At 38.7% G+C, this 72089-nt stretch overlaps 1 protein-coding gene, 2 long non-coding RNA genes, 1 other non-coding gene and 1 pseudogene across 5 annotated transcripts; 2 read left to right on the top strand and 3 right to left on the bottom strand.

The window, feature by feature from the left end:
• Positions 1–7603: 7603 nt before the first annotated feature.
• LOC147567589 (uncharacterized) lies at positions 7604–8295 on the top strand. Its single transcript, XR_015237799.1, has 2 exons — positions 7604–7875; positions 8132–8295. It is a non-coding gene; the product is annotated as an uncharacterized LOC147567589 (long non-coding RNA).
• Positions 8296–26985: 18690 nt separating this feature from the next.
• Positions 26986–28063, top strand: LOC147567588 (uncharacterized; annotated as a pseudogene).
• A 153-nt stretch (positions 28064–28216) lies between these two features.
• Positions 28217–35110, bottom strand: LOC147567587 (uncharacterized). 2 transcript variants are annotated; one of them, XR_015230798.1, is made up of 2 exons: positions 29561–29733; positions 28217–28459 (listed from the first exon to the last, which is right to left on the bottom strand). XR_015230798.1 is itself a non-coding variant. In XM_086654190.1 (2 exons), exons 1-2 carry the CDS (start codon positions 34738–34740, stop codon positions 28428–28430), a joined length of 1350 nt encoding a protein of 449 aa, XP_086510316.1. In that variant the 5' UTR covers positions 34741–35110; the 3' UTR covers positions 28217–28427. The 2 variants fall into 2 exon arrangements, 1 of the variants encoding a protein (XP_086510316.1); XM_086654190.1 differs by lacking the exon at positions 29561–29733 and adding an exon at positions 33423–35110.
• Positions 35111–39269: 4159 nt separating this feature from the next.
• On the bottom strand, positions 39270–46526 carry LOC147567586 (uncharacterized). Its single transcript, XR_015230799.1, has 3 exons — positions 46148–46526; positions 39654–39713; positions 39270–39562 (listed from the first exon to the last, which is right to left on the bottom strand). It is a non-coding gene; the product is annotated as an uncharacterized LOC147567586 (long non-coding RNA).
• A 13930-nt stretch (positions 46527–60456) lies between these two features.
• Positions 60457–60528, bottom strand: TRNAD-GUC (transfer RNA aspartic acid (anticodon GUC)). The gene has a single exon. It is a non-coding gene; the product is annotated as a tRNA-Asp (tRNA).
• Positions 60529–72089: the final 11561 nt, after the last annotated feature.

The following is a 72089-nucleotide window of genomic DNA, read 5'->3' as shown; positions in this document are numbered from 1 at the left end:
CTCTGACTGGTACTACCTGTACTTCTGAACCTGCTCTTTTTTCTGCTGTGAGTTTCTGGTTCGTCGCCGTGGAGGTGGTCGCCTTTTGGTCGTCATGATCAGGGCTTCGGTGGATATTGGCGGTCCTCCGTCCTCTTCTTCTGGCAAATAAGAGCTTGCCACCAAACTGTATTTTCCTGTTTTCTTAAATATGTAATTAAAAAGTTAATGTAATTAGCCCTATACTCACTAATGCAATTTTTCTTAGGCTTACTACGCATGCTCCGAATGATCGCTCCTGCAAAAGAAATAATTTCAGACCTAGTTTAACATGCCCTAAGCTTACTATTTCCTTCTGCAAAATAGAACCCGAATTAGCCCTGCGTAAAAAGTTTTGAATAGTGTTAGAGTTTTTTGCTCTGCCCCTGTTTGTTTATACCAGAGCTGTCTTCGCATAACTAGTTTCGCCAGGACTCGTCCTTAGACCTCTGGTCGTGGCTTTCGCTACCAAAGCAGGTTTCATCAGCTTGAGCTTGGCAAGTTTCACTAGGACTTCTCCTTAAACCTCTGGTCGTTGCTTTCGCTACCAGAGCTAGTTTCGTTGGCTTGAGCAGGACTAGTTTTGCCAAGATTTCTCCTTAGGCCTCTGGTCGTGGCTCTCGCTACGGGAGCTGGTTTCACTAGCTTGAGCTTGGCTAGTTTAACTAGGACTTCTCCTTAAACCTCTGGTTGTTGCTTTCGCTACCAGAGTTGGTTTCGCCAGCTTGAGCTTGGCTAGTTTAACTAGGACTTCTCCTTAAACCTCTGGTCGTGGCTTTCGCTACCAGAGCTGGTTTCGCCAGCTTTAGCTTGGCTAGTTTAACTAGGACTTCTCCTTAGGGCCCTCGGTCGTTGCCATAGCTATCGAGGCTGTCCTGTCCCTGTTCGTAACTTTCGCTAGCAAGGCTGTTTTCGTCGGCTTGAGCTCGACTTGTTTTCACCGGGACTCCTCCCGTGCCCCCAGTCGTGGCCTTAGCTACCAGAGTTGTCTTCCTCATTTTAAGCATGAATAGTTTCGCAAGGACTTCTCCTTATACCCCCGGTCACCTTCATCGGGGCGGTAGTTTTATCTAGGACTTCTCCTTCGGGATCCACAGGGACCACGTTTTACTCGAGTAAAGGGTTGAGTTTGGCTAGGCTCCTCCTTGTGAGGCCTCGGGTCGCAGCCGTAGCTAACGGAGTTACCTCCTTTGCCGGCTTGAGCTGATAAGTGTAACTAGGACTTCTCCTTGGGACCTTGGTGAGGGGTCGGTTTTTACTCGAGCAAAGTTCAGTTTAACTAGGACTGCTCCTTAGGGCCCTCGGTTGTCGCTGTAGCTACGGAAGCTATCATGTCCCTGATCGTGGCTTTCGCTTAGCAGGGTTTTTTAAATTAGGGCCCTTGGTCGCTGCTCTCACCTACCAAGGCTGCCTTTAGGCCCCTGGTCGTGGCTTTCGCTGTCAGGGCTACCTGCTCGATTCAGAGCGAGATGAGTTTTAATTAGGACTCCTCCTATTATAGTGTCTTGTGCTAAAAAATATTTTTATTTTATAAGGTAAAATATGTAGCTAGTAATGCTACTTCTTTTGTCTAATGGATTTATTCAAAAAAAAAGGGAAAGATAGTAGGGGTAGTGATGACTTTAGTTTTTCAGCTCTGCATATCTGCCGTCGGGTCATCGTAGAACACTTTGTCTCCTCCAACTGTGACTGGATTCACTTCTTCTTGTTCGCCGCCCTGGGCAGAGACGAGATAGCATTCCCGGGCTATTTTCTGATCTCCCTTGACCGTTTCGATGAGATTCGTTCCCGGAATTGGGAACTTCATCATAAGGTGGTTCATGGAAACTATTGCTCCTGAATCCCTCAGGAAGTTTCTTCCTAATATGACGATTGCGAAGTTTAGCATTATCGCCTTTGCTGATTCTCCTCCGCCAATTAGTACTGGCATGGTCGTTATTCCGTCTGTTTCAACCTGATTGTCTCCGAATCCTGTCAAGCAAGATTTAAAATATTTGAGATGGCATTCGCTTACCCCGAGTGTTTGGAAGCACGCTCGGCTCATGACCTCCGTGGAGCTCCCTATATCGACTAGAATGCGTTTTATCCTATAATTCGCAACTACAACTGTTATTACCAGCGGATATGCATGTGGAGTTATTACCCCGATCAGATCGTCGTCTGTAAAGACAATGGGTGGAGTTTCCACGGCAGGCTTGATTAGAAAGACCGACTGGTTTTTTGCTTCGTTGGCGTATCTGCGCTGCTCGCCTTAGGTTGCTCCTCCGAGGGTAGGTCCTCCTGCTATGGTATTGATATTCCCCAATACTCCGGTGGACCCCTCTGAACCTTTGTTTGCTTTCTAGAAATGGGGCCATGCCCGTTGATTTCAGATCCCGATCCGATTGCTGCCCTGTTTACTAGCTTTTTGTTTTGGTATTCGTAGGGTCGTTGTTCTTTATGGATGTATTTATCCAGTTCTCCTTTTCTTACCACCTCCTCAATCAGATTCTTGAGGTGCCGATAGTCGTCGGTCTTGTGGCCGTAGCCTCTGGGAAAGGCACACCACACAGTCATATCTTAGGAACCGAACTCTCCTCGGTCGTCATTGGGTTTGGGCAATTCAATCTTTCCTTTCGCTACTAGTACTTGCAAGATTTCCTCCCTCCCTTTCATTTGGGGGGTGTATGTTGTGAAGTCAGCCCTGGGCCTCCTGCCTCGCTCTCGTTCCCTCGGTAACCTGACTTCCTCCCCTTCTCTTTTTCGGTGGCGTTCACTTTCATAAGGAATATTGGCCACCTCCTTCATTCGTAAATAATTCTCCACTGTCCTGATAAACTGTTGCAACCTTTCTATCAGATCTGCGAGGCTGCCTGGCTTTCTCCCCGAGATATCTTTGATTACGTCGTCCTGTCTGAGACCTCTCTGTAAGGCGACAAAAGCGACGTTTGATTCCAGGTAGGGAACCTGTACCATAAGGTTGCGAAATCTCTGCCAGTAGCCTTCGAGAGTTTCGCTCTTTCCTTGTACCACATTGAACAACTCGTCGGTCTCTCTCTTGATGCTGGTGCTTCCTCGGAAAGCTTCGCAGAAAGCTTGGGCGAGTTGGTCAAAGGACTTTATTGATCCTGGGGCTAGCGCTTGGTACCATGCCTGAGCTGGCCCTTTTAGGATTCGAGTTGCCGAATGTGAGGATTTGCTGGAGAGATCCCCTCCTTTTAGCGCCAAATGCTGATGTCGAAAACTGGCTCCCCGTTAAATCATCATGAAAAACATAGTTGATGCATGACAGCCTCCATAATGATAGAATATTCTGTTTAGAGAGGGGAGATTCCTCTGTACAGCTCTGCTTCTCTACTCTGCTCCGCTCCTCTGCTCCGCTTCTTTGCTCATTGCTTCCTGCTTCAGCTCCTGATTTCTTGTCCAGCTCCTGATTCCTTGCTCCAGCTCCAGATGGCTTGCTCCCGTTCGTCTGTTCCCAAGGGGGGAAAACCTACAAAGGGTTCGAAAACCGCTCCAACGCTCAAGACAGTCAGGGTGCTCTTTGCAGTAAAAAGATGAATATTGATTGATCCTTTTGGGGGGCGAGTTATGAGAACTCTGTTTTGGGGGGTGATCCTTCTGGTGTGAAGGGATCTTATTTTTAGGAGAGATGGTGTGTTTATTCTCCAGAGATCGTGTCCTTTGAAGGACGATGTGGGGGGCCTTTTATAGGCGAAGGTAAGCCGACTGTCCTTAGTGGCGGTGGTGAGGCGGTGGCCGTCAAACCGTAATAGAAGTTACCTCTTTTGCGTATCTAGGGTTTCTCTTCGATTCTTCCCGGATCTTTGATAAGTGAAAGTTCCTATGTTCAAGGATACTTCGTAGATATCTTGCCGGAAGGATAGACTCTTAATGAGAAGTTTCCTCCTTTAGATACTGCTGAGTCCAACCGGGCTTAAACACTTCAAGACGCGTAACCAACTAAGATCTTTCTGGAGAGTCCGGGATTAAGTCATTAGGTTGCGCAACACTGATATCTTCCCAGTTCTGGGCGTAAGATATGGGCCGAACCTGTGGAGACCCCTTTTATTCCTTTAGAGATCCTAGGGCTGATCTATCCATGTCAATGGCGTTTTGTGCAGAGCTAGTTTCTTCTGGCCAACCTCCCTGTTGTGGGAATGTGTAGTGGACCATCAGGGGTTTTAGTTGTCCTGCTACCTTAAGCCGAGCTGTTCCGAGAGACTTCTAGTCTGATCTTTGACTCTTCAGACGTTAGTCAACGTCCGGACATTTTATGCATCATCAAGTGTCTCACTATCCCTTCGTCTACACAGAACCTATTACACTCGTTTCCACAAAATTTCATGCCATTGTCAGTCCTCAAGCGTTTGATCGACTTTCCAGTCTGCTTCTCAATCAAGGCCTTCCACTGCTTGAACTTGACGAATGTCTTATCTTTGCGTTTCAGTATGTAGACCCATACTTTCCTAGAAAAATCATCTATGGAGGTTAACATGTATCTACCCCCACTATGTGAACTGACCCGAGAGGGACCCAAAGATTTGAATGGATGTAATCCAGAGTTCCTTTGGTATTATGAACTGCTATACTGAACTTTACCCGACATTGCTTCCCGAAGACGCAATGTTAACAGAATTCCAGTTTTCCAACCTTCTGCTCACAGAGTAAACCCTGCTTGCTCAATATAGCCATCCCCCTTTCACTCATATGTCCTAACCGCATATGTTATAGCTTGGTAGTCTCAATTTCCTTGTCTGATGATGATACCGCTACAGATCCGGTAACAGTGTTACCTTGTCACACATATAGACCATTCTTTTTCAACCCCTTCATAATTGTAAGACTCCTCTTAGAAAACCGAAGAACACCACCTTCACCAGCATATTTGCAACCATTATCATCCAGAGTTCCCAAAGAGATTAGATTCCTCTTCAATTCTGGAACATGTCTGATGTATGTTATAGTCCTCACAACACCATCATGCATCTTGATTTGAATACTACCAATTCCAAACACCTTACAAGGAGCGTCGTTTCCCATTAACACCTTACCGCCATTAATGGTTGTGTAAGTGGAAAACAATTCCTTATGAGGACATACATGGACGTACAACCAGTATCCAAAATCCACCTCTCTTCAGCGATGCAGACATTGATCGCCAGAACCATAGCTTCATAACGTTCTTCAATGATTGCCAAGACATTACCATCATCTTCTTCGAGGACTGCTGCCTCACCTGACTTCTTCCTAAGCTCAGGACAATTCTTATTGAAGTGTCCCTCTTTCTTACAATTAAAGCATCTGTACTTCTTAGGTTTCGATTTAGACCATGAACGGCCCTTTCCATCGACCACATGCTGCGACCTTCCCTCACAACCAAACCATCTTCTGACTTATTTTCTTCCATTGACTTGCGTCTCAATTCCTTCAAGTTCAATGCTGCTTTAACATCCTCAAAGGTTGTAGTTGTTTTACCAGACATAAAAAAATCAAGAAAGCTTTCATATGATGGGGGCAGGGATGCAAGCAATAGTACTTCCTTATCTTCCTCTTCGAATTTGACATCTATATTTGCCAAATCTAAGAATACTCGATTGAGTTCATCCATATGGTCTTTCAACGATTCCCCTTCTAACATCTGTAAGCTAAATAATTTCTTCTTTAGTACAAATGATTAGTTAGAGATTTCGTCATATACCTTGTCTCCAGCTTACTCCATAGCCCATCGGCTGTAGTTTCCGTCGCTACTTCCCGCAAGACCTCATTGCTCAAACAGAGTAGAATCTGACCATGAGATCTTCTTTCTCTGCTTCTGAAAGTGATTCAACAAGTGCAGCCTTCCCATTCAACGTCTTCGGCAGAACCTGTTGAACTAATAATGCTCGCATCTTAATCTTCCAAAGATTAAAATCGTTACTTCCATTGAACTTCTCTATCTCGTATTTCGCCATCACAGAAACCTCAAAACCAAAGCTCTGATACTAGTTTGTTATGCCAGTCAGGGTTAATGTGATCAATACGAACAATCCAAGACAAAGAATAGGAATAGTAAAGAACAATCACGAACAGAACACAGAGATTTACGTGGTTCGGTTGGTGAGACCTACTCCACGGCGACAACGGCGCGATGATTTCCAGTATGATAAGCAAATTACTTTACACAAGAGATTCGTGAGATTGTGCTACTGATATCTCCTTAAGGTTTAGTTTATTTAGCCACTAAACCCTAATCCCACCGCCTCACCGACTCTCTACAACTCACTCTCTACAACCGACATTATACATGGATAACACTAATCACCGACATGAGCCTAGCTTCCGCATTCCAGCTCTGTCTCGGAGTCCAGCTTTGCCTCCCAGCCCTGCTTCGCATATCAGCTCTATCTCAGCAATCAGCTCCGCTAACGGATCCAAAATTCATATTCGAATCATTTCTAACAAGTTGAATAGATGAGAAGGTGTAATGGTTTAAGCTTTTTAGGGTTCAATGGAGTTGGTTTCTCTCAGATTTGATGAGAACGAGAAAGAGAGAAAGAGAGGAGGCGGCAAGATAAAGTGGTAGTTGGAATGGGATTAGGGCTTTTATAGGGTTCAAGGGGCGTCTTAGGGTTTATACCAGACGCCCCTTCTGATCCAACGGCTGAGGTATGCCCCGAAGAGACGCGATACCTCGGTCGTTGGATCTAAAGATCTCAAGGTTTTGAATCATCGGGCATCGGGTATCGGACGGGCTTATTTGACCGGGACTCAGATTTGAGCCCCTGTCCGAGTCCCGCCTATAAGCCCGAACCATCGGGCCGGGTATGCCCGGCTCGGGTAGCTTTCGGTTTTCGGGTGTAAACCGTCTGGGCGGATCGGGCTGGGTCTCGGGTTCGTGGACCGTTTTCCCACCCCTAGTTCTAATATATTTAAAAGTTTTAGCTGAAAAAAATCTCTTACAAAATATAGGATTCTGTTATAGGATGGTGAGGACCAGCCTTCTGGGCCGCTAGTGACACTGTCCGCTTTGGCACATCTGGGCCTCAAGATTTTAAAAGGCCTCAGTAGAGAAAGGTGCTTATTAAAAGGAGCACCACACCCCTGTCTCCCACCAATCTGGGATTGCTTTACAACACACCCTCCAAAGACCACATCACATTAGAGTGAATCGTGCTGATAGCGTGTTATAGGATGGTGCGGACCAGCCTTCTGGGCTGCTAGTGCTACTGTCCGCTTTGGCACACCTAGACCTCACGGTTTTAAAAGGCCTCACTAGGGAAGGGTGCTTAACCTCTTAAGAGGAACACCACATTCTTGTCTCCCACCAATGTGGGATTGCTTTACAACAGATTGTGCATTTAACACACAAAATCTTTTGGATTCTTTTGTCAATTGGCTCTCATGGTTTATTAAGGAATCATTTACCCATCCCACCACCCCATATGATTCTGCATTTAACATACAAAATCTTTTGGATTCTTTTGTCAATTGGCTCTCGGTTTAGTAAGGAATCATTAACCAATCCCCGCCTCCCTTCTGACATATGTCCATACATGTTATATCACAAATCTTTTAGATTTTATTTAAAGTAGATAAAATATGGGGGATTTCGTTACCTACAAATGTCACTTGTCACACTTAATGACTTCAAAATCATTTGTTCCTACAAATAAGTCCACATCAAAGTTTAGAGAAGGAAATATATTTAGTACAGAAGATTTGGTGTTTTGTTGGTGTAAGAAGATATGGAAGCTAAAATTGTTAAACAGACGAGGAATGTGATTATGTTGGTCATGGTAGTGCTTGTTATGCTAGGCATGTTCAGCCAACAAGCTTCGGCACAAGACGCATTTTGTATCCTAAATTGCGCTAGGAGATGTGCTTCCCACCGTAGAGGTATACCCATCTTGTCAATTCACTCACTTCCTATATATATATATATCACTTTTTAAATTTTGTGCCTTTTCGGCATGACTGGTTCAATGTATTTTAAGTTTCCAAAAGATAATATGTGTATATATGAAATATTTTAAGTTGTATAATAAAGATTACATAACCTTAAAGGTTATAGAAATTTTCGTACAAAATTTGGTTGTTAAAGTAGACTTTTATATTTGATGATAACACTAACTTCAAATTTCATGACTTGCAGCACTGGGGTCGTGTCTTGCTGCATGCCTTGCAAAATGCCTCTAACAATATGAGAGTTGTTTTTAACTTATGGGATGAAAATGGTAGCTTGTAAATGGGTTTCTTGATCGCTTAATTTGTCATTGTATGAATTATGTGATCTAAAATAAAATATCTCCTTAAAAAGCGTCACATTGTTTTTCTCAATTTTCCTTTACTAATTTATTATTATTATTGTTATTGTATGCTCAACCCAAGTCAAAGTGTCACAAGACTTAATTACATAGGCTAATTGAGGGTAAAAGAAAAATAATTGAGATGAAAAGTCTCATTGCTTATTTCCAATTAATTTGAAGTTTGATGATAACAATTTTACTATGGTGTCAGATTTGTACTACAAGAAATAAACAACAACCTCACATACTTTACCTTTGGAGAGGAAAAACGTCCAACTCAAAAATTGGAAAAGAAGTAAAATACAACAACTGTCTCTAGCGTAAAAAAAAATAATAAAAAAAAAAAAGTTTACTTGACGACTCACATATAGGCGCAAATGACGTCGATCCAATAGCATTAGTACATAGTTTGGTGACAACTTTACTTGGCGACTCACGTAAAATACAACAATGAGTTATATATGAGGGAGACAACCAAGTGTTGATCAACTCGTTGATGGGCAGCCGAGATGACCCCCCGTGGAAGATAAGGAGACATGTGCTGGCAGCTAGGGTTTTACTACAGGCCCAACCCAATAGCCACTTCGTCCAATGAAACAAAGAGGCTAACGAAGTTGGCCACCAAACGGCCCAACGGTATATGGTCCATTGAAGACTATTTACATTTCCGTCCTGATATTGGAACCATGTAATCTTTAGTCCTTTTAACTTCTTGTATCTATCCACCAGTTGCCATTTTTCAGCCTTTCAATGAAGTTAATTTCCAGAAAATGAAAAAGTTCATTCCGTCCATGTTATCCAAAGAGGGTACATATGGGTACATATTGTCGCGAATAATATTACCATTTACTTTATATTTGTAACATAGACATATGTAGTGGCTACAAGATTTGGTGCCACTATATGGTTCGCAATAGCCATCTTCAATGCAAAAAGGTTGTGCCCTAAAGTACTGTCGACGACGGTGTTCAACCGTCCACTAAGATCTAATATAAATTTATTTTCATTTTTTAGAAAGCAAATATCCTATCAAGGAGAATTGTTCGTTGTGATATTTTTTGAGGGGCCTATAGAATCAGTGTGATTTTAGCCAAATAGGATTATAAAACTCAATGTCGCAAATCAGCGACTAATGCGAATTTATTCTGCTTTGATGTGAACACTTCATTGGTGGTACTTCCCAAATAATTTGTCCCACAATGATGAAATTACTCAGAATCTCAAGATAACTGACATTTTCTTGATAATACCACTGTTTGCTTCATTTTTGTTTCTTTGATCTCAATCAACCATTATGTCGTTCCAAGTTGATAACAAATCGGATAGATAGAATCTAAATAATAATTTTGCATCAGATCTTTAACTAAAAATTGATTCGAAGTTTGAGATTTATAGAAAAAAATAATGAATAAATAACGATTGATTTGGTACAAACTGCAAATTATTATGTCGAACTAGTGATAGGTATGGGTAGATAATCACAGAGATCATCTGAAAATACACAATAACAATCGATAATGGTGAACCTAATGATGATTTGTCAAGAATAAAAGATTGATCTTACTCCCCTTATCATTTTCTCTCTTTCTCTCTCTCTTGATGTCTCCTATCCAACCCTAACCATTTGTAGTCTTATTTGTCATAGTTATTTTACTTTTCTTCCATTACTAACCTTCCTCCATATATATATACTAGGGTATAGCCCGTACCCATAGGGTAAGAATTTTCTATAATGATAAAGAATTTTAAAATGGAAAGATGAAACAGGAAAGTAAATTCTTTCAAAGAGAGAAGATGATTATTTTGAAAACTAATCGTAGAGATCATTTATGGGTGAAGAGAGATAGTTTTGATTGTGGGTAGTTAAAATCGAATTGGTAGGGAGATTTTAGAAAGATGAAGATGTGGGCAATTTTCTTGTTATTATTTAAGACATAAATAACCTTTGATATTATATCTAATTACAAAATTTGGTATGATAATCCGACGGACCTGAATATCTCATACATAAATCTACGGTCCACCCAAAAAAAAACCATTGTGCTTTATATAATCTATTATATAAAACACAATGTTCTGTGTTGACTGGAACAAACTGAGAGACAAATCCAGTCATTTGCTCACCCACTCAATGCAAGAAAGTAAACAAAGTGATGAATCTGAACTGTCTATCCTGCGTTTTCTCTCAGATCATGGCCTTTAGATTTATTACCTGCCCCAAAAGAATAAAATTTGTTCACCCACTCAATGCAAGAAAGTAAACAAAGTGATGAATCTGAACTGTCTATGCGGTCATGTATCTTTACGTTGAAATGAATGAGACCCACTAATGAGGAGAAATTAATTTATTATAATGATAAATCCGACCGTCCTTTTTGGGTTTGATTAGTCAGATTGAATCTTTACCACTAAATCATAAATGTTTTTCGGAAATTAAATCATACTTTATTATAATTCTTTATCTCTCATAAATCTCGACCGTTACATGCCATCAAGTAGGTGAAATTATTTTGTCTCTATTCTGTTGTCTTTTCCATTCCCCTCTAAACGGTTGATTTCAAGGAATTACATTACCTCCCATTAAAACTTTATAGGAGAGATAAGAGAATGGGAACGGACAAGACAATAATTTAATGTAATAGATAAATTCTATGTAATAGATAACGGTTTTACATAATTAACCCTTCAGGTTTCTCCATTTCCGACTTCCTCCAAGTTTCCCCATATAAACATATCTCACTGAGAAAACCATCAGCAGTCCTTTCTTCTGTGGTCCTACATCCGATTCAAGAACATCTCATCATTCGGTGGTTTGATCAGAACACATACTCGGGTTATGCTTGCTATGGGTGTTAATGTAGCAATCGATGTTCATACTTGTTATAGTTATTAATGGGGCAACCAATGTTGTATCATCTCTCACTATGTTGCATTGGTATAAACCCATCTCGAAGTTCCTCAAATTAGTTCATGGAAATTCTAAGTGTTCATCTATTCCAATAACTTTTAGAGTTTTTGTTTGGTGTAGGTTATTTATGCCGTTTGCTTAAATGGCCAGTTGGCTACAACCAACCTTTGCCTTAATTCTGTCGAATCTGGATTTTGTGCACCCCTATCACCCTATGAAACGATGAAGCAATAATTTCAAGACTGTGAGGTTGAGTATATTAACTACCCTAGCATCTCCAAGGAGGGGTCAAATTAATGGGATGAAACCATGTTCGATTTTTCCCACTAAAAAATTGATGAACTAATTCATCTCTAACTATTATCATCTCTTCCCCAAAAAATCAACGACCCATTCACTTCTGCCGTTTTCATTTTCTTGACGGTGCTTCAGTTATTGTGGTAGAAATTTGGCTTCCTTGGCCTTGATAGCCGATCTATATGATTGAAAACTTGATATAGTGTTGGACATTATATTAGTGTTAGTATCAATTTAGATATTAGTAATTTTGTATCAATTTCCTTGTGAAATTTTGAATGCAAAATCTGTTATGACAAAAATTCTCATAATAATTCATGTCTATTCCATTCCATGTTAATGTCTCAATTCTTACCATAAATTGATCTATGATCTTCAAATTTGTATTTTATTTCAGTCATTCATACACAGGTTGTTATTTCATTATTTATATATATATATATATATATATATATATATATATATATATATGTTTGTCAGTTATTTTGTTCTAACTTCGTTTGATATAGTGCAGACTTCAGTTGTGGGAAGCAGTAGTCAATTCAAATGGAATACCTTTTCCAGGGTTGCCATTAGAGAAATACATGTGTGTATAAAGCAATTGTTTTTTAATTAGTTACAACCTTCAACATTTCTTAATTAACTACCATAATTTAAATATTTTCCAACGAGATTATTTTCTTAAGACAGTTGTTGTTAATTTTGTGTGGTAATGTCTTTTTGTGATTAGCTCATATTGTTTTATAGTGATTTCAGGGTAACGCCAAATTCCTATGTAATTTAGCCTTTTGCTATCAATGTTACAGTATCTATTGTTTGGTGATTAATATTTGACATAATTAGTTCAAGAGAGATTGTTAGTTTCTTGATAACGAATTTGTGCTTATCTTAACTGATAATTTTTTATTACTCCATCGCTTTATTCATGTAAACTGTTGTTGTTTCTCTCTTGCTCTACTGTTAATTTTATACTGTCGTTAAATTTTTATATTTTTCTCACTTTCTTGCTCATCTTGTAATTATTGTTATTCAGTTTAATTATTTTTCTAAATAAATAAGATTGCCTACATCCCTCGCACCGCAAGATTACAAAGTTTTTCGTGCCCTACAGGCACAGGTTATAGCTAGTAGATATATAAAGCACAATGGTGTTTTTTGAGGTGAGCCGTTGATTTATCTCTTGTTCTTTATTAAACATGTTTGAACTATGATCACCAACTATTCTTTATGAAAAAAATCTTCTTTTATTCGTGATTCAGTTTTACATTGTATAAACCCTACGTGTCCACCGCGTCCTACGGACGCGGTAGATCCCTTTTGGCTAACGCCTTCATGTATGAGCCAACCTAAATTATGTGGTCTTTCTCTTCATGAATTGTGTTGATTATGTCTTAGTGGTGCGTGTATATTGAGATCATGCATAACCAAGACGTGTATGTATCGCAACACAAACACGTCTAGGTTATGTGTGTTCCCAATATAAACGCACCACCAAGACACACTCAACACAATCGATGAGGAGAAAGACAACAAATTTTAGGTTGGCTCATACATGAAGGCATTAGCCAAAAGGGATCTACCCCATCGATAAGACGCGGTAGACACCTAGTATATATATATATATATATATAAATGATATCCATATGCATATATCTATGATTTACGTTCGAAGTGAAGTCTGTAAAGTAGAGATAAAAAATTGGCTTTCAGCTCCCCGGAATATCCTTGAGAGTCTTTATGTGACTTTTAACACCCAAAATTCTTTTTAAATTGTTAGTCATATGACTTATTCAATTTGTGATTTGTTTCAGCTTATTTATTCGTGATATATTCATACCATATTGAATGTAATGACTCTTTTAGTCAATGTCAAAAATGAAATGAAAATAAAATCATACAATTATATAAAACAGTTGAAAGAGTGTTGACTGGGACAAACCCTTGATAAACCAGGTTTGTGTTTGTGTTTGTGTTTGAGCCAAATCCTAGCTTTTAGATCCATATACCTCACATTAAGTCAATGGTGGTTGAATATTGATAACTCTTTGGAATTTAAAATGGGATGTTTTTAGTTAAAATTCCAGCCTCTAATTTGTTTCTTAACCCTCTGGTTCACATGACTTCTTTCTCATCTTTCTTTCCCTCATAACGCCTATCTCTCTCGATTCACCCAACTTCTTTATCCTCTTCTTCTGACTAATTCAATCTTCTTGAACTGATATTTTGACGGGGATTTTGGTGAAATGCCCCGATTGGAGGGTGTTTTCTTTTTTTTGCCCCACCTCAAGAAATGTTTGGTAAAATGCCCTCTTTCAAGTTTGTCGTCTTTTTGTTTCCCACCTTACCCTCCTATAAATAACATATCTAGAATTTCTAGATATGTTCAGATCATCCCCAAATCAGAGAAAGAAAATGGGGAAAACGATTTCTTCATCTCTCTCCTCTTGAATCTCACTAGTAGCTCGATTTCACTGAACCATCCGTTCAAATTTCTTGCTCCAATTAATTTGTCACTCGAAGTAACTCGATTTTAATCTCTCTTTCATCTCTTCAAGATACCTAAGGTTGAATCATAAGCTTGAGAAGCTCCCACTCTCTCTCTCTCTAGGTCGAAATCTATAAAGACTATTCTCTATCTATCTCAAACAAGTGTTTCATCTCTAAATTTACACAATGTTATATGTTTAAGTTTGATTTTCTGTTGTATCAATGAAATGAAATCTAGGATTTGATTATTTACCAAAACCTAGGGTTTGTACTACAAAAAATTTAGGGTTTTTATTCTGTGTTTTATTTTGTGGTTTGATTGATTGTGTGTTTGATATTGAATGATTATCAATGGCCCTTTTGTTATAGTAGTTGTCTTGCATTTTGTGGTCGCATCTTCTCGTTACTTGTGGATGAATTTTTTTCATTATGGATGTAAATTATCCATAGAAGTTACCAAAATTAGCTGGTATTGATAAATGTTATTGTGCTAATATGGTTATTATGCGATATCAGAATATGTTAGATTTTGAGGAGGTTGAATAGTTGCCTCTTCGAGAACTAAATAGTTTTTGTAGAGAAGAAATATTTTAACATGTCTTGTTGTTTCCTTTGCTACATTAAGTTAACCAGTTTCAACAACATGACCTTGTTATGAACAACAGAAGCTGTTACAATGTGCTAAGAGATGATTCACCTTCTGGTAGACTCTCGGCAATCTGGTATTCCACTTCTTATGTGTGTTACTTGATCCGTTGCACGTATTGTTTGCTCTCGGAGAATGTCAATGTCAAGCTCTTCTTCCTTAAGTGAGATTATGGAGGTGAGTTATTACAGATTTCCTTTGAGTTTCTTCTTACAAAGTATTTGTGAAGTGGATTTTGCTAGGAATTTGAGTAGATTAAGTATCCCCCCTTTCCTTTATTTTACTTTGTCTATATCTTGCTGGGATAGACTCTCTAGAAAACAATATGGGAAGTGAAATTGACACACATAAACTTAGGAGGTTGAAACAGAAGTAGGAAAGATAACTATGCAATTGCAACGGGTGGTTTATTCTTAATATCTTAGCATGCGACAAAAAAATATCAACGACTGCAGAACTTAGATTTGATATAAGTTGCAGGTTCTAGAATTGCATAGTGAAACCCAGGATGATAGAAAGAGAAGATATGAATAGAAGTGTTCGATGAGATCAAATCCATTTTACTAACATGGAAGCTCGGTACTGAAAATAAGTTGTAATGGGTAGCATTCTATGCTAGTTGAAGAGTGGGTAATTAAGCTAACGAGACACTCTTTTGATTGAAAGGGGAAGTATAGTAAGAGAACGAGAACTTATTAGATAGTCCATGTCTGTTAATTTTGTAAAACAAGATAACCACGACTTTGTGATTGAATCTCATAGGATTTTGGTTTCTTTGTATGAAAAAAAGTTAGAGCTTAGAAAAGCATTTGGGTGTTTATTTGCCATGGTTTGCAGGTTACCCCTTTGTGCCTCATACATGAACTCGTTACTCCATGAACACTATTAAAATCATAGTTCAATATGAAATTGTATTCGAAAGAGTTCATGGAGTTGTTTGGTTTTAATGATTTTAGTGGAGTTTTTGTAATAGATTAATCTTAATGGGTACTTTGTAAAATAATTATAAATTGTAAGCTTTTGTTTGTGGGTAAAGAGTTCATGGAGTAACGAGTTCATGAACTCCGAGAATTGAAGAGCTCCAAAAACTTGAAGCAAAGGAAGGAACAAAGGCTTGAACCAAGACTGCTCGAGAAGTATAAGCATTCACGTATTATTGTTGTTTCAATTTTAGGTTATTGTGTTGAGGAAAACAAAGATTTTTAGTTTATGAATTTATGTCTAATAAGAGCTTGATATTTGTGAATCTCTTTCATTTTTTTTATCGTGAATGTGATCCACCAATTATTTAATCAAGTAAAGATCGGTGGCTTCATATCGATCCCCTTTAAGTGAGTTTGACATGAAGTCACCGATATGCACTCCAGTAGCTTGCGTGGGTTACTATAGTTGGGCTGGAGTTCAAATCGGTTGGCTGATGTCGAATCTGCTTAAAGGGAATCCACACAAAGCCACCGAGTTGAACTCCAAAAGCTTAGCAAAACTACTAGAGTTGAGTTCGACACGAAATAACCGATTGTCTTTGGGTGAGTTCGACATGGAGCTATCGATTTTAATCGAAACCATGATTTAGGTAGTTGTTTTAAATCGGTGACTTCCTGTCGATTCCCTTTAAGCATATTCGACATGAGCCAACCGATTTGAATTCTAGTAGCCTAGGCAAGCTACTGGAGTGGATATCAGTGACTTCATGTCGAACTCATTTCAATAGGATCGACATGAAGCCACCGATTAGGACTGAAATAGCTCTAGATTAAGCCACTGTTCAAATCGGTGGCTTAGTGTCGATTCCCTTCAAGGGATTTCAATATGAAACTACCGATTTGTATTGAAACTATGATATAGATAGTTGTTACATAGAAACACCAAGAACGTGTTCTTCTCTTTGAATTTTACAAAATTAATGTTCAAATTTAACGGAAAGCAATAAGAGTACAAAACATTCAACTATACATGATTGAAAAATTGATATTAGCCAATGGAATGGACAACAACATAAATCAACTCGTATGAGATAATGGCCTCTCCTTGGAATTTCATCAAACACTTGATTGACTAAGGAAGAAACCCACACTTTGCATATTTGTGTTTCCATTACATGATGACATAATAACTTCTCTTAGTCATTTCATCAAACACTTAATTGGCAAGGTAAGAAACCCACATTTTACATATTTGTGTTCCTACTACATTATAACATAATAACTTCTCTTAGTCATTTCATCAAACACTTGATTGGCAAAGTAAGAGACTCACATTTGCATACTTGTGTTTCTATTACATTGTAACATAATAACCTCTCGTAGTCATTTCATCAAACACTTTATGGTCATACATTTCATCTTGATTTTTGCTAATTATTTTATTGATGAAGATTATGATTTTGGAGGGACTTCAACCTTCGATTGATGAAGAAGAGAGACAAATTTACTTCATAAGGTCGATCGATTTGATGATTTTGAAAATTTTGACTTAAAGAGAGTGAGAGCTTTCATAGGTTTCTTAGGATCCACTCTAGCGTAATGAGGAGTTGAAAGAGAAATCAACCGAGATATTTGAGAACTAAGACTAGATTGAGATAGAAATTTGGAGTAATAGTTGATTCAAATAGTGATTTCGAGCTTTGGTTGAGAGGGAATCAAGAGAGAGATGAAGAACATCCGATTTACTCTCTGATTTGGAGATAATCTGAATATATCTAGAAATTCTAAATATGTTAGTTATAGGAGGGTAAGGTGGGAAACAAAAAAATAAAAAAGTGAAAAATGGCATTTATATTAATTTTTAAAAGTTTAGTTAAAGGGTTATTATAGTGATTTACATTTCCCAGCTTAAATATGGGAGATAATCGAATCACAAGGAGATAATAGAGGAAATGGGTTAATTAGTTTCAATCCTACCATTTAATATTCATCATCTCCTCTGTTAGTACTAAAAGTCGCGGAAACTATCGAACCTATCCTAGAAATTGATCCGGTTATGATAATTAGTCGAAAAGCTATGTCAAAACTAAATATGCAAACAAAATTAACGAGGTTCGGCTTAAAGCCTACGTCCTCGGGTGAACAAGAAAACTTTATTGAAGGATAGATGAAGACGACTCACACAACCCGCAAGTTCGTCCCAAGATGGTACCGTATAGAAATTAACCGTCTATATTAGATCTTTGACGACCGAGAAATTAAACACCGCTCAAAACTATGAACAAAATTTCTCTCTGACTTGCTCTCTCTCTAGCTCTCTCTAAAGAATAGTTGTTGTATTTGTTGTTGTGTATTACCAATACGCAAAACCCCTATATATAGCTTTTATCCACTGACTATTATGTCCAAACAACCTCTTTAATTTTAGAAACCAATTCACAATTAGAAACCACCTCTTCCAATTGGAAACCGCAAACCGCCTCTTCCAATTGGAAACCGTAAACCGCCTCTTCCAATTAGAAACCATTAGAAACCATTAGAAACCGCCTTTCCCAATTAGAAAACCGCCTCTCACAATTCTCCACTCGTACACAATTTGATGCACTTCAAATTTTGAACGAAACACCAGGATACTCCTTGTAAGATATATCTGCTTCTTGTAACTTCATCTGACTGCACCATATGACCATAGCTGTACGTACTCTTTTATAGGATCAAGCCTACCGTAGTTCTACCAAACCTTCACATAAAATTTATCTTGCCGCCATTACGCCCTTTCGGGGAACTTAACACGAGCTGATTTGTAGCAATTCCAAGCAATGCTGAAACTTGCTACACGTCACCACTTTAGTCAACATGTCCGCGGGATTCTCATCTGTGTGAACCTCCATGAGAGAAACATCACCTTCCTCTACGACATCTCGTACGAAGTGATACCTGACATCGATATGCCTAATACGAGCATGATGAACCTAATACTTCGCCAAGTGGATCGCACTTTTAGAAACCAAAAACCGCCTCTTTCACAAACCAAAACCGCCTATGGAGTTTGTGAAACCGCCTATTAGAAAAGCCAAGAAACCGCCTCTTACATTTCTCCACCTCGTTCACAATTTGATACACTTCAAATTTTGGACGAACACCAGGATACTCCTTCTGAGATATATCTATTTCTTGTAACTTCATCCGATTGGACCATATGACCATGGCTGCCTACGTACCCTTTTATAGGATCAAGCCTGCCGTAGTTTTACCAACCCTTCAAATAAAATTTACCTTGTCGCCATTACGCCCTTTCGCGCAACTTAACATGAGCCGATTTGTAACAATTCCAAGCAATGCTGAAACTTGCTACACGTCACCACTTTAGTAAACATGTCCGCGGGATTCTCATCTGTGTGAACCTTCATGAGAGAAACATCACCTTCCTCTACGACATCTCGTACGAAGTTGATGTAGACGCAGCGGAATTAAAATAAGAACAATAAAATAAACGAAGAACTTTAAAGAAAACGATAAATAAACTAAAACTTGATTAACTTCAATGGTTTTTCTCTTCAATATATCCAGAATAAACAAGACTGGACTCCCTTTTATAGATTACTAGACTTTCCCAGACAGACACAAGCTGGTCTTTCCTAAATAATAGAAACACTAAATTAATGTAACTTCCTAAACTAAGATTCATTATGAATCTTCCATAAAATAAAAACTTCTTAAACCTAGCTAATCTGGCCGACTCGGCCGTGGGCACGCGTGGACGTGGGCCCACGCGATATGCGCCTGCATCAGCTCCCCGCGCCCCAGATGGTTCGCCCCGAACTGTTTCGAAAAAAAAAAAAAAAATTGATGCACCCGTATACGAGTAACCTTGTCATGGCGATCCGTAATTCCCACTTTGCACGAAATTTGCTGAAATTTCAAAGAAGACAAATATAGACCAATTCACCGACTAGAATCTGAAACCCATGATGTGAAATATCCCGCAAAATCAATTGCAGGAAACAAACTTCTAACAAATTTCTAAATCTCTCGTCATCTAGTAATTCAATGAAGAGATCATAATACTCACATTATTCTCTCTAAAAAATTCAACCATGTAATTTGTCATCTTATCGAGGCTTCGACCAACTAGTGAAGAATAAAAAATGTTGATCGTGCCATCTTCCCATGGTAAAATTTGCCACTTAACAATCTTCAAGAAGGTGTGAAGTAACATGAACAAGTAGTATGAAGAGAGACTTATTGTAGCAATTCCCAAAAGTTCTTCACCAAGAGACGAAGTATCAACGAAACCAACTCTAATAAAGGTATCGGCTATGACTCTCAAAAACTACCTTACCACATTCATCTTCGTGAAGTTTGGAAATCATAACTTGTCAAGTTAGACAATACCGTAATTAAAGCTTCCCTTACTCGAAATAACCGAGTAGTTGAAAAACCTCCTAAGAACATTTTATCGAGAACGTGGTGGACGCCTTCCGATTGATTCCGTGAAGAAAACCAAGAGCTTGGAATTAATGCACGTGGATTCCCAACCAATGACTGAATAGCCCTCTCAATAAGTTCATTAATCTTCTTGTTGTCAAGTCTCAAATATAGTAAGATTAATTGGTTGCAAGCTAAGGTTGTGATTGGAGATTCGAGGTCCCTCGATATGTTAAAAATTGTTTCCGTCTTTTTTACGGTATCAGCAACGACACAATTAGCGAGGAATGACTTATAGACTACTTTCCTTTTGAATGACTTGGAAATCAAATCTAAATACTTCTGAGAAATTTGTAGGCCTTGTAGTTTAGCAATTAAACCAACTAGAGAAGCATAGTCTCTTTCCATGAAGGTGAGCCGTTCATTTGACTCCAACAACTAGGATAATTGAAGCGCCTTTGCATACATGTGACGCTGACAAAGATTGAACATGGACAGTGAGATAACCGAACGGTCCAATGAGTTTCCTTCCTCAACAAACTTATCAAGAACACCACTAATATTCAGTGATGGTGCAACATATAGAACTTTGAATAAATTAGCATATCTTCTCTTTTGGGAATCATCATGTTCGTCCTCCATTAGACCAGGAGTGTCAACATTAAGGTCCTGAATATCTTCTCGTCCATGTGAAGCTACTACATTAATCTTCCTTTTACTCTCTCGTTTCTTAGAAATAGAATCAACTCTACCATTAGGCAATTCCAATCCATTACCACCAATGTATCTCAAGCATACTTTCAATATCACTATTTTATCATCTTCACGAAATAATCTTGAAGCCGATTTTCTCTCTGTTTCTTCAGAAACATAACAACCCTTCTTGTTGTGTTTTTCTAATTTCTCTGAATCGGCAGAGGGTTTAACAACAACTGTACATGTGGAAGGAGTGCAATTAGTTTTGATTTGGGTTTTCTGTGGTTTCCATGGGTTTAGTGGTTTCACCGGTACAAACAATAGCGATAGGTTTGATATTAGGGTTTCCATCATTGGTATGTGAATCAACAAAAGATTGAGAATTTAATTCCCAACCGGAATCGTATGTATAAGAGAAGTAAGAATTTTTGGGAGGGGTAGTTACCTCATGTTTCTCTACAATAGGTGTTGATTTAGTAGTTGCGTCTTCGTCTTCGATCATCTGACCCGGCTTTATAAAAGAATACAAAATTGGATTCTTATCTTCATCAGCAGCTAATGCAGCTGCAACAACTTCCCAATCGTCGACACAATCATCATCTTCGTCGTAGCTCACTGTTCCATCACAACTACAACTACTAGGAAGTATTTTATGATTCGAAACGAGAATTTCTTCTCCCGGAATTGCATATGAATCAAATAATTGATTTGGACTTGGTTGCTTCGTATCACATCTATGGTTTTGGTGTGATGAAGGGAAGTTACTTCCTTCTTCTTCTTCCTCCGTTGTTTGAATTTTGTTCCTTTTTTCCATAACTTCTCCTTCAATATTATCAATCTTAGTGATTGAAGTAACTTCGGAGAACTGTCTTCCAGATTCAATTTTTGTTTCGAGACATGACAAATATTCATTGAGAGGAAGAAAACCATACCTGAGAATATATTGTCATTACAGAATGTTGCAAAGAGATGTTATGGATGAAGAAGCTCTTAGAAGAACTTGGTATGAAACAGAATAATTATGTTATTCATTGCGACAGTCAAAGTGCCATCCACCTCAGTAAGAATTCTAGTTTCCATTCAAGGTCCAAGCATATAAATGTGAGATACCAGTAGATCCAAGATGTTCTTGAAGAAAAGGTGTTGAAGATGGAGAAAATCCATACTGATGACAATGGTTCAGATATGATGACAAAACCATTACCCAAAGGCAAACATGAGCTATGTAGCAGTGTTGCAGGTTTGGGGATGGTAGATCCCTCTTCATAAGTCGGGAGGGGGAGTTTGTTGGGGTCCCTCCTTATAATAAAAGGACTCCTAGTTGGAATAGGATTTCCCTTATTCCTCGTTTGGGGAAAAAATAAAAACTTCTATTTTTTCAAGCCTAAAAATGAATTCTTAATTCTATTGGTAAACCTCCCTATTTATCATTATAAATAGGGAATGAAAGGGAAGAGATCATTAACAACTTCCAGAACAAAGAGAAGTCAGAGAAAGAGAGATTTCTGAAGTGGTTCTTTCTAGAGATATTGAAAGAGAAGAATATTGGTTTGAAGAAAAGAAGATTATTAATCTTGTGAAGCAATTTAGTTTGTGGTCATCTTCTTCAACCTTTAGTAATCTAGGATTTGTTCAAATCCTAAGGAGTAAGAGATTTCTATTTCTTTGTTTCTTTGTTCAGCTTATCCACCATAGTTTTGGTGAAGAGTTGTTATTTAAGAGTGTTTCTACGCATCTTGAAGAATTGGTTAATCCTCTATTTGTTTAGGGAAGAATTGTTATCCAAGAGTGTTTCCACACATCTTGAACAATTGGTTTATCCACCATAGGTATGGTGAAGAATTGCGTAACCCATTATTATTATTATAGTGGAAGATTTCTGGACTAAGTCCTGTGGTTTTTTACCTTCTATCTTGGAGGGGTTTTTTGCCACGTTAAATAATCTTGGTGTTTTGTTTGATTTATTATGTTACTTTGAGTTCTCATTTGTTTTGGTTTTCTGATTTTCAAATGGGGACAACAGGAAAAGCTGCAATATATTGCAGCTGGTATAGAGAGGTGTAGCACAATTTTTTTTTTCAGATTAGTTATTTGTAACGGCCAACAGGATACAAGCCATTACAGGATAAAAGCTGCAGGATACAAGTCATACTGTTGTCAGGGGCGGACCCACGTTGGGGCTTATGGGGTCACGTGCCCCCCACGGCCCCTAATCGGAAAAGACTGTGGCTCCAAATATTCCAAGCTTCGCTAGTTGAAATAATTGTATTCGCACTATATAAGCAATACGGATCTTTGGCTCGTTGGAGACATTGCCGGTTGTCTGCATTGTTGGTCACGACTTCGAAACTGACCATACCCCTTTCCTTCTATTTGTTTTGAATAATTTGTTTTTGGTGGTATTAAATGTGCCCCATTGAAGTGTTGTTGGCGCCCATCCAAAGGCAAACTTTAGAAGTAGAGTATGAACATTTGAGGTGCCAAAGTGACAACTTAAAAGAAGTAGTGGATACCCCTTTCCTTCTATTTGTTTTGAATAATTTGTTTTGGGTGTTTGAAATGCGCCCCATTGAAGTGTTGTTGGCGCCCATCCAAAGGCAAACTTTAGAAGTAGAGTATGAACATATGCGGCGCCAATAACACTTTCGTCGAAGACTTTAAAATCACCCACTACTTTTTTTAAGTTGTCACTTGGGCACCTCAAATTTTATTGTAACTCCAATTTTCTAATCAGATTTTTCCTTGTTCAAATTCCTTTGTAAATTCAAGTTTGACTTTTCCTTCTGCTATAATTCATTCAATCTCCAGTAGAGTTGTTCGTAACCCCATATTACGCATATGTCTTTTCAACCTTAATTTTTATGTTTGTTTTATTACTATATTCTTTTTAAATATAGTCTATCTTAGTTCAAAAAAAAAAAATTAGTATATATTACAAAATATGAATTATGAGTATTTCTTAAAGATAAGAAATTATTTATTAACATATTATTCTTACATAAATGTTTTCCTATACAATTTAACTGTACTAATTATTTATATTTAGGTTTCGTAGCCTAATCAGTGGAGGATATTGTTATGACATATAGATATCATTAGTTTGGACGACACATAATTCTTTTTTAATAATCTACTTATAGCTAATTTCGATAGAGGTTCTTAATGATGTTCGGCAATTCGTCATCGGTGTTGGTATTTTTTTCTTTTACTATGTAATCTATTTAAATGTGCCCCCAGAAAGAAAATTTTCTGGGTCTGCCACTGACTATTGTCGTGTTCTTTGGCTTAGTCACAATAGAGGTAGTAGACTTCACATGTACTTACTGTAAAAGAGGAACATTTAGTCGTAAGTACATCTCTAGTAACATCATTCAATGAATTATGTACATGGAATACAACAAAGACTAACACACTTTCGTTCACATTTCAAATATAGCGTACACAAAAATATTTCCCAAGAACAAACATGTGTACATGGTAGAGTATAAGGATCGAGATCCGAAGATATCCAAATCAACCGTCCAAGATATATAAAGATATTATTTGTATTTATTCTAGATAGAGTTCAAAGAAACTAAGATACCCAAGTCACTCTATAAATAGAAGTGACCTCCATGTATTTTATCAATTGAGTTACATTGAGTCATCGAGTCTATCAAGTTGTAACCAATCAGTCCCATGATTGTGGAGACAATATAATACAACCATTAATGGCGTTCTCCGTGGATGTAGGTCGTGATCCTCCGACCGAACCACGTTAACTATTATGTTCTTTATTTTAGTTTGTATCTTCTATTCTACCAACTAACATAACCTTTCACACTACACGAAACTAAACCTTGTAAGATCTTGTCCAGTGAACAAACTATGTACGGAGAACAAAAATATGTTTAGGAAACTGCCTAGCACACAGTAGTTAGGCAGAATTTTCCTAGATCACAATAGCATACTCAGAAGTATACCCGGGAACAAATATGTGTACAAGGAACAAACTGGTGGTCAGGAACAAACACGTGTACAAGGAACTAAACCTTGTAAAACCATGTACAGTGAGAAAACTATGTACGGGGAACAAAAATATGTACAAGAAACTGCCTAAAACATAAAATTGTGTAAACATTATAACATACTAAGTTCATGGACATATGTACTAGGAACAATGTATAGGGAACCAAATAGCACATTTAGTACATGTTGTAATGTTCTCGGAACAGTTGGGTGGATAGAAAAAAAATCAATGATAAACTACTAAACAAATCAGTTACCAGAATGTCTTAGTACATCCATTTATGTACTGTAAATTTATTTATTAATGGTACACGATATTATGTACTGTAATCAAAATATAATCTTGTCAATTGGTATATGTACAGGAAACTATTTAATAGGAAGAAAACAGTTTACATAACCGAAAACTATGTACCAAAAAGATCATACCCAAAAGTTTTGTCGGATTTAGGTTTCTCCAATAAAAATGAAATAAAATTTTTTTGTCAGATTTAGGGTAAAAGGAAAGTTTTTTCAGATTTAGTGTTCTTTAAAAAAACCAAACTGGAAAGTTTCCAAGTTTTAGGATTCTTAAATAAAAATCAAACAAAAAGTTTCTTCGATTTAGGGTTTTTGAATAAAAAGCAACATGCATGGGAGAGATTTTCAAATCAAACGAGAAAGTTAATGTGATTTACGTTATGTCCATGAGAGAGAAGAAAAAACTATTTTTAACAAACTCAAAACCTCATCTAAAAATTCCTTCCTCAAATCAGCAATTATGAAGAAAAACAAGAAGAAGATGTTTAAGATCTATAGGGATACTTACAGTTCTGTGTGTTTCTTCTCCAAATCCAGATAGCATTGAAGGAGATTAACTTCTTTGAAACTTTTGTGACGCGTTTACTATTCTAATAACGGCAGTCAAGAAGACACGTGGGAAGAAAAAAAGTTTTCGGAGAGAGGGGAAAAAACAACTGTTAAAAAGATGTTGGAAGAAGGAAAAATGGTTTTCCCAAGTTGAGCGGCGTCGGTAGTAATTAATGGACATGGGACTGTTCCTTAACAGGTCTTGGAGTATTTCGATGGCATTTCTTTAATTACTGAAATAACCAAGGTTGTCCTCATTTTTTATTTAGAAGCCTGACGCCATGGACCTGTAACGTATTGTTTCTCTACCACGGGCTGGTTTTTATACTTGGACCTATTTTGGGCGTTTTGCCCAACTCCTCTTTCTTAAATCCCAGAGTAATAAGAAATGATCCAAACCTGTTGAACAAGGCCCTAGGAGCCTACTTCAAGACATATAAACTCTTGTGAAGTTTGCATACATAGGAAGGATTAGCTTGATCAACATATCCTGGAGGTTGCACCATGAAGACCTGTTCTTCTAAAACCCCATGTAGGAAAGTTTTTGACACATACAATTGCTGAATATCCCACCAATTTGAAACTGCCAAATTCAATACTGTTCTGATTGTTGGGGTTTTAACTACTATACTAAATGTCTCAGAGTAGTCAAGTCCATACATTTGATGAAAATCCTTTGCCACAAGCCTAGCCTTGTACCTCTCAACTGTACCATCTGACTAGTATTTCACTGTGAAGACCCACTTACTGTTGAAATATCTTTCTATATGTTAAGATATCCCATATAATATTAGGAAATATCAAATATTAGAAACTAGTAAGATATTAGGAGCTAGTATATATATTAGCATAAAACTATTAGAAACTAGTAAAATTAGAAACTAGTAGTATTGTAACTCCATAAATAGAGTCTTATATTTCTTTTGTAAACCATCAAGGAAAAAAACAAGTTCTTTGATCAATTTCAACTTGGTACCAGAGCCAACGGTCTTAAATCTGTTTTCTGAAAAAAAATTTGTCGATTGGAGGAGAAAGAACCTTCATCTTCATCTTCTTTTTATATCTTAATGTCAAAGAAGGAAAAAAAATCCTTCATCAGTTTTGGTATTGAAAAGAAGGCAAAAAGACAAAACAATAACTTTAATTGTTATTGTGTGATCTATATTGTCTCACAATTTACAAAACTTTGAGTTGGTAGAACACATCTCCTCAAAGATTCAGTTTCTAAAATTTTCTGATATAAATTTTTCTTCATAATTAATAGAGTAGAAAATATGGATCAGATGATTGGTACAATTTTTCAGTCAGGAGGATCCTTTAATTCAGTGATTATGTTGAATGAAAAAAATTATGATATGTGGTCTCAAATCATGGAGATGCATATTGCTGAAAAAGAAAAACTTTCGTTTCTATGAGAAGTGGTATGCAGAAAATCAAAAAGTCAAGAGATGGTTGTTGATGTCTATGACTCCAGAAATTATGAAGAGATACATTCGTTTACCTACAGCTCGTGATATTTGGAAAGCTTTATCTAAAGCTTTTTACGATGGACCTAATGAATTGCAAGTCTTCTCTTTGAATCAGAGGGCATTTTCTGCCAAACAGAATGGGAGGATACTCTCGGTTTATTACGGTGAACTGGTTGAGATCTTTAGTGAATTAGATCACCGTGATAAAGTGATCATGGAAAACGAAAACGATTGTATCTTATCGTAAATCAATTCAACGACAACGTGTGCATATTTTTCTTGCAGGGTTAGATGGTGAATTTGAACAAATTCGTGGTGAAGTTTTGAGAAAGGATCTCATTCCCGATTTAGAAGAATGTTATGCTTTGGTTCGTCGTGAGCTTGTTCTACGCACAACGATGAACAGTGAATCTGAAACAACTGATGCTTCCGCAATGATGATTCGAAATAAGACAAAAAATAATATTGTTAAAGCTATTTGTCAATCCGACAAATCTTCTTATAAGTGTACCCACTACAACAAAACTGGTCATACCAAAAATCATTGTTATGAAATAGTAGGTTATCCAGAATGGTGGGATCATAATCGAAAGAAAAACTCTAAGAAACCCCTTGTAGCTGCACTTGTTGAGACAGAGGAAGAAAATCCAACTGTTAGGCAAGCTTCAGCAATGGTAGTCACTACAGGTAACGTAGATTCAAAGATGGATAACTTTAGAGATAAACTATGCTACGTGGAGCAGTTAAAGAATCTCAGAAATCAACTGAATGAGTGTCTGCACCAAAAGTGCGAAGTGGAGAAGAGACTATCAAGTCTTAGCTCTCTATCTCAAAAAGGTACTTCTGCAGATACAAGTATTTTGGTGAAGCAGTTGCAAGAAAAGTTAAGGAACTATGAGTCTAAAGTCGAAGAAGCAAGGAAGTTGAAATCATCTCATCAAAATAATGAGTTATTAAAAGAAAAATTATTGGAAGAAAAAGACCGAAGAGAGCGTGCGGAATTCGAGTTACTTAAACAACAAGAGACTCAATTTGATGTGAGAAAGTTGGAGAATGAACTGATATGAGAAAGTCATTAACCAATGATATTCCTGGTGTTTCATGTCTGTAACACCCCAAATCCAGATTTCCACGTCGGCCGCCATGAAAACCTAAACTTAAAGCATTCCTTCGCAGAACAGTAAACATATACGATATACTCATCAAGGAGACAAATAGTATCGAAAATGAAGCTCAAAAAGTAACAATAACTCAACTACTGAAACTTTACCAAGTTTCTCAAAACTCATAGGATGTCTCTAAATCATCGACACAAATGTCGGATAAGATAAAACATAAATAACACCAAGTGTTTAGGAGATACAACTCCAAATAACTACCTAAAGAAAGAAAGAAAATCACTAAAGAAACTCCTCCAAGGCTAACTATGACTCAAGCAGGTGGCACTTCCCGATTTCCTTGTCCTGAAAAATAAAAGGTTGGGTCAGACCCCAACAAGTAGATTTCGAAACCTTTAAAGCCTCAATAGACAGTTTCAAGAGCTACCAAAACAAATAGACAACCACTTATGATGAGAAGATGTCCAAGTATAGTATCCGAGTTGTGACCATTAGAAATAAAATGTACCACATATGTAACAAACAACAAAAAGCGACATGACGAGTTGGTGTCCACCTTATGTAAGAGTGTGGCCCACAAGGTCATCCATTGTGTTAGCGCCGACCCCATACGCTCCATACCTATATCACATCCGGTAGAGAGGGTCGAACCAACCACAATACTCTTACAATCCTTCACCAACTCCATCACGTCACACATACTTAATATCACACCATTTATAATAAACAACCAAAAGCAATATGACAAGTTGGTATCCTCGTTGTATGAGAGTGTGGCCCACAAGGTCATCCATTGTGTTAGCGCCGACCCCATACGCTCCATACCAATATCACATCCGGTAGAGAGGGTCGAACCAACCACAAAACTCTCACAACTCTCCGCCAACTCCATCACATCACACACATATAATAGCATCACACCACAACATACATAAATCAAAATCATATTCGATAGCATATTACGACATACGAGTTCCATATTTGTAATTTTGCAAGTAATGAATCAATGATGATAATAGCCTAAAATTCTCATATCATGTTGAGTTCTAGGGCATGTTCATGTATCTATATAAAGAGTGTTGTCCAATAGTGAGAGACATATAATTATAAGAGCTATATACTAAAATCATGGCAAATAGAGAGGTTTAGCCCTAAATATCATTGTAATACATGAATCTAGCATGGAAATGTAAATGAAGGTTGTATGGTTCATCAAGTATGTCATTATAGCAAATATCCTCAAAATCTAACACATAGATGAGATTCAAAGTGACCAAGAAATGAGTTTGTACAAATATAGATCTACTACTTCTAGCATATATATTCATGTCGAGAACCCTAATCTATGTTCAAGTAATACTAAAATCTAGGGTTTGTGGTGTTATCTAGTTTGTCTAGGTTTTCTATAAAAATGGCTATTCAAGCCCTAGAGGAGTAGAAATCTACCTTAACCAAAGCAATGTAAGCCACACACCAAGAACAACAAAGAAGATAATCACCAAGCTCCAAGCCCTTCTTCCTCTTCTTCTTCTTCTAGCTCTTTCTCTCTCTAGAACCCCTTTCCACTTTCTCACTCTAGAAAAACCCAATACCCCCTTCTCACTCCCAAACCCACGGTTGAAAAGAATGAAAAAGAAAGAAATCAAAAGGGCCTGAGCAGTAGTGTTTTGTGGGGGTATTAAATGGGTTACAAGGGCTGCTACTAAAGGCAACCCAAAAATTAATAGGGACACTACAACCTCCCCTCCTAAAAGAAAATTTCGTCCTCGAAATTGGACGTACCTGACGATAGGAAAAGATGGGGATAACGAAGTTGCATATCATCCTCGCGCTCCCAAGTAACCTCTTTATCATTGTGATGATTCCACTGAACTTTGACCATGGGAATAGTCTTTCGGCGAAGCACATGCTCTCTTTGATCAACGATGCGAACTGGTTCCTCCTCATATGATGCATTTGGTTGGAGCTCTAAATCATGGTAGTTAACCACCAAATGTTGATCCTCGTCTCTGATCACATGCTTCCGAAGCATCGATACATGAAATACGTTGTGCACTTCTGCCAAACTTGCAGGCAAGTCAAGGCGATAAGCCACTTTGCCCACCTTTGCCACTATCCTGAAAGGTCCAATGTATCTGGGAGCCAACTTTCCTTTCTTACCAAACCGTAAAACACCCTTCATAGGTGACACCTTCAACAAGACCTCCTCTCCAACGATAAACTCCAAATCCCTACGTCGTTTGTTAGCATAACTCTTCTGACGACTTTGAGCTGCTTAGAGCCTACTCCGAATTAACGCAATCTTTTCAGAAGTGTCCCGAATCACCTCTGGTCCTTCTAGTTTAGCATCTCCGACCTCTGTCCAACATAATGGTGATCGACAAGGCCTCCCATATAATGCCTCGAAAGGAGCCATGCCAATGCTAGATTGGTAACTGTTATTATATGCGAACTCTACCAAAGGCAAGTGATCTTGCCAACTACCACCAAGATCTAGTATCGAGCACCGTAACATATCCTCGAGTACTTTGTTGACTCTCTCTGTCTGCCCATCGGTCTGAGGGTGAAAAGCTGTACTAAAATGTAATGATGTTCCCATAGATGCCTGAAAACTCTTCCAAAACCGAGAAGTAAATGATGAATCCCTATCTGACACAATAGACATTGGAACTCCGTGCAACCTGACTATCTCCTTGATATAAAGTTGTGTCAGTCGATCTCCACTATCCGTCGTCTTAACCGGTAAGAAGTGAGCCGACTTAGTCAGCCTATCAACTATCACCCAAATGGCATCAAAGCCTCGACTCGAACGCGGTAAACCCGTGATGAAGTCCATCGATATATTTTCCCATTTCCACTCCGGAATAGGCAACGGTTGTAGAAGTCCCAACGGATGTCGATTTTCTGCTTTCACCATCTGAGACACCTCACATTTCCTCACATGTTCAGCAACATCTTTCTTCATTCCGGACCACCAATATTGCCTTTTCAAGTCTTTGTACATCTTGTTACCACCAGGATGAACAGTGTACTTATTCCGATGTGCCTCGTCTAATATATCCCGTCTCAAGAACGGATCCGCCGGTACAAATAACCTCCCTCGGAATCTCAATCCTCCGTCCTGTCCTGAATTGAACTCAGTTTCAGTTCCTTGCATTAACGAAACCTGTTTTTGGCACCACTCATCGTTAACTTGTGCATCCACGATACGGTTCAGCAAGGATGGCCTAACAACCATACTACCCAGAAATAACGAGTCAACTCCTGACCCAACCATGTCAATGTCATATGTTGCCACATCCTCCAACATCTTCCACTGATTCATCATCAATGCGGCTATGATACCCCTCGGTTGTCGACTTAATGCATCAGCTACTACATTAGCCTTACCCGGGTGGTATTGCAGCGAGAAGTCATAGTCTTTCATCAACTCTAACCATCGGCGTTGGCGCATGTTCAACTCCTTTTGCGAGAATAGATACTTGAGGCTCTTATGGTCGGTAAAGGGATCAAACTTTTCTCCGTACAAATAATGTCTCCAAATCTTCAAAGCAAACACTAAGCTGCCAACTCCAAGTCATGAGTTGGATAATTCCGCTCATGCGGTCTCAACTGCCTCGAAGCATAGGCAACCACCTTATCACTCTGCATAAGAACACAACCCAAACCCTGAATTGAAGCATCAGTGTAAATCACTAACTGAACACCACCCTCAAGAATGGTCAAAACTGGTGCAGTAGTCAATCTCGTCTTTAGTTCTTGAAATGCCAAGTCATACTCTGTAGACCATCGAAACAGAACTTCCTTCTTAGTTAGGTTCGTCAAAGGACCGGCAATACTCGAGAACCCCTTGATAAACCGCCTGTAATATCCAGCCAATCCCAGAAAACTACGAACCTCCGTCGCAGATGTGGGTTGCTTCCAATTAAGCACTGCCTCGACCTTAGAAGGGTCGACTGATACTCCGATGCTAGAAATAACATGACCCAAGAACTTTACTTCTTCTTGCCAAATTCACACTTCTCGAACTTAGCATACAACTGATGTTCCATCAGTCTCTCTAGTACTTGTCGCAAGTGATCCTCATGATCTTCCTTAGTTCTAGAGTAGATAAGGATATCATCAATAAATACGATGACAAACTTATCTAAGAAATCTCGAAATACCCGATTCATCAAATCCATGAAAACTGCTGGAGCATTAGTCAAACCAAAAGGCATAACCAAAAACTCATAAGAACCATAACGTGTCACAAATGCAGTCTTAGGAATGTCTTCTTCTCTAACCCGTAACTGATAATACCCTGATCTCAAGTCAATCTTCGAAAACCACTTGGATCCTCTCAGTTGATCGAATAAGTCATCGATCCTCGGTAAAGGGTACTTATTCCTCACAGTAACCTTATTCAACTCCCTATAATCAATACACAACCTCATCGACCCGTCTTTCTTTTTAACAAAAAGAACAGGCGCACCCCACGGGGAGCTACTCTGGCGTATGAAACCCAAGTCAAGTAACTGTTGAATCTGGTCCTTGAGCTCACGTAGTTTAACTGGAGCCATTCGGTAATGAGTTTTAGCTATCGGTGCAGTACCCGGTTCCAACTCTATGCAGAAGTCAACCTCTCTGCGTGGTGGCAACCCTGGTATATCGCTGAACACCCCATGGTACTCACATACCACATCAATCATCTCTAGCGTCTTACCCATCACCGGATGCTCTATCAGTTCCACGTTACCCAAGTGCATCTCCCTCATCTGTCTCGTAAGTCCAGACACAACCAACACCTCTATGCAGAAGTCAACCTCTCTGCGTGGTGGCAACCCTGGTATATCGCTGAACACCCCATGGTACTCACATACCACATCAATCATCTCTAGCGTCTTACCCATCACCGGATGCTCTATCAGTTCCACGTTACCCAAGTGCATCTCCCTCATCTGTCTCGTAAGTCCAGACACAACCAATACCTCTTCACTCGGAAAAGAAAATGTGACCGTCTTGGCAAAACAGTCCACAAGTGCATGATATGAAGCAAGCCAATCCATGCCTAGGATGACATCATAGTAAACTAACTGAAGTACAAAGAGGTCTGAAGCAAACTCTCGTTCACCTAACTTAATAATGCACCCCCGACAAATGTGGTCTATCACTACAGACCCACCCCATGGTGACGACACAATAAAAGGGCTCACACATCGATCTAACACAATAGGTAAAGTGCGTACAAAAGAAGTAGTATTAAATGTACCCATGGCACCAGGATCAAATAATACTCTTCCCAGATTACTATGAATAAGAAATGTACCTTCAACCACCTCATCAGGTGCTCCAACATCCCTAGGAACTACGGCATTCAACTGCAGCTGCTGACCCCGTCCCTGCAACCTCCCTTGTTGGTTATGATCATGTTGTCGCCCTTGATTACCAATTCGAGTCTCATTCTTCCTAGGACAATCAATTGCTCTATGACCCTGCCCATGACAAGTGTAACAAATTCCCTGGAAAGCTCTCTGTCTTCCCCAGTTGCCATTCAGTGGTTCTGGTTGTCCACCAGTTGCTACCACTGCTCTATCATCCCGATCTGTACGAGGCCTCTTGCCATCACGTTGTCCATGATAGCGGTCACTTCGATTCTTACCACCGTTCTTGTTGTTATTACCACTCCATTTCTGGTTATGTCCCATCTCTCCCTTGACACACCTCTGCTTCCTCATCTCTTGAATGTAGTCATCTTGTGCCTTAGCACATGTCACCACTTTCTGATAAGTGTCAAAACTAGGTTGCCCAATGATTTGTCTCGCAATGTTAGGGAGCAACCCATTCACGAACCTCTTAATCTTATACTGTTCAGTAGGGATCAAGTGAGTTGCAAACAATGACAGTCGATGAAACTCCTGCTCATACTCTAAGACTGTCTGATTCTCTCCCTGCTTCAAATTTTGAAATTCTCTTGATACTTTCTGTTGTGTTGAATATGGAAAGTAATTTGCCTTGAATACATCCTTAAACTGTGTCCATGTCATAGCCATAGGATCTACTAACCGAGCCTCTGTATCCCACCAAGAAGCGGCATTTCCTTCCAACTGAAACACTGCCATTCTCTGCTTATACACATCTGAGCACTCGAGATTCTGCAAAATCTTATCCATCTTCTGGCACCATGCATGTGCTCCTAAAGGTCCCGCGGTTCCATCAAATACAGGTGGTCCCATCTTCGTGAAATGATGATAATGTTGCACCCAAGTCATCTCAGTCGGTGGTCTCTGATTCACCACAGGTACCACAAGACCTCCTGTTTCCCGTGTTGGAACCTGAACCCGATCTCGCTTCCGCATTTTAGCCTCCGCTGCAATGTTAATCAAATCTTGCAATGTAGTTGCGTCAATGGTCACCGTTGCCCCTCCAATCGGATTTTGAACTGGAGTTGCACTGCTCTCAGCCTGCGTCGTTGTACCCACAGTTCCTGTCGATCCTCTTTCCTCGGCAAGGACTCCTCGACCTATCGCCTTGCCTGCACCTCGGCCTGTCCCCCTGCCTACACCTCGGCCTGTACCTCGGCTTGTACCTCGACTTCGGATGCGAGCACTACGACGTCCCCTACCAATAACTCCATCTCCGTCCATGAATCTAATCAAGAGAAGAATAAGGAGATAAACTAAATTAATGTCACGCACAAAAACCAAGGAAAGATCAAAGTGCCACTACTGCTTCTAACTGTCTAATAGCCATAGACACAATCCCTATGATTTATGAACCTAGAGCTCTGATACCACTTTGTAACACCCCAAATCCAGATTTCCACGTCGGCCGCCATGAAAACCTAAACTTAAAGCATTCCTTCGCAGAACAGTAAACATATACGATATACTCATCAAGGAGACAAATAGTATCGAACATGAAGCTCAAAAAGTAACAATAACTCAACTACTGAAACTTTACCAAGTTTCTCAAAACTCATAGGATGTCTCTAAATCATCGACACAAATGTCAGATAAGATAAAACATAAATAACACCAAGTGTTTAGGAGATACAACTCCAAATAACTACCTAAAGAAAGAAAGAAAATCACTAAAGAAACTCCTCCAAGGCTAACTATGACTCAAGCAGGTGGCACTTCCGATTTCCTTGTCCTGGAAAATAAAAGGTTGGGTCAGACCCCAACAAGTAGATTTCGAAACCTCTAAAGCCTCAATAGACAGTTTCAAGAGCTACCAAAACAAATAGACAACCACTTATGATGAGAAGATGTCCAAGTATAGTATCCGAGTTGTGACCATTAGAAATAAAATGTACCACATATGTAACAAACAACAAAAAGCGACATGACGAGTTGGTGTCCACCTTATGTAAGAGTGTGGCCCACAAGGTCATCCATTGTGTTAGCGCCGACCGCATACGCTCCATACCTATATCACATCCGGTAGAGAGGGTCGAACCAACCACAATACTCTTACAATCCTTCACCAACTCCATCACGTCACACATACATAATATCACACCATTTATAATAAACAACCAAAAGCAATATGACAAGTTGGTATCCTCGTTGTATGAGAGTGTGGCCCACAAAGTCATCCATTGTGTTACCGCCGACCCTATACGCTCCATACCAATATCACATCCGGTAGAGAGGGTCGAACCAACCATAAAACTCTCACAACTCTCCACCAACTCCATCACATCACACACATATAATAGCATCACACCACAACATACATAAATCAAAATCATATTCGATAGCATATTACGACATACGAGTTCCATATTTGTAATTTTGCAAGTAATGAATCAATGATGATAATAGCCTAAAATTCTCATATCATGTTGAGTTCTAGGGCATGTTCATGTATCTATATAAAGAGTGTTCTCCAATAGTGAGAGACGTATAATTATAAGAGCTATATACTAAAATCATGGCAAATAGAGAGGTTTAGCCCTAAATATCATTGTAATACATGAATCTAGCATGGAAATGTAAATGAAGGTTGTATGGTTCATCAAGTATGTCATTATAGCAAATATCCTCAAAATCTAACACATAGATGAGATTCAAAGTGACCAAGAAATGAGTTTGTACAAATATAGATCTACTACTTCTAACATATATATTCATGTCGAGAACCCTAATCTATGTTCAAGTAATACTAAAATCTAGGGTTTGTGGTGTTATCTAGTTTGTCTAGGTTTTCTATAAAAATGGCTATTCAAGCCCTAGAGGAGTAGAAATCTACCTTAACCAAAGCAATGTAAGCCACACACTAAGAACAACAAAGAAGATAATCACCAAGCTCCAAGCCCTTCTTCCTCTTCTTCTTCTTCTAGCTCTTTCTCTCTCTAGAACCCCTTTCCACTTTCTCACTCTAGAAAAACCCAATACCCCCTTCTCACTCCCAAACCCACGGTTGAAAAGAATGAAAAAGAAAGAAATCAAAAGAGCCTGAGCAGTAGTGTTTTGTGGGGGTATTAAATGGGTTACAAGGGCTGCTACTAAAGGCAACCCAAAAATTAATAGGGGCACTACAATGTCTAAGTAACATACGTATTAAGTTCACAAGCTTGCAGAAAGAGGTGATTGAAAATATGACAACTGTTTGTTAAGTAATCGCATGCATGAAGCAAATGGAGGTAACTCTGAAAGCAGTTGAACTTGGTAGACAACATGTAGAATTTTTTACCTCATTAGCCAACCAGAAGCAGAAGATTCGGAACCTAAAGTTAACGGTGTGAATTGATGATCAATTGTCTTACTGAAGAAACAGAAAGATTAAAAAAGGAGGCTATTGAATTGAAGATGCACAAGAATGTGGAAATAGAGAGAACAACAAAGCAAGGAACTCTTATTCAGGAATTGGAGGCATCACTTGATAGAAAGGAATCCTCCATCAAAGAACTGCAAAGTAAATTATCAGAACAAAAGGAGGTCATGGCTCACCAGCATAACGAGATAAACCTGCTCAATGAACGGCTAACAACGAAGCACAAAGGCTAAAATCATTGGAGCAAGAGAATGACAAGCTCAGTGAAGAAATTTGTGTTTTGAAGTCTAAGTCGGGCCACGATGACAGTTTCAAGTCGAATATTTTTTCAATTGGCAGACAAGTTGGGCATGTGTGATATCTATGCACCAACTTGAGGGGGAGTGTTGAAATATCTTTCTATATGTTAAGATATCCCATATAATATTAGGAAATATCAAATATTAGAAACTAGTAAGATATCAGGAGCTAGTATATATATTAGCATAAAACTATTAGTAACTAGTAAAATATTAGGAACTAGTAAAATTTGAAACTAGTAGTATTGTAACTCTATAAATAGAGTCTTATATTTCTTTTGTAAACCATCAAACAATAAAACAAGTTCTTTGATCAATTTCAACTCTTACAGCCTAGTGCATTCATGGATGCTTCATATGACACTAGTAACCAGGTTTTGTTCTACATAAGTTCTTTGTATTCCTCAGACATAGCAACACACCACTTAGGGTCAGAGGATGCTTGTTTGTAGGTAGAAGGTGCAGGCAGATGGTCCAATAGAGTCAGAAAAGCACTAGATAGTGGATGACAGATACTATAATGAGCAACATGATCTGGTATGTGTTTAGGTATGGTAATACCATCTCCCAACCTTATTGTCATAGCATGCACTGGCCTGGAACTAGGAACCTCAACTGGCACAGGAGTATGTGTAGTGGGTACAGTAGATGTACTTTGGTGACTAATTGGAGCAGATATATGAGACCCAAAAATAATTGAATGTGTCAAAGGCAAAGTGTGTGAAGAAGAGTTTTTGGTACTTTGAGACATGTCTGTGATAGTAATAATGGAAATACTTGCTCATCAAAAATTACATGTCTAGACATGTATATACTATCAGTACCAACATCTAAACACTTATAACCTTTATAGTGCAGGCTATAGCCCAAAAAAGCACATTTAGTGTATTTTGGACTAAGTTTGTCAGGTCTTAGTGGTCCTAGATGTGGATAACGTAAACATCCAAAGACCTTCAAAATAGTCTAGTAACTTAATAAAGAGTACTTCACAGGGAGATTTACTCTAAAGGAGTTTTGTAGGCAGTGTATTTATAATAAACACAACAGAGGAGTAAGCCTCGAACCAAAAATGTTTTGGATAGGAGGATTGAAAGAGTAGAGAATTACCCACTTCTGTTATTTGTCTATTCCTTCTTTCAGCTCTACCATTCTGTTTTGGAGTATAAGGCATGAACAATTGAAGAAAATACCACAACTGTCAACGAGCTTCTTAAACTCTCCCTTTGCCAATTCTGGTGCACCATCACTTTGAAAATATTTAATGGTTGTGTTGAATAGATTCTCTGCTGCAGCTTTGAAATGTTTGAAAGCAGATAAGCTATCTGATCTAGTCTTTAAAGGATAAATCCAGATATACGTGTTAAAGTCATCAAGGAAGAGTATATAATATCTTTCACCAAGTTTAGTTATGGGGATTTCTTCTTGTGAGTACTTTGTAACGATTAGTTAATGAACTTATTTCCCAAGGTAAATTAATTTATTGATAAATAATCCTCGAGTATAACTAATCCTCCATGGTTATAAATTCCTTCATTCTCATTTGGGCCTTCCCAATGGCTTCTCTTTCATCTTTCTTTTTTCTACCTATCTCCCTAGGACGAAACTCCATTACCTTGATATTTTGTATCTAGGCATACCTTCATCTCTCACCCCGTTGCCTTAAAGCATATATTGTTGGAACTTTTGAAGATGTTTTGATTCTTATTTTCAATGACAATTATGACTTACTCTTTTGGCTATGTCTGATAACCTTATCTATATTGACAATGAACTTAAAATGAAAAGATAAAACATGAATTCCTTACGAGTACACTGTTAGGGTGTATTATGTACATATCATGATATATGATGTAATATTGACACACACCTCATACAAGTGTTATCACACTGTTTCTAATGGGGGTCATGAGATTTGGACAATTAATGTTTGTACCATAGATATGAGGTGAAATTTCCCTAACTTCTAGTTTAGTAGAATGTTTTTCTGCATTGGTCATGGATATATTATGTGATATTGTATCGATTCAACGAGTTGAAGCACAATAGCTGTCAAACAAAAATAACAAAAATAAGTTGAAGCACGAAATCCTTCCGAACTAAACCTCTAGTTTATCGATTCAACGAGTTGAAGCACAATAGCTTTCAAACAAAAATAAAAAAAAATAAGTTGAAGCACGAAATCCTTCCGAATTCACCTAAACCTCTAGTTTATCTGTCTGGTTGAGCCACACTGTAAGCCTTGAAAAACACGAGACAGAAGGCTTCATCTACTTGTGTGGCGAGATTGGAGACCTCTGGGCCCTAGATGCGATTCAACCAGTGAACCACACCTTCCTTGGTGCCTCTTGAAACAAGGATATTGGGTCCATGAATTAGTTTCTAGGTGCCTCTGAAAACATTGAAGTAGCTGCTGAGGTAAATATTATCTTTTCAATACTATTCTAAAAAAAATGCTATTTTTCAATCCGATAAAATCATACCTTCCAAATCACTCTCCACCATCTGACCAAATGCAAGGTTGAATTTCCTGTACCAGTTACCTAAAAGTAAAATTTTACTCAATTGAACCAGTTACCTAAAAGTTTTGATTTCAAGAAAAAAATGTTGGTACATTAAGGCTATGTATTTGAATATAAAAACTTAGAATATTAGATCTCCAAAATACACTTTTCCGAACCGCTCGACCTCCATAAAAACCAGAAGCAAAATTTTACCCAATTAAAAAATTTACGTAAAATTCCAACTTTACAAATATTGAGTACATTAAACTAAAGATTTTGGTATTAAGATCTCTAAAGTAAACAACGCGGGCGAAATACGGTGCCCAACATTGATTTCTCATATCGAAAAATTTCATCTTACATAGATAATAGTCAAATGTGTCCATTAGAATTGATGTGGCCAATTAGTCGTCCTTTCCGTACAAATTGATATTTTAGGTGAAAATTGATTTTCAAATTATTTGCATTTACTAATTTAGTTGCGACTAATAATTTCCCGTTTCCAAAAAGATGATTAGGCACATTAAATTAACAATAAAATAAATGTATATCATTCAACAAATAATATTCACGTAACACATTAATCCTTTTACCTTAAATGACAAATATATCACAAATGGCTTAAACAAAACCCAACATTTGTGAAAGACTTTTAGCATTCAATTCTTATTATCAATCAAACAATTTCGACAAACAAGTAAAAGAAGTTAAGAAGGTGAGATAACACATCAGTTTTTCACCGATGCTTCTCTCTATCCATCACTTTTTATGCGCCGCTGCTCTCACTTTCTGACTATGCAACTACTATTGCATCCCTCATGACTTCTCAACACATGTGTAGAGATCTCAAATTATTCTATTTCATGGAATGAGATTTGTTCATTGTGTTGCCTATCAACGAGATCCAAATGAAAGCATGAAAGTTATAACCTTTTGGTTATAAATGTAAAAATTTTGATTCAAAAACATCATTTCAAAGTTGTGGCTCACACAATGTATTTAAATTGTCGCTTCGATTGCAGATGAAGCATCTACTTGCCTCAGGTGTCTCTTCTCCCAAATAGAACCTCCAATTGAAATTCAATTGATCAAAAAACTACTTTGAAATAACAAACGACCCCTAATCAATTTTGGATACCTCTTACAACGAGGATACGAGGCACATATGAGGAACATATTCTTGTTTGGTAGACATGTTAATAATCAACCATCTTCTTCATTAATATCTTCTTCATTAAAATCCATACAATGGCGCCAAAACTCAAACTAGTCAATCATCTTAAAGGAAAAAAAATAGTCAAAGTTCTGTACGATGAAAGAACTTTGCTTTTAACGTTATCTCGACGATACCATATATTTGAGGCCGAAGTTTAATATTTATTTTGTAGGTAATCAAATTCTTTGTTATTTACTAATTAATTCATATCATGCGCATTAGCTATTAATTATATGTATTATCTGGTTTAAGTGTTTCAGTGGGTATGAACGAGACCCAACTTGCTACTATGTAATTTTCCTTTAATGCCAATAATATTTCAACAACAACCAACTCGTATCGCCTCAAGGACTTTACCTAGTCAATATTTTTCTAAAAAATGATAAAAATACTAATAATATATATTAAACTAATAATGGTTTTTACAAGTCATGGAGATTGTGTCGAGACTGTATATATGGAAGAAGTAATTTCCCCGAATATACAACCATTGGAAATATGAAGGGATAAGTACTTAGTGGGAAATAAAGTGAAGTTCGTAGTTAGCGGAAAAGATATATGGGTAAGGCTCTTTGGACCACGTCAGCTCCACCGATATCAATCTCCTACTCCATAATGCTTTCATTAGCGTGATAATACACCATATTTGGAAATATGAAGGAAAGGGTATAAAAAAAATAAGAGTTTTTTTAATGATATATGAAGAATGAGACTCCTAATTTGGGACATCTAAAAAAGGAAGAACAGACTATTAATTTAGGACGAATGAGATCCTATTATTCTTATAAAAATCAAGAAAACATTGATTAGACGAAGTCCTTGAGGCGATACAAGTGGGTTGTTCAAATGCTTTTGGCATAAACAACATGAAAATTAATAGTAACGAGTTGAGTCATGTTTAGACTGAAGCACTTAAACCCACATTTGAAAATACATGTAACAAATACCTAATGCACATGATACGAATGAATTGGTAATTCAAAAAGAATTTGATTATCTATAAAATAAGTAGCGGACTTCTGCCTCAAATACGGGGTATCCTTGAATGTTAAAAACAATGTTCAGATGGAATAAGTCGAGCATTGGTTGTCCTTTAAGATGATTAACTAGTTTGAGTTCTGCCACCATCGTATGTTGATACGAGGAAGATGGCTTGTCATTTACATGTCTAGGTCGTTTCTCGTACGTGCCACAAATACTAGTTGCAAGAGGTCTTCAAAAGCCCAAATGAATTCCTCTGTGGTTTTGGTAATCACGGAGACGACATAAAGCTTCTTTTGCTGGACTAATTCAAAATTGATTGGGAGTCATTTGTTATTGCAAAATAGCTTTTGGTCAATGAAACTTCATTAGAAGGTTATATTTGGGAGAAGAGACACCGGAGGCCGATAGATGATTCATCTGGAAGAGAAACAACAATTTTAATAGACCACTTTAATAGACCACGTGAGTTGCAACTTTAAGACGATGTTTGGGAATCCAAGCTCCTCCATAACCAAAAGGTTATAACTTTCATGCTTTCTTTTAGATCTCTACATATGTTGATAACTAACACAATGAACATACCCCATTCCATAAAATATAATAGTTTGAGATCCTCAAACTTGTGTTGGGATGCAATGACGAATGCGATAGTAGTTGCAAGGTCAAAAAGTGAGAACACCAACGCACAAAAACTAATAAATAAAGAGATCAGTGAAACACTACAGAGTTATCACCTTTTAGCCTATTTTATTTGTTTGTCGAAGTTGTTTAACTAGTAAGAATTAAAATTAAATGCTCAAAGTCCTTTACAAATGTTTTGTTTAAACCATTTGTGTGATATTTGATATTTAAGGTAAGATTGATGTGTTTCGTGAGTTGAATGAGTGTGCATTTAATTTAATTACTAATCTAATGTGCTCAATTATCTTTTTGAAAAGAAAAAATTATTAGACGCAACTAAGTCGGTAACTAAAATAAATGCACATCATTAGACAACTAATTTTAATCTAAGATACTAATTAGTATAGAAATGACGAGTAATTGATCAAACTAATGGGCACCATGTCCCTATTATTTGTATTGGATGAAATTTGTCGCACAAGAGAAATTAATGTTACAGAGAACTCTACTTTTTTCCTACCGCATATTGTATTTCGATTGCCGTGTGTACCTCGGAAGTAGTAATATCAAAATCTTTAACTTTAATGTACCAAATCTTTTTCTTAAAGTCGGAATTTTTAGGTAACAAGTTAAAAGTGAGTATGGTTTTACTTTAATTTGTTTACGGAGATGGATGGTTTATGAAAGTATATTTATTAATAAATTATCATAAAATATATTTTATAAGATATAGAGCATAAAGTGTATATCACGAGCATACTGGTTCTAGTACCATATACTGAATGGATTTGCACTTAGGTTACACTGGAATTAAAGATTTTCATGCTAGTTACCCATGTTAGAGTTGGGGCTTCATATACATATGATAATTAAAAGGCAACTTCAGTTATCAACTTCTTTTTATCCTGTGTGAGTAATATACAAGACTATAATAATTAACTATAAATTTGTTATAGAATAAGTCATTAAATACATATGTTATAGATTTTAGAGATTTTAAGGCGCCGCCTCAAAGTTCCGTTGCAGATGATTTTATGTGACACACCTTTGATTAAGAAAGCGTATTTTTATGTCGACTTCTAGGGAAATCTAATAACTATTTGCTTACCTACTATATTTATTTAAAAAATATTTTTGGCTAGTAGTTTACCACTTGTAAATTTTGTTATAAATTTATAGTTACTAATTATATATTCAAGCCACATTAACAGCTACAATGTTTCAACGTATTTTATTTGTTTATGGAGGTGGATGGTTTATGAAAGTGTATTTATTAATAAATTATCATAAAATATATTTTATAAGATATAGAGCATAAAGTGTTATCATGAGCATACTGGTTCTAGTACCATATACTGAATGGATTTGCGCTTAGGTTACATTGGAATTAAAGATTTTCATGTTAGTTACCCATGTTAGAGTTGGGGCTTCATATACATCCGATTATTAAAAGGCAACTTCAGTTATCAACTTCTTTTTATCATGTGTGAGTAATATACAAGACTATTATAATTAAATATAAATTTGCTAGAGAATAAGTCATTAAATACATATGTTATAGATTTTAGAGATTTTAATGCGCCATACGCAAAGTATCGTTGCAGATTATTTTATGTGACACACCTTTGATTGAGAAAGGTGTATTTTTATGTTGACTTCCAGAAAAATCTAATAACTATTTGCTTACCTACTATATTTATTTAAAAAATGTTGTTGGCTAGTAGTTTACCACTTATAAATTTGTTATAAATTTATAATTATTAATTACATATTCAAACCACGTTAACAGCTACAAGTTTCAACGTATTTTATTCAATCGTACTTCACTTTTTCTTTTAACTAAGACAAAAATACTGTATTAATATAGAATGATAATTATAATGTGGACAAGACAATTAAATTACTAGCTTTATACTATGTAGTCGGTCTCGGTCTTGATCTCGGCCCGACCGAAGGTCGAGATCCAGACGAACCGAGATTCTTGATCGAGACAGCATGTATAGCTAATAATTTTTTAAACTGTATAAAAATAAAATTACTTGCCATCATAAACAAAACTCTTCCTCTCTCTAGCATCAACTTCTTCTTCTACTTTGAATCATGTGCTTTTCACTTCTTCTTAGTTTTTAATCTTAGTTTTTGCTATTTTTTCTAACTTAACAATTGTATTCCTAATCTACTAGAATTTTCAAAATTTCTATAGAACTTTCAAAGTTCGAGAAGACATGACATCTAAAAATTCTATATAATGAGTAGTTAAGATTTAAGAAGGTAATAAATAGTAGTATACAATTAGGCTTAAAGTTTCCAAAAAAAAGTCCAAATAATTAGAAGTTACTCTCTAACATTAATTTCTCAGACTTGATCTGTCTCGGCCGAGCTAGCCGAGAAACTCTACCAAATTCTAACTGGGGGTCTCGGTCGAGTCTCGGGAAAGGGTCGAGACCGAGACGAGACCCGAGATTCTCAGTCGAGTTGAGACCCGAGATTCTCGATCGAGACGACCGAGACCAACTACATAGGTTCTATATCAATGTAATAATATTGCTTTGGTTTTGGTCCTGACATCTGAATCACCCTTGAGCCAATGAAAGCATGCAACTCATCACCATCTGCTTCTAGGTGGAAAAAAGTTGTATTCCAAAATTTGATGCCAACAATATTAATATCAAATGGTTATTGCATAGTGAATTCTACTGCAATATGGAATGACTGAATTTCATAATGGGCCTCATTCCTTCAACACTGGCCCATCAAGAAATCTAATAACACAAAGTTGTGTGGATAAGTTATCAAGTTATGACCAACGCAAAAACCTAGTAACAGATCATGTACCAGAAAATACCTCACCTAAACAAGAACCCCCAGAATCAATCTAACTCTAGAAAACTCCTCAAATTCATGTCATTATCTCTACTAAGACGATATGAAATGTTCTCATACCTCGTAAGAGTAGTATATCATTAAGAAAAAGGAATGCTCCTTGTAAACTTCTCTTGTACATAGTTATCTCATCTTAGTTGAACTTCGACCCATCCATGGTCAGCCATTGCTCCTCATTCCAATAACATTCACATGGTATCTTAGATAGTAAAGTCCTCGTAGTAATTGAAATATCAACTTTTTTTAGCCATCTTCAAACGCATGAGACAACCCATTGTGTAAAAAAGTAACCAAGAAAAGGATAAAGGACGATCAAATAGTTATTCCATCTTGAGATAACGTTGCTTATTACTTTCGAAGTTCCCATAATTAATGTCTGAAGTACACAATTATGTCAAATATATTTATTGTTCATTTATAAATACTAGTCTCCTGACGCACATCGATCCGTATCTTACTTATCTTATAAAAGTTTACTTGTATATCAGAAATCGAACAGATATAAGATTCTAACTTAAATGAAGAATGAGAACAAATCAAGAGTTACACCTATTAGTTTGTATTTAAATTGGAAACCCTAGTTCCAATATCCTGCTAATTAAACAATAGGAAAAATGTTCACAAACACATCTAAATAATATAATGAAAATGAAATGCAGAAATAAGTCAACAGTATGAAGATCTGGTGAATCCGATTTGAAATCTAGAGAACTAGGAAGATAAGTGGCAGTAGATAAATAGATAGAGAAAAAGAAGGTTATAGGTATACCAATTTTTCGATCTAAAACTCGTACCACTTTTTCTTCTTGTTCCTTTGATCCTTTCTGGACGTAATCTCTGGTTGATCCGATTACATTCTTTTTGATGTAATCTTTTATGTTTCTTCGAATAGATGGGAAGAGGGTATGGTACTCAAAGAATGAAAGGGTGGTATGAAAGAACCAGAATTAAACCAAAGAGAATCAGAGATAAAACAGAGATTAATTCATTTTCTACAGGCTTTGCATCCATTTGAAGAACCAGAGGGGGACAAAGTTCCTGATAGAAACTAGAAGATGTAGTTGCAGGCTTTGCAGCACTTTAGGGTTTCTGAGATTGTTAGAATATCCTTTTTATACCCCCACAAACCCTCTCCTGCGATCCCAAGTGAACTTCACGTGGTTTTTTTTTTCTAGTAATATTGTGAAATATGATCATTGGGCCTTTGGGCCAGCGGGTTCCCATGATCCAGAGGTCATGGATTCCAATAGGAATAACTGGTCTTTCACAAGTCTTTATAGGAGGAAAGAAAGATTGGAGGTACCAGCTTCTCTCTCTAGAATTGTTTTAGAATCTCTTCAATTTAAAGTAGGCAAGATATAAATTGGTATACAAATTAACCTAAATGCTTATGGAAGTAAGAAATTAGTCTTGGAATGATTACATTGACCTTTGGTATAAGAAGAACAATTTTTAGCAAAGGCACTGCATTAGATAGGGAGAGCATTCTTTTCAGGGCCGTGTGGTGGGGGGTGCGGGCCGTGCGTCCGCACAGGCCCCCCACCACGAGGGGCCTCATTTGCTTCACTTTTAAGGGTGTAGCAGTCGAGTTAACTAGGACCGATTTAACAATGGTAACACCGAAACTCTAGTAGCTTGCTGGTTTGATGCTTGCCTACCGCACATGAGGTCTTGAGTTCAAAACTAGCTGCCAACAATTTTGTTTCATTTTCACAACACAATGTTTATTTGCTTTTTTGTTTTTGCTCTAATAGCACAACATGTCTTTTTTTCTTTTTCTAAGAGCACAATATTTGTGTGGTTGTTAGTTGATTGTACCATACTCCATTTTAGTTTGATTTTGATATTTTATTTAGTTCCTAAGTTCTTACCATACAAACTTAAAAGTTAATTCCTTATTCTCATAGTTTAATTTTCATGTCTTAAATTTGTAAAGTAATGTTTTATGAAAATAAAAAATTCGTCAAAACAGATGTTTTGCATGAAGAGTGTTACGCCAATCATATATTAACATCATACATTGAGTTTGGATTCGTCAATGATTCAAGCTTTTTTAATAGTTAAATCATTTCAAAACATAAAATTCAGGTAAAAAAAACTCTTTCAACTCTTGTGTTTTTCAAATAAAGGGGCCCTGTTTCAAGTTTGGCACAGGGCCCCTAAATTGTCAGGCACGACCCTGATTCTTTTTAGAACAGGGAGAGATAAACACTATTTTCTAAAATATCCCAACTTTAACTTTGGTCCCTCCCCTCAAACTATTTTCGACGAAAAGATAGAGAAGAGAAAAATCATGTTCGACCAAAAATCTGTTTGTCGATCAAAGGGAGAGAAGAGAGATAAACACTCTTAAAACCTGTTCAACCCAAAGAGAGAAAAATCCTAAAATCTGTTTGTTTCGATCAAAGAGAGAGAGATAAAGATGGAAACCTAAATCCTAGATGACAAACACAACACTCATCTCCATAGAGGGTTTGTAATTCTTGTTATTGCTTGATTTTTCCATAGATTTTTAAGGTTTTAACACGGATTAAAGTAACTTTTGAAGATTTATAAAAGAAATTTCGCTTAGCATAAATAAAAATTCATGAATGAAAATAGTAAAAATTTTCATCCAGAACAACTGAAAATTTAAACAAATTTCGTCCAGAGCGGATGAAAAAACAGAACAATTTCAGCCGTCTCGGCCGAAATTTATTATTTTTTCAGCGGACCCGGCCGAAATTTGTTGTCTTTTTCAGCCATCCCGATTGAATTTTGTTGTCTTTTTCAGTCGACCCAACCGAAAATCCTCTACGAAACAAAAACGACCTAAAACCCTAAAACATTTGTTCAACCATAGAGGAAGACAAGAAAATAATTTTTCTTTACCTGAGACATATTATCTTCATTATATATGTCTTTGATAAGTCGATGTCCTCGTTTAAGTCGATGTCCTCGTTTAAGTCGATGGTTTCGTTTAAGTCAAATTCTCCGTTTAAGTCGATGGACTCTTCTTTCTTGAAGTAGGTTGCCTCCTTCATTAATGGTGGTTCCTCATCCATGAGATCATGCGGTATCATTAAAAGCTTGAAACTAAAACTATAGTGATGGTAAACTTTGCAAGATTTTTATACTAATGGTGATGTTGATAGTAGTGACGATATTAGGGTTGGGTTGTTTAAGTGAGAGAAAACTACTCGTGAATAGAATATTAGATTTATTCGTAATTTTCATTGAAGTCCTTATATTTTAACAGTATTTGTTAAAATGATCCTTATAACGCCCTCCTTAAACTAATTTAGTAAAGGAAGAGCAAATACATAAATAGACCTTTCTAACGCACTGCCTTTACTAAATATTGTTCTTCCTATACCAAAGGCCATTAGATTTTACTTGTTTGCGAGAGATATAATGGGAAGGAAATGTACAATAGCTTATGGAAAGAAGTGTCTATCTAGGAAGACATATTTTACTCAATTAAGAGCCGGAGTTTTATGTTTAAATTTAAAAATGAAGATAAACCTGAGCAATTAAACCTAGGGAAGTTTTATAGGCGGGCCATTCTTGTTAAGAGGGCCTCTCCTTGTAAATTCGGTACGAGCCCACCGATTTCACAAGAGGCCTTTCGGTACGAGTCCACCGAATTCACAAGAGACCATTTGCTTTGAGTCCACCAAAATTCACTCAAGTAGCCTATTTTTGTGAGTTCGGTAGACCCGTACGAATTGTGAATTCGGTGTACTTGTACGAAATTTATGAGAGGGTCTGATGTAGACGCAACGGAAAGTAAAGGAGATAATAAACTAAAGCGAAGAATGATTAAAATAACTGTAAGAACGATTAAAATAACTGAAATACTTAGACTTTGATTAGGGTTTCTCTTCTATATATGAAAATATAGACAGACTGGACCTCCTTTTATAGGAACTTAGACTTTCCTAAATAACGAAAATACTTAATAATGCAACTTCCTAAACCTAACTTGGACTCTTTCTAAAACCCTAATAGCATGGCCGAATGGCCAAAGTGGTGGAGCCGGCCGTTAGGCCCATGGGCGGTGTATCCGACCCGGTTGTATCTGCATCAGCCTCCCTTCTCTCAAGAGGTTTGTCCCGAACTGTTTCGATAAAGAAAACAATGTGATGCACCCGCAGACGAAGAATTCCACCATGGCGATCCTTAATTCCCACTTCGAATGATAATTGCCTTGAATTCGCCAGACACCAATTTGGACCACATCACGAGCTTCATTTCGAATCCAATGTTGCAAAGGTCCTCGAAAAATCAATTGTAGGAAATATAGGTCCAATAAATTTCTACATCTCCAATCATCTTGTAGTTTGACGAAAAAGACCACAAACGGCACATTCTTCTCTTTGGAACAAATAATTTTAAAATTTTCCCAATCTATTACCTTGTCTGCTTCATTGAAGTCCATATCGCTAAACATGAATATCGTCTTTATGATCCTTACATTCTTTAGTGTTCCATTAACAACAATATCCAAAATCCGATCAAAACCATTCCGAGAATCTGTGGAATACCCCCAATCCATATATCTAATCAAATATGTCTTAGAACGAATGTTGTCTCCACCAATTAAGTGCAGTTGAGGATTATCACTAAATGTGATACCCTTTTTTTTACATGGGTCTTCACTCATATTTGATACTAGTAACCCTAAAGCGACACAAACATCCATGGGCGTTCCTGACATACTCCCTGAAACATCACAACCGGCAATGTAGTTCGTCAGGTTGCCGCTTTTCAATAAATCATCGACCATTAATTGCCATTGAAGCTCTGCAACTTCAGAACATCCTTTATTATTATCATTGTTGTCTAAGGATGTAAAAATGTGGTGCGGAAAGAATGCTCCAACAACACATTTCTTCTCTCCCCGTGTCACATTAACAAGATAGCTCCTGAATCGTTTTTGGTCGTGTTCTAGAAAGAACTGCTTGTAGTTGTCCATGGCGACCAAGACCATCCAAATATGAGGCATAGTCTCCCATTTCTCAGTATTCATGAAAACGTCTGGAAATTTCAGTGTATTTCGAAGAGGGATAAGAACTTCTTTTCTTAATCGATCACGAATTATGTAATTGTGATGAGCTTCTTCATACTCGACATCATAAATTCGAGGGGAAATTCTTCTTGCCCCTGTCTCACTAAGCAAAGTAGATCCATCGGATGAATAATCCAACGATGAACACCATTTCGAAGCGGAATAAATTTTACTCAGTTTTTTATATCATGAATCAAGAACGCAGCAAATAGTTCAAAGATTTGATCTTGTAAATCCCCGGGATACGGATCATTCCAATATCAATCTCTTGCTTTCTGTGCTTTTGAATTCGTGATATCTTTTTTTAGAGTTCTTGCTTCCTCTGTAACAATCTCAATTTTGGTATGGAAAGTGGATGAAAGTGTCCCTTATGCCCTCTCACAAGAAGTCTTCAACCTCCTGAAATCCCTAGGCCAGGGTTGTTAGGAATGTCCTTTTGTTTCTTCTTGAACTCCTGCACAAAGTGATTCACCATTGTGTTTTCAAAATCTTCCCATCCAAGGTGGGTATCTCCAGCAGTTGCCTGAACTTCAGAAACATCCTTTTCAATGGTGAACAAAGAGATATCAAAAGTACCACCGACGGGTGGAGCATCATCAATCTTCTTCTTATCCACAGCAACTAGCTTGCCTCTTATCTTCTCGTCCTTGATTGTGTTTCTCATGTAGTATGAGTAATTCTCCAAGTCAATCTTGGGCTCGACCTTCTTTATGTGTTTTTCATCCTCGGACTTGAATTTCTCTGCATCTTGCACCATCTTCTCTATATGATTCTTTGATAACCTTTCTTTCTCATTCGTGAGTGTGTAAATAGAGGAATTAATCTTCTCTTTGGTGATTTTTGGAAGAGAATTTTGCGGATGGAGAGTTGATAGAGAAAGAGATGATGTGGAAAATGATTGATGAGGAAAAATTTTATGATTCTAAACTAGGATGTTGTCTCCCGGAATTTCATATGAATCATAAAATTTGGTCAGACATGGATGTTTCATATCACGGCTAGGATTTAGGTCTGATGAAGAAAAACTACTTCTTTCTTCCTCCTCCGCCATTGACTGAATTTTGTTCCTTTTTACTAGACCTTCTCCTTCAATATCATCGATCTTAGTGATTGAAGTAACTTCGGAGAACTGTCTTCTCGATTCAACTGTTTTTTCTATTCATGACAAATATTCATAGAAAGGAAGAAAAATATACCTGAAGATACTTTTCAATATAACCCAATTATCTATGAATTGTTTTCCTTGATCAATGAGAGAGTGTGAGAGAGAAAGAGATAGAGTGTGAGAGAGAAAGAGATAGAGAAGAGAGAAATAATAGTGGTGGTGGTGGTGGTGAGAGGTTGTGAGAGGTGGTGGTGGGAGGTGGTGACCGCAGTTCGTGGGTGGAGATGAGAAAGAAAAAAGTAGTTGTTGCTCGGATCTGACAAATTCTACAATTTTTCGTATAAAGTTTTGTATTGTATAAAATTTGACAAAATCCACAATTTTGCTTGGAAAATTTTGTACTACTAAAAATATTTTTGTGTTCCCAAAAACGACGGTCTTAAACAACTTAGTGAAAGCAAATAAAAGGAGGGTAAGATTCCACCTAACAACAACATGATCTTACTCCCCCAACCCTTTTTTTCTTTAGAAAATTTAGTCAAAACTTCAAAGAAATGGCTTTTGGTAATAAAGGACTCATTGAATTATTTTTTACTCTTTTAGGAAGGACAAACAGATGGAAAAAAGTTTTTCATGCTGGGAGTCGTTACTAAATCTACTAGATAAGAAAATAAAATTAGAACTTGGGAAGTATTGATTTCAGTGGGAGAAATTGATATTATCATAAAAGCTTACGAAAGGGTACGAAAGCAAGATAATAACAAAGCGAAGTGAAAATGAAACTAAACTGTCACCTTAGATCGATCATGGAGATGCACGAATCTAAGGGATTAGGATCAAGGTATAAGTATCCTAAGAAGACTTATAAAATTGAGAACGTAAAGGAGTTTACGCGGGTGCTCAAATTTTACAGACTCTTGTTATACGAAATAAACTTGGTTTACTTCATCATTTAAATTATGATTTAGAATTTAGACGACAGTCCAAAATGATGGACTGTTCCAGGTAGGTTTATTAGATACGTGATCTAATGAAGGAAACCCTACTAAGTGAACATGGAAGCACACCATCATACGATCCCTAGTCCTGGTCATTAATTGGAGAATAATGACTTAAGAAGACTAGCATGAGTGATTGACAAGATAACGTTGTTTCTTGGGCTATGGTAATAGGAGTATTCAAGGTCAACTTCATTGGTGTATTGTTGATACACTGGAAACCCGCCAAATGAGAGTACTTCAAAAGTTGAAGTTGTGAGTTGTCATAACTCTCATTTAAGCAAATTGGAGAGATTCCTCAAAACACGAGTACTCACTCAGTTTATGGAAGGAATGTCGAACTTTAGTACCGTTAAACGCCAGCCGTAAAAAGTGGTTATAAAGGTGGATTATTGGGGGAGACAGGATAGACATGAAATTGAGTGGGAGTACAAGAATGGAATATATTTTCCTTAGTAAAATCAGGACAAAGTATCTCCGGGCCACTTGATGAGAAACAACTGAGAAATGCATCGCCGTGCTCAAATGGATTAAGAGTTAATCATTTGGATTGGAAGTTGTTCTCGGGATCAAGAGAGTCTGATGAATATGACATATCAGATGAGATACGAAAAAACATGGGAATCGAGCATTGCACTTGTTCTAAGTACAAGTGGGAGACTGAAGGATATATTGCCTCAGTCAGAAGGAATGGTATCCTTCCGAAGGAGTGTCCGTCGGCCAAGGTTGCAATGCGTACAATTTGGCGAATAGGATCTTAATGACCTTACTCGGAAGATCATTAGTCCGGTCCAATTAGGGGTCGTAATGCTTAGTTAGAAGCCAACTACGATCGTCGGGTAACTTCGGTAATCCGCGGCTAACATAGACCGGATCCTACAAGGGTTGCACATAAGAGTAATGATTTGAACAGAGAGAATTGACTAGAAAGAGAATGGCAAATAAGTGGATTGAATCCATTATTGGTAAGTCCATATTAGTTCGGAGAAAAGAGATATAAACATGTCCGGGCCCGAAAGGGAGGCCCGAAGCGGCTTTAGGTGGGCCAGCCATGTGATGGCCGACCAAGGCAAGGGGCCGACCATTACATAGACGGTTAGGCCCATATTGGGCCGGCCAAGGAAGCCCATAATGGGCTATGTTGGCCGACCACTCAAGGGAACCCTAAAAGAGGGTAATTTTGGAAGTTACCTTATAATTAGGTTTTAGGAATCCTAGTTTGGGTCTAATACCTTTTCTAGGGATTTCTATATATACCTAATTAGACAACCTAAAGAGGAGGTCTCGAGTGTTAGACAATTCTCAAAAGGAGAAACTGTCAACTGAAAGAGTTTCAGAATATACATTTCAGAGAGAGAGAGAAAAAAGGAGTTTTCTCAAGTATCTAGTCAAGAAGAAGGAGTTCTTCATCTCAACCTTCAAGAAGGTCCTAGCTAACTGAAAGGAGGGAGTTCAAGTTATATACTCGATGTCTCAAGTAGAGGAGCTACTCTTGGAGCTCTTATCTTCCGAATACTGGTCGGGATTTAGTTCGTGGGAAAGCGATTAAGAGGTAATCTTCTTTCCATTCTAGTTCATTGATATGTTCATGTATAGATCCTGGAAACTAGTGTTAAACATAGAGATGTTTGAGATTCCGCTAACAACACTAGACAATTAGGTGTATGAGATACCCCTAGAACCCTTCACGTGATTGAAGAAGGGAAGATCATGATAAAGAAGGTGTCTAGGGCAGATAATCCAGCGGATATGTTGATTAAGGCAGTTACAACTTTCAAGTTTAAGCGTTGCTTAGACTTGATTGGGATTTCTAGATGTTGAGCCCTTTGGAGGGTTGGAGCGACAATGACACAGAGGTGTTGAGTTGTGATGGTGGCGGATTTAAGTCAAGAGGAGCATATTCAAGTCAAAGTGGAGATTTGTTGAAAGTGTCTTTAATATGGGTTAATATCGAACCTGGTTTACGACCCACCAACCCGCTTACAAGGCAAAGGTAATTATCTGCGGAATTTTGGACCCGTTAGCTGAGCTGATTACTGAGAGAGGGCTGGTATGTGAAGCAAGGCTCTGAGGCAGAGCTGATCTCCGAGACAGAGCTGAAATGCGGAGCTATGCTTATGTCGGTTATTAGTGTTAGCGTATTTATGTGTGATGATGCACAAATTTTCCAGACGTTGACTAACGTCAGAGAGTCAAGAACGAACCTGAAGTCCAACGGGCCAACCCGGCTTAAGGTAAACAAAATGACTAACCCCCTACACCCGGTTGTACTTCAAGAGTTCCAGATGTGAACATGTTGCCTGGTGAGAAGAGTCTCCTGGCGTGCATCCTGATTACTTCTTTTCTATCCTTCGACGCTGCATTCTTTCTGACTATTTCAGTTTTGCGGAGGCTTTCTTCTAGTTGTTTCATCTCCTCTTTTCCTTGTACGCGGTCAACCTTGAGTTGTTCTATTTCAGCTATGAGTTCGGCCACATTGGGAATCAGGTTTTGGGATCCCCGGGGGGGTGTATTCCTCTGAAGACATGTCTGCCTGAAGAGCTTAAAAAAATAATTAGTTTCGAGAAGGTACTTGATGATGTACAAAATGTCCAGACGTTGACTAACGTCTGATGAGTCAAGATCGGACCTGAAGTCCATTGGATCGACCTAGCTTAAGGTAGCAGGACAGTTGAGTCGTTGATAGCCCACCCCATATTCCATAACTAGGAGGTCGGCCAGAGGAAACCAGCCCTGCAAAACGCCCTTGGCATGAACAGATCAGCCCTGGGGTCCTCAAAGGAGTAAGGGGGGCTTACACAGGTTCGACCAGTGTCTTACGTCCAGAACTAGGGAGGCTGGAGCGCCAAGCAACCTACCGACTTAATCCCGAAACTTCCAAAGAGATCTCAGTCGGCTACATATTTAGAAGTGTTTAAGCCAGTTTGGACTCCACGTATCTAAAGGAGGAAATTTCTCCTTTATAGTTTATCACTTCGCCAAGATATCTACGAAGAATCCTTAAACTTAGAACTTCCACTTACCAAGATCCGAGCTGGACTCTAAGAGAAACCCAACTAAATTTTTCCGACATTAACCTGGTCTATCCGAGGGCCCAAATGGAGTTTTTCCTAGAATTGATTTTAGAAATCATTAAGGAAGAAATGTAACGTGCCATTGTTCCAATGTTTGCAACAGTCTTTGCCTAGAAACTTTCCAGCTTACTGCTCTTCCAAGTCAAGATTGTCATCTTATTCTGGAAGTTTGCAAGATATAACTTTTCAACCTTTTATTTCCTATTGAGAATTTAGCATAAGTTCTTCTCAAGAACTTTGTGCGATCCAGATCAGCTTATCTGGATTTGATTGGTGACGACCATAGATACTCCTAGTATTTTGGGACGTCGAGGCGAATGCTAATCATGTCCAACGTGACAAATTTTGTGCCTTAAGCATAACCATGTTTCTCATGCGTGTTTGCTCATCAGAATCCTTTGGATGTTGAAGCTTGCTAAATTGTCTGCCATGAGACTTGGGTTGAAAAACTTTATCTGAATCTTTCACATTAGACTTTTCAAGACCTTTTCTTGAACGAGTCATATCATCTTCTCGATCTATCTCCATAGATCTTTGATACCCAAAAGCATTTCACCTTAGTGTGTGGTCCTTTTATTCAGTCAGTTTCAAACTGTTTTCAACATCAGAATGTTGTTCTCAATCTCTAGTATGTCGTCTACACACTAGACCAAAGAAAACTTGGTCACTCCTACTAACCTTCTTGAACTTCCTGAATTCAAGATTTATCTTCATTCTCAGAGAAACCAACTCTTGATTACTTTGCAGAATCGAAGATTCCAACTCCTATCCGCCCGCTTGCATCCTTCGATCGATTTTTAAAGCTTGCAATTATCACCAGCATTTAGAAGTGTTAACTTCCTCCAAGATGTGTCACGTAAACATTCTATTTGCTAGTGTTTAATCATTATGGTCTCAAGCGCCGCGATTTGAGAGATGGTCTTTTCATAGTCTATACCATGAATTTGGTCACCTTGTTTCTTAGTCTTGATCTGAGAAACACCAACGTTTCCATCCTTGTCTAATTTGCACTTTGAAAAACCTATTTTTACTTAACAAGAACTATTCCTTTAAGGAAATAGACCAAGTTCCAAACTTGATTTGAGACATGGATTTCGTTCTGATCTTATGGCTCCAAGCCATATATTAGAGTGATTCCGTCATAGCTTTTGTGTAGATTGTTCATTTTCTTCTTCAACAGGTTTTTAATCCTCTGAGACAGGTCTATGAGTCTTCAAGGCCTATAAGGGGTTTGAACAACTTTGAGACGCTCTCAACTTCTTGAGGGCTCTCCTACGAATCTAATTCAAATATTGAGATTTGTACAACACTGTCAGTTTGTTGCTCAGATCGAATTTCTTCGATATATTAAATTTCTCCCACGTGTCTTCTTGGAATAACTCTTATTTCAAGTGAGACACCATCGTGAGCAACAACTATCTTGTTCTCTGATTGTTTGTGGAAGAATCCCCAACATTTTTTTATCGCATAAAGAAATATTTTGTCTGATATGACAACTTGGTTCTCGGTAACCATTTACGGTAGTTTCATATCTCTAGACCTTGAGAAAATACCTCTTTGGAACCATTCCAACCCCATACTCTTATGGTGTCTTTTCGTCTATCGACAGAATGTGGTTAGGTAGGATAACCGACGATGTTTGAGAATATATCTCCGAAAGTGTTTGGACGATTGGCCTATACCCATCATTAATCGACTCATGTATAACATGTTTGATCACTCCCATTTGACTCATGACCCATACGATGTGTTTGCTGGAGAAAGGTGAAAAACTATTTTTCAACTTCTTTGATGGTTATCAAATTCTTGACTCAAATATTCATCATCTCGATCTAATTGAATGACTTATATTTTGTCAAGTGGATTCTGGTTAACTCTAGTTAGTGTGTTAATAGTTTTACATACATCCGTATGTATGAAGACTATTAGTTCACTAGTCATATCTTCCTTTCGAAAAGGTGACTTTGTCAAATGGTCCTTTTGAACAAAAATTCACATGTGTCATATGATTCTAAATCATTGGACTTGAAGTCCATACCACTGGATCGTCATCATGTGTCTTATGTCAATTTGACGCAATGACATAGCTAGAGTTGACCGGCTTGAATCCTTTGATTATAGCCTATTGTATCATTGTTAACGCTTTAGGTCTCCTGGAGCCGACTTTGTTAATTTAGCACTAACTTAAAACATTATATGTTTCTAGAAGAACATAGTAACACTTATTAAGTTCTAAGCTAGATCAGTGTCTAAAAGAAGACTTTAATCCAATTCAGCATTCTTTGAAATCACTTGCTTCTGGTCCCTCTTGGATCTTTTTCTCCTTTTAGTCAAGTATGTAATTTCCTTGGGCTCACACTGAGACGCACATCAGGTCTTAAATACCTGATGAAGGAAGTCTACTAACCTGCTAGATTAACTTTGTTAACAAAGATGCATGAACCAGAATTCGCAATTCCGTTTATTTTGTCTTCCAGGTACTTAGGGTAGTTTCCTTTAATGGCCTAGTCATTGCTTTAGGAACATTTATACCAACCCTTTGTCCCTATGAATCATAAGAAGCCTTCTTATATTCTTTTGGTTGCTGAATCTTAAGAACTTGCTTCTTAGATTGAACGTTCCTCAATCTTCTTTTCAGTTGTCCTTACTAATTGAGGTAGCAACGAATTTTAGGAATGGGATATTCTCGGACTTTTTCTTTGTTTCGAATTCGAGAGCGTTTCTCGGATTCTAATCCAATCAAGGAAATAAGTTTCGTTTTATTTCTTCTGATGGAATGAACGAGGAAAACTATTTTCTAGCAGTCATATATCCTGGGTGAGTAATGATGGGTCATGAAAATGTCCCATCTGAGTCGTTTAATTTAGTCGAGTTAGTTCGTTTCGAGTCTTTATTATAATAAAATGGTTGATTTTCTTGATTAGGTGTCTTTTGCAGAGTTAGGTGTGAAAAACGGTTAAAAACGAGGAAAAGATGCATGAAGGGTATTTTGGTCATTTGAAGTCAAGGACATTCTGGTAATTTGGCCAAGATCAGCGCGTGGTTGAAAAGTAGAGGTCGAGACGAGTCCGTAGGAGAAAACGAAAGTCAAATCGGAGTCCGGACGAAGGAATAAATCAAGGTCAAAGTTGAGCCAAAGAATGTTGACTGGTGGGACACCTTCGGGCATGGTTCTGGCACGCGGTATACAGGAAGACACGTAAGCGCGCTGTGGAGGCTGGTGTATCCAATTCCCGTGTTTGCGTTGTGCAGCGAAATGGATCCTATACGCATGATAGAGTGTAGCGCGTCGCAACTTGCCTCCGTAATCCCGCTCCCACGTTCTAATCTTGACTGTTTGCTTCCGCGCTTACGAGATCGTGCGGCTGCTGACCGTCCCGTCATTAAGCTGTTTACATGTTACCCGAAGCTGTGTATTAGGATAGTCCCAGACGCGTGTCCATCTCTCGTCCCTCCAGATCCGCGCGCTTCAAGATCCGACGGTTTCTGAGTCGTCCCACTTTGTTATGCTACGTCCGTTCACACCCTAACGACTAGATTCTCCACCTCCTTCTCCAGCCGACAAGTGTCCCTCTCAATCTTGATTTCAAACCCTAGCCGCCTGGGTTTATCCTTTAAACCCTCCCAAATTCCAAAAGCGACCCTCTCTTTTTCACTTTTTACCAATTTAACCCAACAAAAAACCCTAACCCTATATAATAACTCTTGATCCTCCATTGAAACTTAGACTTGAAAGCCCTCTCAACCTCCTCTTACCTATCCCCTCTTACCTATTTCTTTCTCCAACCTATTTTCTCTACCAAATCAATCTTTTCCATCCTTTTTTCATCTTTCTCTACTACTACTACTTCCTCTCTACCACACTATTATTCTTCCATTAATAGTCATCTCCTTCTTTCTTCCATATTCTTCTGTCATCTTTATCCCCTTTCATCTCTTCTTTCTACATCTAATGTCTAATTTCTTCCTTCTCTTTCTTTTTTCTTATTTGAGTGCAATAAAATAGCTAGTACTTGGATTTCTTGGAGTAAAATTCTTGAGCACAATTGGAGCAAATCTTGGATAAAATGGAGATACATGGGAATATGGAATTTGAACATTCTTGGTGATTTCTTTCCATTAATTTCTTAGTATTTTCATTTATTTTGCAATGTCAATGAATGTTACTCTAGATTCCATGTATAGTTAACTTAGCAATCTAAGGTTATAAATGAAACCTATTTTGGATCTTTGTAATACTTGTTTTGATTAATTAAATCCTTTGATGTGCTTTAATGTCTATTGATTGTTTATCTATATGGATTAGATTTTCTTTCCATTACTCATGCCTCATAATTAGATATTTAATACTTTCGTTAAGTTGTTAGATGGAGTATGCTTTTTAGATGATGAATAATAGTTAAGCAATCCGAATCTCTATAAGGTAGACAATTAGAATTAGTAATTACAAAATTGTTTTATCTAGAACATCATCCGGAATCCAAATAGTTCATTATATTGGATCCCGAGTAAATACAAAAGAGATTTAAGTAATTAATTGCTTGTTTTATAAAGTGAAATTGTGCGGTGGATTTTATAATCTTAGATATCCTCTCACCTCTCTTTTAGATAGTTTATTTAATTTTATTTGTTTTCTTATTTCTTACAAATCAATCATCAATTCTATGAAGTGGGGTGTGTGTGTTTTAGTCTAAGTAGCTATTGACATCTTGATTATTGGGTTAAACTCGCCTTCAATATCCGAAGTTGCCTACCTATCCCTTGGGACGATTCATGAATTTACTAACATACTATAACTTGACCCCGTATACTTGCGGGAATAGACCTATTTTAGGCCTATCAAGTTTTTGGCGCCGCTGCCGGGGATCGAACCCGGGTCACCCGCGTGACAGGCGGGAATACTTACCACTATACTACAACGACAAGTTAGTTCTAAGTTTCATATAATTCTTATATGTTTTATAAGTTTTATTTTGTTCCAATTCCTATTTTATTATATGTTTCATATAATACTACAATATGTTTTATATGTTTTATTAGATGGGACATATAATAATTCTTATATGTTTTACTTCTAAGGCGTGGTTTGTTCCAAGTTTGGGGATGGCGCGAGCTTGGCAGCAACTTGGAACCTCTTTATACATGAGCCTTGGTAGTATCATCTTTTATCTCCTTCGGTTATGGTAATATCTCCACTCTTCTCTTTAGATTGATGTGTCTCTTTATCTTTTGGTGAGTGTATGCTTATAATATTGAGGACAATGTTAGTTTTAAGTTTGGGGATGCGGGATATGACCATAACCAATGCATGACCATGGGTTTCAAAGACAAAAGGGTTCAAATTAGCCAAAATTTGAAAATTTTGAACATTTTGAGTTGATTTGCATGTGATTCTAGTGATAATTTTAAGAATTTTGATGCATATGTGTCGAGTTGATGAGTTTTGTGATTGCTAATGGCCTTTCCATGAAAGTCGAGTCCTTTAGTGTTTGTGTTGTGCCATGTGAGTGACATCTTAGTGAAGAAGAAACATTTCTAAGAGACCTAAAGTAGTCATTAGTGGAGACTTAACCCATGTGAGAGCTCAAAGCCTAAATTGTCATTCGAGTGTACTCTTCCGCGCTAACTCCGAGTAGAATGAAGAGCTACTCAACCTCATAACTTATAAAAGAGCTCATTTGATCTCGTGTGCTCAATTTCCTTATCCACTAGGAGTGACATTAGGATAGCGAATTAACCTTGCCCTTGTAGTCCATGAAACCCAATGAGAATGCCAACTAGAGGAAAGCGGATACTCTATCACCATCCATCATCTTATATCCCGAGAATGAAGACATGAGATAAAAGAATGAAGAATGTCAAAAGCAAGTATGAAATGAAAAGTTGATTGCAAGAATAGAGTTGTGTGTGTTGTATTTTGTTTTGGTTATTTGTATTTGTGTTATGAAAAGAAAAGAAAAAAAAAAACAAAGAAGAAGAAATGAAAAAAAAGTGATATAAAAAAAAAAAAGAAAAAAAAAGTGAAAAAAGTGATTTTTGTGTATGTTTGAGCATGTGTTAGCTCTTTGGTGTGAGTGATGTGATTGTAAATATGTGTTGGTGTTTTTGTTCATGAATAAGTATTTGAATCAAGAAACAAATGTTGAGATGCTTAAGAGGTTCTACCATCAAGTAACTCTTTACTGGTCATACTCCTATGACTATTGGTTGATGAATAACACGTTTATGTGTTCAATTCATCCTTTGCCTCGAAGTCTAAAACTCTTTTGCTTACTCGTTGAGAATGACCATTTAGGCATGTAGACCTCTTCATAAATCTACCCGTATTGTCCTAAGGTTAAAGATGACACCCTGCAGAGGCAGACCCACCATCGATGAACAAGGGCTCAACAGATGTCTTAATCTGGGTAGGCTTTACTCGAAATTATTTTGGGGACTTTTACGTATTTTATCAAGTATGCGCTATTGTGAACTCTAACATAACCATTCATGACTTAACACGTAGAGTATATGTAAGTTTGCGTAAGGAATTAATTAGTTCCTAGTATACCTCCTAAAAAATCTATACTTTTAGGTTACTTCTTGTTCGCCTATGGTTTGTTTGGATTTCTATCCTTGAACCTCCATTGACTACTCCCACTTAAACCATAATCCCATCGTTCGGTTTATCAATGGTTTCTATGACCCTATACTCTAAGTATTATTCGGGCACATACTTGTGCTTAGAAACAAGAATAGATAACTTATCTGAAGGCAATACTGTTCTACGCATTCACATATACATACAGAAATATGACATTCATAAGATAAAATATGTATCCTAAATTCGTTTCCCTTGTTCAATCACGTGCTTGATAAAGTGATACCTGACGTCAATGTGTTTAGTTCTTTCGTGATTTATTTGATTTTTAGGCAAATGAATAGCACTTTGGTTGTCGCACTAGACCTCTGTCACCTCCTGCTTCAGGCCCAAATTTCGAACTAAACCACTCAACTATATTGCCTCATTCACTGCCTATGTTGCTGCCATGTACTCTACTTCGGTTGTAGACAGCGCTACCACCTACTGCAGCACTACTCTCCAACTAATGGCACTCCCGCAGAATGTGAATGTGTAGCCCGTCAGCGACCTCTGTCGTAAACCAAACCAAGCTCCGCAGTTCCTCCTAGACACCGCAATATCCATTCACAGCCTGCCAATGACCTCTCCCAGGTCTTCCCATGTATCTGCAAGCTATCAGCATGTCATCCACATACAGAAGTAGATACACAAAAGAAGCATCCGATAGTTTCTTGTAGTACACACAACTATCATACCTGCTTCGGTCATAGCCGTTTTTAACCATAAACGTGTCAAAACGCTTATACCACTGCCTAGGAGACTGTTTCAGTCCATACAAAGACTTCTTCAGAAAACATGCTTGGTATTCTTTCCCGAGAATTTCAAACCCCTCTTGCTGACGCATATAGATTTGTTTTTCCATCTCTCCATGTAAGAACGCAGTCTTAACATCAAGCTGCTCCAGTTCCATATCATACAAAACAACCATAGCATGTATCACTCTAATAGAGCTATGTTTAACAACAGGAGAAAATACCTATCCCTTCTCGCTGTGTAAACCCCTTAGCTAGTAACCGTGCTTTGTAACGTGCATCTTCCACCCTTGGGATTCCTTCTTTCTTCTTGAAAACCCATTGCTACCAACAATCTTCTGACCCTTAGGTTGTTCGGCTAATTCCCAGGCCTGGTTCTTCCGAAGAGACTCAATCTCCTCATTAATGGCAAGAGACCACTGCCTAGATTCATCACTCCTTATAGCTTCTTCGTAGGTGCATGGCTCACTAAGTGCAAATGCAACCATATCTGCCATCCCATACCTTTCCGGTGCCCGGATGTCTCTCCTTCCCCTATTCCTCGCAAAACTGTAATGAACCAGCTCTGGTTCATCTTCCTCAGCTTGCTCATTTATCTGAGGCCGAACCTCTCCCGAAGTGTCTATCTCAAACTCCACCTGCTCCCTATGATCGTCCTGCTCCACCTGTTTACCAACACCCTCTCGAGCATCTACAGGCGTTACCTTCTGAGTTACCATGGCTAACTCATCAAAAGTAACATCTCTACTTATGAGAAACTTCTTCGATTTTCCATCTGGATTCCACAACCGATAACCCTTAACTTCAGGCTCATACCCAAGAAATACACATTTCTTAGCCCTCAGATCAAGTTTATCTTCTTTAACATGTGCATAAGCCGGAAAACCAAAGATCCTCAAGTTCTCATAATTACCAGGATAACCAGACCATACCTCATTAGGAGTTTTACAGTCAATAAATCAACAGGGCGAAATATTTACCAGATACGTTGTCGTGTTCACTACTTTAGCCAAGAACACCTCCGGCAGCCCTGTATTTGAAAGCATACAACAAGCTTTTTCCAATAAAGTTCTGTTCATACGTTCCGCCACCCCATTCTGTTGTGGGGTCTTTCTAACCGTATGGTGTTGCTGATGTCGAAAATTGGCTCCCGGTTAAATAAGCATGAAAAAAAGAGTTGATGCATGACAACCTCCGTTATGATAGAATATTCTGTTTAGAGAGAGGAGATTCCTCTGTACAACTATGCTTCTTTGCTCCTTGTTTCCTGCTTCAGCTCTTGACTTCTTGTCCAGCTCCTGATTCCTTGCTCCAACTCCAGATGCCTTGCTCATGTTCGTCTGTTCTCGAGGGGGGAAAACCTGCAAAGGGTTCGAAAACCGCTTCGACGCTCAAGACAGTCAGGGTGCTTTTTGCAGTAAAAGAATGAATATTGATTGATCCTTTTGGGGGGCGAGTTATGAGAACTCTGTTTTGGGGGGGTGATCCTTCTGGTGTGAAGGGATCTTATTTTTAGGAGAGATGGTGTGTTTGTTCTCTAGACGATGTGGGGGGCCTTTTATAGGCGAAGGTAAGCCGACTGTTATTAGTGGCGGTGGTGAGGCGGTGGCCGTCAAACCGTAATAGAAGTTACCTCTTTTGTGTATCTAGGGTTTCTCTTCGAGTCTATCCTGGATCTTTGATAAGTGAAAGTTCCGAAGTTCAAGGATACTTCGTCGATATCTTGCCGGAGTGATAGACTCTAAAGGAGAAGTTTCCTCCTTTAGATACTGCTGAGTCCAACCGGGCTTAAACACTTCAAGATGCGTAACCGACTGAGATCTTTTTGGAGAGGTCGGGATTAAGTTCTTAGGGCTGATATCTTCCCAGTTCTGGGCGTAAGATATGGGTTGAACCTGTGGAGACCCCCCTTGTTCCTTTAGAGATCCTAGGGATGATCTATCCATGTCAAGGGCGTTTTGTGCAAAGCTGGTTTCTTCTGGCCAACCTCTCGGTTGTGAGAATGTGTGGTGGACCATGGGCTTTAGCTGTCCGGCTACCTTAAGTCGAGCTGTTCCGAGAGACTTCTAGTCTGATCTTTGACTCTTCAGACGTTAGTCAACGTCCGGACATTTTATGCATCATCATGCGTCCCGCCACTCCTTAGTTGAAATAGATAGACTAAGGAGTAGAAGTAATTAGTGTGTTTTACTTTGAAGGCCAGAAGTCGAAAGTACTACCTGTCCCAGAGCTGTACCGTTGAGCTCTTTGGGCCTTACCTTGACCATGGCCGTTTGGTGGAGTTCTGTCTTACTGTCAGTACTCTAGAGCAAATTGATGTTCATGAATTGGAGATTTTCTTTGACTAGGTGTTAGCTCTGCTAGAGCTGATCCGACTGTGTTCTGACACGTGGCTTATGATTCTAGGGCACGTTTCGCCTTCTGCGCAAGCAATTGATTCTTTTCCATGCGTGATTTTATGATGTCATAGATTTGATTTTCTGATCCCGTGCTTCTGGCGCTGATCTTTTGGATCTTTTCACACGGCAACCTGCTCTGCCATTTGTGGGTGCGTGGAACGTCGTGACTGGTGAACGAGGCACACCTCCTTGAAATCTTCAGAAGCCTCTTTAGTAACCGCGGTTCTTGAGCTGTTCGCACTTCCTAGTTATCATTCCGTTGAGTGTTTTCGAGGCGAGTCTGGTCTGTCGCCTTTAATGCTTCTTATCTATTTCCGAGAGGTCTCTTGGTTATCCTCTTACTATAAAGCCTGCTTTTGCCTCCTAATTCTTCATTACCGAAAAGTTTTAAAAACATCTCGGCTGTTCTTTCCTTCTGTTGTTGCTTCGTCATTTCTTCTTGTTTACTTCCCAAAGGTTCGGGATGAGGCCCCTGTTTGAGTTCATGCCAAGAGTTTGCTTTGATGAATGTTTCTTCATAATGACCGTGATAAAGGATGAGTTTCTTCATAATGGGCGTGATAATTTCACGCGCTGTTATGTTTGAGCTCAAAGGAGGGTGAGGCTTGTCAGTACTGCCTTCCGCCTGGGTGCTAAGGGCAGGGTGATGATGATGCCCAGAGGGCTTCTTCGTCCTTAACTGCATCTCTGAATGGGAGTTCCTGTCAGCCTTTCCGCTTTTCTTCTCTCAAACTCCATGACGACTCTTTTTGCAGTCTCTCATGTTTTTTGATATGTTTTCCTTTCCCTCAACAATTGGGGCTTTTTGTAATTTCTTCTGTAATAGACCCAAATGCCATTGGTGGTTTTGGGTGTCATTTTCTGTAATTTCTTCTGTAATAGCCTCTTCTTATGAATTAATAAAGAATTACCTTTTCTTCATTACTTTTGTGCTTTCCTTTATTTCCCATGTTTGGGTCTGCTAGTTTCCCAAGACTGCTTGCCGCGACTCTTCGTTGATCTCGCCCTATCATCATGGCCCTTTTTGCCTTACAAATGGACGTTTAAGGCAAGAATAATTTTTTCAAATCTCACCATGTCTCTTTTAATGGTTAGTGGAACTCTTTCTGGTAGTGATGTTAGGGTTGCCTTCCACATGGTTCTGAATCGTGATGACTTTTCCATTGAGCACTTCTGCATGGAAGTGGCTGGCGAGGGTTTTGTTGACGTCCTTCGTCCGCGTGATCTTATGGGTGACAATCACCTTTCTACCCTCAGTTCCTCCATGCCACTTTATCCTCTAGTTTATTCTCTGACTGGTACTACCTGTACTTCTGAACCTGCTCTTTTTTCTGCTGTGAGTTTCTGGTTCGTCGCCGTGGAGGTGGTCGCCTTTTGGTCGTCATGATCAGGGCTTCGGTGGATATTGGCGGTCCTCCGTCCTCTTCTTCTGGCAAATAAGAGCTTGCCACCAAACTGTATTTTCCTGTTTTCTTAAATATGTAATTAAAAAGTTAATGTAATTAGCCCTATACTCTTTAATGCAATTTTTCTTAGGCTTACTACGCATGCTCCGAATGATCGCTCCTGCAAAAGAAATAATTTCAGACCTAGTTTAACATGCCCTAAGCTTACTATTTCCTTCTGCAAAATAGAAACCGAATTAGCCCTGCGTAAAAAGTTTTGAATAGTGTTAGAGTTTTTTGCTCTGCCCCTGTTTGTTTATACCAGAGCTGTCTTCGCATAACTAGTTTCGCCAGGACTCGTCCTTAGACCTCTGGTCGTGGCTTTCGCTACCAAAGCAGGTTTCATCAGCTTGAGCTTGGCAAGTTTCACTAGGACTTCTCCTTAAACCTCTGGTCGTTGCTTTCGCTACCGGAGCTAGTTTCGTTGGCTTGAGCAGAACTAGTTTTGCCAAGATTTCTCCTTAGGCCTCTGGTCGTGGCTCTCGCTACGGGAGCTGGTTTCACTGGCTTGAGCTTGGCTAGTTTAACTAGGACTTCTCCTTAAAATTCTGGTTGTTGCTTTCGCTACCAGAGTTGGTTTCGCCAGCTTGAGCTTGGCTAGTTTAACTAGGACTTCTCCTTAAACCTCTGGTCGTGGCTTTCGCTACCAGAGCTGGTTTCGCCAGCTTTAGCTTGGCTAGTTTAACTAGGACTTCTCCTTAGGGCCCTCGGTCGTTGCCATAGCTATCGAGGCTGTCCTGTCCCTGTTCGTAACTTTCGCTAGCAAGGCTGTTTTCGTCGGCTTGAGCTCGACTTGTTTTCACCGGGACTCCTCCCGTGCCCCCAGTCGTGGCCTTAGCTACCAGAGTTGTCTTCCTCATTTTAAGCATGAATAGTTTCGCAAGGACTTCTCCTTATACCCCCGGTCACCTTCATCGGGGCGGTAGTTTTATCTAGGACTTCTCCTTCGGGATCCACAGGGACCACGTTTTACTCGAGTAAAGGGTTGAGTTTGGCTAGGTTCCTCCTTGTGAGGCCTCGGGTCACAGCCGTAGCTAACGGAGTTACCTCCTTTGCCGGCTTGAGCTGATAAGTGTAACTAGGACTTCTCCTTGGGACCTTGGTGAGGGGTCGGTTTTTACTCGAGCAAAGTTCAGTTTAACTAGGACTGCTCCTTAGGGCCCTCGGTTGTCGCTGTAGCTACGGAAGCTATCATGTCCCTGATCGTGGCTTTCGCTTAGCAGGGTTTTTTAAATTAGGGCCCTTGGTCGCTGCTCTCACCTACCAAGGCTGCCTTTAGGCCCCTGGTCGTGGCTTTCGCTGTCAGGGCTACCTGCTCGATTCAGAGCGAGATGAGTTTTAATTAGGACTCCTCCTATTATAGTGTCTTGTGCTAAAAAATATTTTTATTTTATAAGGTAAAATATGTAGCTAGTAATGCTACTTCTTTTGTCTAATGGCTTTATTCAAAAAAAAGGGAAAGATAGTAGGGGTAGTGATGACTTTAGTTTTTCAGCTCTGCATATCTGCCGTCGGGTCATCGTAGAACACTTTGTCTCCTCCAACTGTGACTGGATTCACTTCTTCTTGTTCGCAGCCCTGGGCAGAGACGAGATAGCATTCCCGGGCTATTTTCTGATCTCCCTTGACCGTTTCGATGAGATTCGTTCCCGGAATTGGGAACTTCATCATAAGGTGGTTCATGGAAACTATTGCTCCTGAATCCCTCAGGAAGTTTCTTCCTAATATGACGATTGCGAAGTTTAGCATTATCGCCTTTGCTGATTCTCCTCCGCCAATTAGTACTGGCATGGTCGTTATTCCGTCTGTTTCGACCTGATTGTCTCCGAATCCTGTCAAGCAAGATTTAAAATATTTGAGATGGCATTCGCTTACCCCGAGTGTTTGGAAGCACGCTCGGCTCATGACCTCCGTGGAGCTCCCTATATCGACTAGAATGCGTTTTATCCTATAATTCGCAACTACAACTGTTATTACCAGCGGATATGCATGTGGAGTTATTACCCCGATCAGATCGTCGTCTGTAAAGACAATGGGTGGAGTTTCCACGGCAGGCTTGATTAGAAAGACCGACTGGTTTTTTGCTTCGTTAGCGTATCTGCGCTGCTCGCCTTAGGTTGCTCCCCCGAGGGTAGGTCCTCCTGCTATGGTATTGATATTCCCTAATACTCCGGTGGACCCCTCTGAACCTTTGTTTGCTTTCTAGCAATGGGGCCATGCCCGTTGATTTCAGATCCCGATCCGATTGCTGCCCTGTTTACTAGCTTTTTGTTTTGGTATTTGTAGGGTCGTTGTTCTTTATGGATGTATTTATCCAGTTCTCCTTTTCTTACCACCTCCTCAATCAGATTCTTGAGGTGCCGATAGTCGTCGGTCTTGTGGCCGTAACCTCTGGGAAAGGCACACCACACAGTCATATCTTAGGAACCGAACTCTCCTCGGTCGTCATTGGGTTTGGGCAATTCAATCTTTCCTTTCGCTACTAGTACTTGCAAGATTTCCTCCCTCCCTTTCATTTGGGGGGTGTATGTTGCGAAGTCAGCCCTGGGCCTCCTGCCTCGCTCTCGTTCCCTCGGTAACCTGACTTCCTCCCCTTCTCTTTTTCGGTGGCGTTCACTTTCATAAGGAATATTGGCCACCTCCTTCATTCGTAAATAATTCTCCACTGTCCTGATAAACTGTTGCAACCTTTCTATCAGATCTGTGAGGCTGCCTGGCTTTCTCCCCGAGATATCTTTGATTACGTCGTCCTGTCTGAGACCTCTCTGTAAGGCGACAAAAGCGACGTTTGATTCCAGGTAGGGAACCTGTACCATAAGGTTGCGAAATCTCTGCCAGTAGCCTTCGAGAGTTTCGCTCTTTCCTTGTACCACATTGAACAACTCGTCGGTCCCTCTCTTGATGCTGGTGCTTCCTCGGAAAGCTTCGCAGAAAGCATGGGCGAGTTGGTCAAAGGACTTTATTGGTCCTGGGGCTAGCGCTTGGTACCATGCCTGAGCTGGCCCTTTTAGGATTCGAGTTGCCGAATGTGAGGATTTGCTGGAGAGATCCCCTCCTTTTAGCGCCAAATGCTGATGTCGAAAACTGGCTCCCCGTTAAATCATCATGAAAAACATAGTTGATGCATGACAGCCTCCATAATGATAGAATATTCTGTTTAGAGAGGGGAGATTCCTCTGTACAGCTCTGCTTCTCTACTCTGCTCCGCTTCTCTGCTCCGCTTCTTTGCTCATTGCTTCCTGCTTCAGCTCCTGATTTCTTGTCCAGCTCCTGATTCCTTGCTCCAGCTCTAGATGGCTTGCTCCCGTTCGTCTGTTCCCAAGGGGGGAAAACCTACAAAGGGTTCGAAAACCGCTCCAACGCTCAAGACAGTCAGGGTGCTCTTTGCAGTAAAAAGATGAATATTGATTGATCCTTTTGGGGGGCGAGTTATGAGAACTCTGTTTTGGGGGGTGATCCTTCTGGTGTGAAGGGATCTTATTTTTAGGAGAGATGGTGTGTTTATTCTCCAGAGATCGTGTCCTTTGAAGGACGATGTGGGGGGCCTTTTATAGGCGAAGGTAAGCCGACTGTCCTTAGTGGCGGTGGTGAGGCGGTGGTCGTCAAACCGTAATAGAAGTTACCTCTTTTGCGTATCTAGGGTTTCTCTTCGATTCTTCCCGGATCTTTGATAAGTGAAAGTTCCTATGTTCAAGGATACTTCGTAGATATCTTGCCGGAAGGATAGACTCTTAATGAGAAGTTTCCTCCTTTAGATACTGCTGAGTCCAACCGGGCTTAAACACTTCAAGATGCGTAACCAACTAAGATCTTTCTGGAGAGTCCGGGATTAAGTCATTAGGTTGCGCAACGCTTATATCTTCCCAGTTCTGGGGGTAAGATATGGGCCGAACCTGTGGAGACCTCTTTTATTCCTTTAGAGATCCTAGGGCTGATCTATCCATGTCAATGGCGTTTTGTGCAGAGCTAGTTTCTTCTGGCCAACCTCCCTGTTGTGGGAATGTGTAGTGGACCATCAGGGGTTTTAGTTGTCCTGCTACCTTAAGCCGAGCTGTTCCGAGAGACTTCTAGTCTGATCTTTGACTCTTCAGACGTTAGTCAACGTCCGGACATTTTATGCATCATCAAGTGTCTCACTATCCCTTCGTCTACACAGAACCTATTACACTCGTTTCCGCAAAATTTCATGCCATTGTCAGTCCTCAAGCGTTTGATCGACTTTCCAGTCTGCTTCTCAATCAAGGCCTTCCACTGCTTGAACTTGACGAATGTCTTATCTTTGCGTTTCAGTATGTAGACCCATACTTTCCTAGAAAAATCATCTATGGAGGTTAACATGTATCTACCCCCACTATGTGAACTGACCCGAGAGGGACCCAAAGATTTGAATGGATGTAATCCAGAGTTCCTTTGGTATTATGAACTGCTATACTGAACTTTACCCGACATTGCTTCCCGAAGACGCAATGTTAACAGAATTCCAGTTTTCCAACCTTCTGCTCACAGAGTAAACCCTGCTTGCTCAATATAGCCATCCCCCTTTCACTCATATGTCCTAACCGCATATGTTATAGCTTGGTAGTCTCAATTTCCTTGTCTGATGATGATACCGCTACAGATCCGGTAACAGTGTTACCCTGTCACACATATAGACCATTCTTTTTCAACCCCTTCATAATTGTAAGACTCCTCTTAGAAAACCGAAGAACACCACCTTCACCAGCATATTTGCAACCATTATCATCCAGAGTTCCCAAAGAGATTAGATTCCTCTTCAATTCTGGAACATGTCTGATGTATGTTATAGTCCTCACAACACCATCATGCATCTTGATTTGAATACTACCAATTCCAAACACCTTACAAGGAGCGTCGTTTCCCATTAACACCTTACCGCCATTAATGGTTGTGTAAGTGGAAAACAATTCCTTATGAGGACATACATGGACGTACAACCAGTATCCAAAATCCACCTCTCTTCAGCGATGCAGACATTGATCGCCAGAACCATAGCTTCATCACGTTCTTCAATGATTGCCAAGACATTACCATCATCTTCTTCGAGGACTGCTGCTTCACCTGACTTCTTCCTAAGCTCAGGACAATTCTTATTGAAGTGTCCCTCTTTCTTACAATTAAAGCATCTGTACTTCTTAGGTTTCGATTTAGACCGTGAACGGCCCTTTCCATCGACCACATGCTGCGACCTTCCCTCACAACCAAACCATCTTCTGACTTATTTTCTTCCATTGACTTGCGTCTCAAT

The sequence above is a fragment of the Eschscholzia californica genome, unplaced genomic scaffold, assembly GCF_041429995.1.
Source record: "Eschscholzia californica isolate CP2 unplaced genomic scaffold, dmEscCali1.0.p SCAF_1, whole genome shotgun sequence".
NCBI classification, from domain to species: domain Eukaryota; kingdom Viridiplantae; phylum Streptophyta; class Magnoliopsida; order Ranunculales; family Papaveraceae; genus Eschscholzia; species Eschscholzia californica.
This window is presented reverse-complemented; position numbering and strand designations above follow the sequence as displayed.

Excerpts from the sequence above, each read along its gene's own strand:
- LOC147567587 (XM_086654190.1), bottom strand. The coding sequence starts at position 34,740 with ATGGACGGAGATGGAGTTATTGGTAGGGGACGTCGTAGTGCTCGCATC. Across the intron at positions 28,460-33,422 it reads ACCTGATGAGGTGGTTGAAG|GACAAGGAAATCGGGAAGTG; the intron begins GTACATTTCTTA and ends TTTATTTTTCAG.